This window comes from Triticum dicoccoides, chromosome 5B (assembly GCF_002162155.2).
Source record: "Triticum dicoccoides isolate Atlit2015 ecotype Zavitan chromosome 5B, WEW_v2.0, whole genome shotgun sequence".
NCBI lineage: Eukaryota > Viridiplantae > Streptophyta > Magnoliopsida > Poales > Poaceae > Triticum > Triticum dicoccoides.
This window is the reverse complement of record NC_041389.1, coordinates 492,544,173-492,614,706: the sequence shown is the minus strand read 5'-3', so window position 1 is coordinate 492,614,706 and position 70,534 is coordinate 492,544,173. Positions and strand designations below refer to the sequence as shown.

General features: G+C 43.0%; 3 protein-coding genes and 1 long non-coding RNA gene across 9 annotated transcripts; 2 read left to right on the top strand and 2 right to left on the bottom strand.

Annotated features, from left to right (window-relative positions):
- Positions 1-35,334: 35,334 nt before the first annotated feature.
- On the bottom strand, positions 35,335-45,986 carry LOC119311104. Of its 4 annotated transcripts, none has more exons than XR_005150880.1 (4): positions 45,712-45,986; positions 37,473-37,739; positions 36,042-36,816; positions 35,335-35,960 (listed from the first exon to the last, which is right to left on the bottom strand). It is a non-coding gene; the product is annotated as an uncharacterized LOC119311104 (long non-coding RNA). The 4 variants fall into 4 exon arrangements; XR_005150882.1 differs by having other exon boundaries at positions 36,042-37,602; positions 37,713-37,739; XR_005150879.1 differs by having other exon boundaries at positions 36,042-37,739.
- LOC119311103 (protein FLOWERING LOCUS T-like) lies at positions 37,650-44,878 on the top strand. 2 transcript variants are annotated; one of them, XM_037586733.1, is made up of 6 exons: positions 37,650-38,736; positions 38,786-38,985; positions 39,810-39,871; positions 41,400-41,440; positions 43,353-43,569; positions 44,466-44,878. In XM_037586733.1, the coding sequence occupies exons 1-6, from the start codon at positions 38,628-38,630 to the stop codon at positions 44,482-44,484; spliced, it is 648 nt and encodes a 215-aa protein (XP_037442630.1). In that variant the 5' UTR covers positions 37,650-38,627; the 3' UTR covers positions 44,485-44,878. The 2 variants fall into 2 exon arrangements, with proteins under 2 accessions (XP_037442630.1, XP_037442631.1); XM_037586734.1 differs by having other exon boundaries at positions 37,652-38,985.
- A 5,948-nt stretch (positions 45,987-51,934) lies between the features above and the next one.
- LOC119311102 (solute carrier family 35 member F1-like) lies at positions 51,935-55,261 on the top strand. Its single transcript, XM_037586732.1, has 11 exons — positions 51,935-52,108; positions 52,514-52,608; positions 52,970-53,027; positions 53,149-53,346; positions 53,480-53,556; positions 53,642-53,724; positions 53,963-54,014; positions 54,390-54,458; positions 54,549-54,635; positions 54,745-54,809; positions 54,926-55,261. Exons 1-11 carry the CDS (start codon positions 51,988-51,990, stop codon positions 55,086-55,088), a joined length of 1,068 nt encoding a protein of 355 aa, XP_037442629.1. The 5' UTR covers positions 51,935-51,987; the 3' UTR covers positions 55,089-55,261.
- Positions 55,262-55,487: 226 nt separating this feature from the next.
- Positions 55,488-57,357, bottom strand: LOC119305872 (dolichol-phosphate mannose synthase subunit 3-like). Of its 2 annotated transcripts, none has more exons than XM_037582275.1 (4): positions 57,008-57,357; positions 56,422-56,602; positions 56,222-56,329; positions 55,488-55,838 (listed from the first exon to the last, which is right to left on the bottom strand). In XM_037582275.1, the coding sequence occupies exons 2-4, from the start codon at positions 56,521-56,523 to the stop codon at positions 55,779-55,781; spliced, it is 270 nt and encodes an 89-aa protein (XP_037438172.1). In that variant the 5' UTR covers positions 56,524-56,602; positions 57,008-57,357; the 3' UTR covers positions 55,488-55,778. The 2 variants fall into 2 exon arrangements, with proteins under 2 accessions (XP_037438172.1, XP_037438171.1); XM_037582274.1 differs by having other exon boundaries at positions 56,422-56,547; positions 57,008-57,353.
- Between the last annotated feature and the right edge of the window lie 13,177 nt (positions 57,358-70,534).

Genomic DNA, 70,534 nt, shown 5'->3' with positions numbered 1-70,534 from the left:
ATTGGACTGCAGCTAAGCCCCTGAGTGGGAGGTTTGCTCTCCACTCGGCAGGATTTTCAAATACTTAGGCGAGTACTGGACTACAGCTAAGCCCCAGAGTGGGAGGTTTGCTCTCCACTCGGCAGGATTTTCAAATACTTAGGAGATTAGGATTCGCATCTAAGCCCCCAAGTGGGAGGTTTGCTCTCCACTCGGTAGGATTTTCAAATACTTAGGCGAAACGGATTCGCAGCTAAGCCCCCGAGTGAGAGGCTTGCTTGTCACTCGGTTGGATTTTTTTTAAATACTTAGGCAAAACGGATTCGCAGCTAAGCCCCCGAGTGAGAGGCTTGCTCGTCACTCGGTAGGAAAAAAAATTTACAAACTTAGGCGAAACGGATTCGCAGCTAAGCCACCCACTGGGGGATTTCTCACGTAAACAAAAGAAACAACAATCAATGGGAAAATTATAACACTCTTGTCTTTGATAAACAAACTACAGAGGTACTTTTCATTACATCTCATCCGAGTGAGTACTTAAGTATAAAAGGGGCGGAGCAGCTCCGCATTCCAAGCTCGTGGCTCATCAATCTGGCAATCAACGTTGTAAAGATGGTACGCTCCATTGTGGAGAACTTTGGTGACGATGAAGGGGCCTTCCCAAGTAGGGGCGAGTTTGTGTGGCTTCTGTTGGTCCACTCGGAGGACCAAGTCTCCTTCTTGGAAGGCTCGACTCTTCACGTTTCTGGCATGGAATCGACGCAAGTCTTGCTGATAGATAGTCGATCGGATCATGGCCATCTCTCTTTCTTATTCTAGAAGGTCGACTGCGTCCTGCCGGGCTTGTTCTGCTTCATCTTCGAAGTAGAGCTCGACTCGGGGTGCATTGTGAAGCAGATCACTCGGCAGAACTGCTTCGGCTCCATAGACCAAAAAGAATGGAGTTCGCCCAGTCGACCGATTAGGAGTAGTCCTCAATCCCCAAAGAACTGATGGAAGTTCGTCGACCCACGCGCCTGCTGCGTGTTTGAGATCACGCATCAACCGGGGTTTCAGTCCTTTGAGAATTAGGCCGTTTGTTCTTTCTGCTTGTCCATTCGACTGGGGGTGAGCGACGGAAGTGTAGTCGACTCGCATGCCTTGAGAAGCGCAAAAGGCTCTGAATTGGTCAGAATCGAAGTTTGACCCATTATCAGTGATGATGCTATGCGGAACTCCATATCTGAATATCAACTCTCTGATGAAGCTGATGGCAGTGCCGGCATCAAGATTCTTGATAGGCTTGGCTTCGATCCACTTAGTGAACTTGTCGACTGCCACCAGTACATGTGTGAAGCCGCTCCTGCCAGTTCTCAGTGGTCCAACCATATCTAATCCCCAAAAAGCGAAGGGCCAGACGAGTGGAATAGTCTTCAAGGCTGAGGCGGGCTTGTGTGACATATTGGAATAGAACTGACATCCTTCACACTTGTTGACTATCTCCTTCGCCATTTCATTTGCTCTGGGCCAGTAAAACCCCGCTCGGTATGCTTTAGGAACAATAGTCCGAGAGGACGCATGATGGCCACAGGTCCCCGAGTGGATATATTCAAGAATTATCTGACCTTCTTCTGGCGTTATACATTTCTGACTGGCTCCAGTCGCGCTTTCCCTGTACAACTGTCCCTTTATCACAGTGAAGGCCTTGGATCGACGGACTATCTGTCGAGCCTCTTCTTCATTCTCTGGGATCTCTTTCCTTAGGATATACGCGATGTATGGCACTGTCCAGTCGGGAGTGATGACCACAACTTACATGATCAGGTCGACCACAGCTGGGACCTCAACTTCAGTCGGATCCGTGGCACTTTTTGGCTGCGGGGCTTCCTTGGTGAAAGGATCCTCTTGAACTGATGGTGTGTGGATGTGTTCCAAAAACACATTACTGGGAATGTCTTCTCTCTTAGAACCTATTTTTGCCAAATCATCAGCCGCTTGATTTTTCAGTCGGGGTATATGATGAAGCTCTAACCCCTCGAATTTCTTCTCTAGCTTCCTCACTGCATTGCAGTAACCAGTCATGGCCAGACTTCTGACGTCCCACTCCTTCATCACTTGGTTCACCACCAAATCTGAGTCGCCACAGACCATGAGGCGACGGGCGCCGAGTGAAATGGCCATACGCAACCCATACAAAAGTGCTTCATATTCTACTTCGTTATTGGAGGAATCAAAGTGAATCTGGAGCACATATCTGAGCTTATCTCCTCGGGGGGACACCAACACTACCCCAGCACTGGAACCATTCAGCATCTTAGATCCATCAAAGAACATGGTCCAGTGCTCCGAGTGAACTTGAGTCGGTAGTTGCTGTTCCATCCACTCGGCGATGAAATCTGCTATTGCTTGGGACTTGATGGCTTTCTTTGCCTCAAACTTGATATCTAAGGGAAGGAGTTCAATCGCCCATTTTGCCACTCGACCAGTTGCATCTCTGTTGTGCAGAATCTCTAACAATGGAGCGTCGCTGACGATTGTAATGGAATGGTTAGAGAAGTAATCAGCAACCTTCTTCGTTGTCATATAAATCCCATATACAAGCTTCTGATAATGAGGGTATCTTTGCTTTGATGGGGTCAAAACTTCAGAAATATAATATACTAGGCGCTGAACTTTAAAGGCTTTTACTTCTTCTTCCCACTCGACCGTAAGTACTGTACTGACGACTTGTCCTGTGGCTGCAATGTAAAGCAGCAAAGGCTCTTTGCTGATCGGGGCAGCAAGCACCGGCTGGGTGGAAAGCAGGACTTTTAGCTCTGCAAACGCTGCAACAGCTTCAGGAGTCCACTCAAACTTGTCTGACTTCTTCATCAGTCGGTAAAGAGGCAATGCCTTTTCACCGAGACGAGAGATGAATCAACTTAAAGCGACCAAGCAACCAGTAAGCTTCTGGACATCGTGCACACGCACAGGTCATTTCATTCGGAGTATAGTACCGACTTTTTCTGGATTGGCGTCGATTCCTCGTTCAGAAACGAGAAAACCAAGTAACTTTCCGCTAGGAACTCCGAATGTGCACTTTGATGGATTAAGCTTGATATCATACCTCCTGAGATTGGCAAATGTCTCTGCAAGGTCAGTCAGCGGGTCGGAACCTTTCCGTGACTTGACTACAATATCATCCATGTAGGCTTCCACATTCCGACTGATTTGAGTGAGCAAACACTTCTGAATCATCCTCATGAACGTGGCTCCGGCATTCTTGAGGCCCAATGGCATGGTGACATAACAGAAGCACCCAAATGGAGTGACGAAAGCTGTTTTGATCTCATCGGGTCCATACAGATGGATCTGATGGTAACCGGAATAGGCGTCTAAAAAAGACAGGCGCTCACACCCCGCAGTCGAATCGACTATTTGGTCGATGCGGGGGAGAGGAAAATGATCTTTCGGGCAGGCCCGATTGATATGTTTGAAGTCAATGCACATGCGAAGTGACTTGTCCTTCTTGGGGACCATGACAACATTGGCGAGCCACTCGGAGTGATAAATTTCTCGGATAAACTCTGCTGCTAAGAGCCGAGCCACCTCCTCGCCAATGGCCTTTCTTTTCTGGACGGCGGACCGTCGAAGATGTTCTTTGACAGGTTTCACTTTTGAGTCGACTCGTAGACGGTGCTCAGCCAGCCCCCTGGGAACACCCGGCATGTCAGAAGGCTTCCATGCGAAGATGTCCCAGTTCTCACAGAGGAACTGGATGAGTGCTTCTTCCTATTTGGAGTCGAGTGTCGTAGAGATATGAGTCGGAGCAGCACTGGGGTCGGTCGGGTGAATGTGAATCGGTTTGTCTCACCGAACGACTGAAACACTGATTCCGTAGCGGGCTTCTTGGCTCGCAACAAATCACTCGGGTCTGCAGTTTTCTAGTATTCCTCCAGCTCTACCACTGCCATCTGAGCATCAGCGATCTTTGAGCCTTTCTGAAAGCACTCTTCCGCCTTCTTCCGATTGCCAGTAATAGTGATCACACCTTTGGGGCCAGGCATCTTCAATTTGAGGTACACATAACATGGTCGAGACATAAAATGCGCATAAGCTGGCCTGCCCAAAATAGCGTGATAAGCACTCTGGAAATCCACAACTTCAAACGTCAACTTTTCTTTGCGGTAATTTTGGAATCACCGAAAACCACATCAAGAGCAATTTGGCCGAGTGACTTAGCCTTCTTTCCAGGAATGACTCCATGGAAGCTCATGTTGCTGGTACTGAGTCTGGACATCGGAATACCCATCCCTTTCATCATCTCTGCATATAGTATATTCAGGCCACTGCCACCATCCATCAAAACTTTAGTCAGTCGAGTGCCTTCGACGACTGGGTCGACCACCAGAGCTTGCCTCCCAGGGGTGGCTATGTGCGTCGGGTGATCAGACTGGTCGAATGTGATGGCAGTCTGAGACCATTTTAGATAATTGGGTGTCGTCGGAGCAACCATATTCACTTCTCGGTTTATAACTTTCAATCGACTTTTTCTTTCAACGTCAACAAAAATCATCAGGGTGGAATTGACCTGGGGATATCCATCATCACTATCTTCTTTGTCCTCGACTTTGCCCGACTCCTTTTCCTTATCTTTGGGTTGTTTCCCTTGGAATTGCTGGATCAAGAGCCGACACTGTCGAGTGGTATGTTTCGGGTGAATGAGCTTACCCTCCTCATCTTTCCTCGTGTGGATGTGGCACGGCAAATCCAACACGTCATTTCCTTCCTTGTCCTTCCCCTTCTTAGGGTTCCAAGACCCTTTGGGCTTCCCTTTAAACTTTCCTTGAGTCACGGCCAAGGCTTCTCCAGGAGCAGCTGGCTCGGCTTTCCGCTTCTGCTTCCGACTGGAGTTCCCTCCTCCGGTTTCATGGGCGACTGACTTGTGCTTGCCACTCCGGAGACGATCCTCTTCTTCACCATTGGCATACTTTGTGGCTATCTCCATCATTCGACTCAGAGACATGTCTCCGGTTCAACCGAATTTCAGGTTTAGCTCTCTGTACTTAACGCCTTCCTTGAAGGCACAGACTTCCTGGTAATCAAATACATTCTCTACCGTGTGATGCAACATGATCCATCTCTGGATGTAATCTCTCAAAGTTTCATTCGACTTCTGCACACAAGATTGCAGCTCTGTCAGTCCTGCTGGTCGCTTGCAAGTTCCTTCAAACCTTCTGACAAACACTCGGGCAAGATCTTCCCAAGTGTAAATGTTGCTGGGTGCTAACTGATTCAACCATGATCTGGCCGAGCCCTCCAACATAAGAGGCATGTGTTTCATGGCCACCTCATCATTGCCGCCGCCAATCTGAACAGCCACTCAGTAGTCTTCAAGCCAAGTATCAGGCTTGGACTCACCAGTGAACTTACTGACTCCAGTCGCCAACCTGAAGTTGGGAGGAATCACCGCGGCCCTGATGGCTCTGCTGAAACACTCTGGTCCTGAGATGTGCACTCTGCTGCTGGTGGGTACATCTCTGTCGTGACCTTCTCGGTGAGCTATGTTCCTGTCGACCAAACCTTGAACGATAATGGATCTCGCATCAAAGCCTGGTTCCCTGGGGTCGACTGGAATCCTTCGCCCAACACTGTGATGACGTCTATCATCCTGTTGTCGAGGCACGTACGATCCACCCCTTGGGGGAGGGGTGGGCACTCGACGTTGATCATCGCGATCGATTCGGTGATCATACTGCTCACGGTTCTTGTACTGATCACGTCGGTCTTCGCGCTCCTCACGCCTCGGGGGCGATCTGGGCTATGGGCCGACTGGACTGTATTTGCAGCTACGGATCTGCTGTGAATCCTATTCCGCGACTATGATACAGCTGAATTTTGATCTTCGGCTGCCTGGAGTAAATCTCTGATCTGTAACAGGCCTCTGCCAGCCTCTGGCTGGGAAGGCTGAATTGACTCTGCTATACAGGCTGCAGCTGCTAAATTCTGAATCGGAGTTTGATATACCTGAGTCGGTGGTGGAAAGAGTTGACGTCGACTGGATTCCGGAACCCGTTGCCGCGCACGCTCATTGAGTGCTCACTGAAGGTTCCCTAGTTGAGTGCGCTCAGCCAAGTTGGCCAAGCGCACGTCCTCTAAGGCACGAGCCTCGAGGGTTTCTCCAACGATAGGAGTGTGCAGCGCATCCATGTTCCGGGGGCGAAGATCTTCCCTCTGCAGCGAAGTGAGGGTCTCGGGAAGATACTCTTCATGGGCATGCGACGGATCGCCTCCGCCGTCGCCTCCATCGGTGCGGGGAAAATCGGGAGGACCGCGTGGTCCATCGACCATCAAAACCTCCGCCGCTGGATCACTGCTGTCGCACTCGGATGCAGTCCTTGCGGAGCCAGTCGACAGGTCGAACAGGCCGTAGAGTGATTCGTCGGGCTCGATTGCCGCGACTTGGGGGGTGGCCGACTGGCGAGCCACCGCGTGCCTCACCCACCGCTGAAGCCTCGACCGACCGGAGTGCTTGCGCCAGCGGGAAACAGGGAGGGAGGACAACACAAAGACCGACCGATACTGGGTCGACGGTTGCCGCAGGAGGACGCCGCGGACACACGCGTGAAAGTGCATCGCTCCATGGACTGGGAGTGCATCGATGTCAAGCGGAGCCTCCTGAAGCCAAGCAGAGTTGTCGGCGATGAACGTGAGCGCGCCGAGACGGATCTCGCGGCCCTCAACCAAAACTCCGCTTGAAACCATGATGAAGGAGATCGGAAAAAATCGCAACTTCTCCAATAGGTCGCTAAGACAACTGCCCCACGGTGGGCGCCAACTGTCGTGGTTCTAAGTCTGACAGTAGTGTAGGGGGGTAGGTATGGAGAGGCAAGATCCTAGCTATGGAGTAGTTGTATACGCAAGGGATTTACGAGTTCAGGCCCTTCTTGGAGGAAGTAACATCCCTACATCTCGGAGCCCGGAGGCGGTCGACTGGATTATATGCGTATGAGTTATAGGGGTGCGAACCCTTTACAATGAGGAGGGGGGTGGCTTATATAGAGTTCGCCAGACCCCTCCGGCCCTTAGTTATGTAGGGTTTAAGGTACATTAAGATCTGGCGTTACTGATAACGCCACAAATAATGTGCTATGATGACCATAAAAGCTACTCAATGACCGACCGTTTGCATGCAGAGTGGCTTTAGATCTCCCGGCCGTCGAGTGGTTGGCTTCATGGTCGAGTGGTTGGCTTCATGGTCGAGTGTCTTTGAGTCTGTCGAGTGGAACACATCTGAGTCGATTGGCAGGTGGTTTCTTCTAGAGATGTCCTTGGGTAGGGTAGTTTGGAGAGGTCCATGACCCTACCCTAGGTACATAGCTTCATCAGGAACTTCCCTCCCAGAGGGGGAAATCATCGTCATCATCATCACCCACAACTCTCCCATCTTGGAGAGGGCTATCTTCGTCAACATCTTCAATGGCACCAACTCCTCTCAAACCCTAGTTCATCTCTTGTGTTCAATATTTGTATCAAAATTATAGATTGGTGCTTGTGGGTGACTAGTAGTGTTGATTACATATTGTAGTTGATTGCGATAAGGTTTATTTGGTGGAAGATTATATGTTCAGATCCATTATGCTATTTAATACCCCTCTGATCTTGAGCATGATTATCATTTTTGAGTAGTTACTTTTGTTCTTGAGGTCACGGGAGAAATCGTGTTGCAAGTAATCATGTGAACTTGATATGTGTTCGATATTTTTATGATATGTATGTTGTCATTCTCTTAGTGGTGTCATGTGAACGTCGACTACATGACACTTCACCATATTTTGGCCTAAGGGAATGCATTGTGGAGTAGTTATTAGATGGTGGGTTGCGAGAGTGACAGAAGCTTAAACCCCAGTTTATGCGCTATTTCGTAAGGGACCGATTGGATCCAAAAGTTTAATGATATGGTTAGAATTTATTCTTAATAATTTTCTCATAGTTGCGGATGCTTGCGAGAGGGTTAAAAATAAGTAGGAGGTTTGTTCAAGTAAGAACAGCACCTAAGCACCGGTCCACCCACATATCAAATTATCAAAGAAGAGAACACGAATTAACCAACATGATGAAAGTGACTAGATGAAATTCCCACCCTCAAGAACACTTTGCTTATCATAAGAGCCGTTTTGGCCTGTCCTTTGCCTCAAAAGGATTGGGATACCTTGCTGCACTTTTGTTACTACTATCGTTACTTGCTCGTTACAAATTATCTTGCTATCAAACTACTCCGCTACTTACAATTTTAGCACTTGCAGACATTACCTTGCTGAAAACCACTTGTCATTTCCTTCTGCTCCTCATTGGGTTCGTCACTCTTATCGAAGGCTACAATTGACCCCATATACTTGTGGGTCATCAAGGCTATTTTCTGACACCGTTGCCGGGGAGTGGAGCGCTCTTGGTAAGTGGAAATTGGTAAGGAAGTATTATTACTACGTGCTGAAATTTATTGTTACTTGCTACTATGGAAAACAATCCTTTGAGGGGTTTGTTCGGGGTATCTTCACCTCGACCGAAACCACAATTAGTTTCCCCTCAACCTACTACATCTACTGAAAATATTGAGTATAAAATTCCTTCGGGTATGTTAGAACAACCGCTAGCTAATCCTTATGCAGGAGATGGAACCAAACATCCTGATATGCACTTGATATATGTGGATGAAATTTGTGGATTGTTTAAGCTTGCAGGTTTGCCCGGAGATGAAGCTAAATAAGAAACTATCATTTACAATGTTGTTCCACTTGTTCCCACTGCTTATATTGAAAAACCACCTTTTCCTGTTAGGATGAACGAACATGCTAAAGCTTCGACTGTGGTTAACTGGAAGATTCAAACCATCTGAATAAATCAGAGTTGAACCTAGTGTTGCTATGGTTAAAGATATCTTAGTTGATAATATTGATGGGCATGTTATTTACTTCTGTGGTGAAGCTTCTAGATTTCCAAACCTGGAGGAAAAGATAAACATAACCAGTTGTTGGCATGCCTGTTGTCTCAGTTAAGATAGGAGATCACTGTTATCATGGGTTATGTGACCTAGGTGCTAGTGTGAGTGCTATTCCTTTTTCCTTGTATCAAGAAATTAAAGATGAAATAGCATCTTCTGAAATAGAAGGCACAAATGTCACTATTAAACTTGCTAATAGAGATACTATATCACCAATTGGGATTTTTAGAGATGTTGAAGTCTTGTGTGGTAAAATAAAATACCCTACTGATTTTCTTGTTCTTAGCTCCCCACAAGATGACTTTTGTCCCATTATTTTTGGTAGACCTTTCTTAAACACCATCAATGCTAAAATAGATTGTGAGAAACAAACTATCGGTGTTAGTTTTGGCGATGAATCTCATGAATTTAATTTTTCCAAGTTTAGTAGACAACCTCATAAGAAAGATTTGCCTAGTAAGGATGAAATTGTTGGTCTTGCTTCTATTGTTGTGCCTCCTACTGATCCTTTGGAACAATATTTGCTACACCATGAAAATGATTTGCATTTGCGTGAAAGAAATGAAATAGATAGAATATTTTTGTAACAACAATCTCTGCTTAAACACAATTTGCCTATTGAAACTCTAGGAGATACTCCTCCACCTAAATGTGATCCTATGTTTGAATTTAAACAATTGCCAGGCACTTTGAAATATGCTTATCTTGATGAGAAAAAGATATATCTTGTTATTATTAGTGTTGTCCTTTCAGAACATGAAGAAGAAAGATTATTGAAAGTTCTAAGGAAGCACATGGCTGCTATTGGATATACTCTTGATGATCTTAAGGGCATTAGTCCCACTCTATGTCAGCACACGATTAATATGGAACCTAATGCTAAACCCATTGTTGATCACCAACGTCAGTTAAATCCGAAGATGAAAGAAGTGGTAAGAACGGAAATATTGAAACTTCTGGAAACAGGTATAATCTATCCTATAGCTGATAGTAGATGGGTAAGTCATGTTCATTGTGTCCCTAAGAAGGGAGGTATTACTATTGTTCCTAATGATAAGAATGAGCTCATTCCACAAAGAATTGTCACAGGCTATAGAATGGTAATTGATTATAGAATACTAAACAAAGAAACTAGAAAAGATCATTACCCTCTGCCTTTTATTGATCAAATGTTAGAAAGATTATCTAAGCACACACATTTTTGCTTCCTTGATGGATATTCTGGTTTTCACAAATACCTGTTTTACAACCTGATCAAGAAAAGACCAATTTTACTTGTCCTTTTGGAACATTTTCTTATAGACGTGTGCCTTTTGGTTTATGTAATGCACCTGCTACCTTTCAAAGAGGTATGACTGCTATATTCTCTGATTTTTGTGAAAAGATTGTTGAGATTTTCATGGATGACTTTTCCATTTATGGGAAGTCTTTTGATGATTGTCTAAGAAATCTTGATCGAGTTTTGCAGAGATGTGAATAGAGAAATCTTGTCTTGAATTGGGAAAAGTGCCACTTCATGGTTAACGAAGGTATTGTCTTGGGCCATAAAATTTCTGAAAGAGGCATTGAGGTGGACAAAGCCAAGGTTGATGCAATTGAGAAAATGACATGTCCTAAAGATATCAAAGGTATTCGTAGTTTCCTTGGTCATGCTGGTTTCTATAGGAGGTTTATCAAAGATTTTTCTAAAATTTCTAGGCCTCTTACGAATCTTTTGCAAAATGATATTCCCTTTGTGTTTGATGATGATTGTTTGGAAGCCTTTGAAACACTAAAGAAACCCTTAATTACTGCACCTGTTGTTCAACCACCTGATTGGAACTTGCCTTTTGAGATTATGTGTGATGCTAGTGATTATGTTGTTGGTGTTGTTCTAGGACAAAGAGTTGATAAGAAACTGAATGTTATCCATTATGCTAGTAAAACTCTAGACAGTGCTCAATGAAACTATGCTACTACTAAAAAAATTCTTAGCAGTGGTGTTTGCTTGTGATAAATTCAGATCTTACATTGTTGATTCTAAAGTAATTGTTCACACCGATCATGCTGCTATAAAATATCTTATGGAAAAGAAATATGCTAAACCTAGACTCATTAGGTGGGTTCTTCTGCTACAAGAATTTGATTTGCATATCACCGATAGGAAAGGAGCAGAGAACCCTGTAGCTGATAACTTATCTAGGCTTGAAAATATTCTTGATGACCCACAACCTATTAATGATAGCTTTCCTGATGAACAATTAGCTGCAATAAATGTTTATAATAGTACACCCTGGTATGCTGACTATGCTAATTATATTGTTGCTAAATACATACCACCTAGTTTCACATACCAACAAAAGAAAAAATTATTCTATGATTTAAGACATTACTTTTGGGATGACCCACATCTTAATAAAGGAGTAGATGGTATTATTATACGTTGTGTACCTGAGCATGAACAAGAACAAATCCTATGGAAATGTCACACTGAAGCTTATGGAGGACATCACGCGGGAGACAGAACCGCTCATAAGGTATTGCAATCTGGTTTTTATTGGCCTACTCTCTTCAAAGATGCCTGTAAGTTTGTCTCGTCTTGTGATGAATGCCAAAGAATAGGTAATATCGGTAAGCGTCAAGAAATGCCTATGAATTATTCACTTGCTATTGAACCTTTTGATGTTTGGGGATTTGATTTCATGGGACCTTTTCCTTCCTCTAATGGGTATACACATATTTTGGGTGTTGTTGATTATGTTACTAAGTGGGTAGAAGCTATTCCAACCAGTAGTGCTGATCACAACACCTCTATTAAAATGATTAAGGAAGTTATTTTCCCAAGGTTTGGAGTCCCTAGATATTTGATGACTGATGGTGGTTCACACTTTATTCATGGTGCTTTCCGTAAAATGCTTGCTAAATATGATGTTAACCATCGAATTCCATCACCTTATCATCCTCAGTCTTGTGGTCAAGTTGAACTTAGCAGTAGAGAAATAAAACTAATCTTACAAAAGACTGTCAATAGGTCCCGGAAGAATTGGTCTTAGAAATTAGATGATGCACTTTAGGCTTATAGAACAGCTTATAAAAATCCTATGGGTATGTCTCCATATAAAATGGTTTATGGAAAAGCTTGTCATTTGCCTCTTGAGTTAGAACATAAAGCATACTGGGAAATTAAAGAACTCAATTATGATTTCAAACTTCCTTGTGAAAAGAGGTTATTTGATATTAGCTCATTAGATGAATGGAGAACCCAGGCTTATGAAAATGCAAAGTTATTCAAAGAAAAAGTTAAAAGATGCATGACAAAAGAATCCAAAAGCGTGAGTTCAAAGTTGGAGAATATGTTCTTTTGTACAACTCTCCTTTCAGATTCTTTGCAGGAAAACTCCTCTCCAAATGGGAAGGACCCTATGTCATCGAGGAGGTCTAGCGATCTGGAGCTATTAAAATAAATAATGCCGAAGGTACTAACCCGAAGGTTGTCAATGGGCAACGAATAAAACACTATATCTCAGGTACGCCCATTAATGTTGAAAGCAATGTTATCCAAACTTTGACACCGGAGGAACACATAAAGGAAACCTTCCGGAACACTCCAGAATAATGAAAAAGGGAGGTACATGATACGGTAAGTAAACGGACTCCAAAAAATCCACAAAAATATTTTTGTCAGATTCGGAATATTTAGAAAATTTGGAAATTAAGAAACTTCCAGGAAAGTGACCCTGGTGGGCATGATACACCAGGGCGCTCCAGGCATGCCTGGCGCACCCAGGTGGGTTGTGCCCACCTCGGGTACTTTCCAGACTCGGTTTTTCCTCCGTTCTGCTTGTTCCCCAAGATAAAAAAACTTTATATACCTCCCGAACCTGTTAACCTCCGTATCACGGAGAAACCTCCTGTTTTCTTTCCTTGTTGTTTTTTGTCAGATCTGTTGAGCCAGGCATCATGTCTTCTTCTCCCTATGATCATATAGAAGAGGATGCTTGGTTGATGAAGATCGAGCTGAAGAGAGAAGACCCCGTTGGAGCAGCTAAGGAGGACAAGAGCAAGGAGGCCACCAGAGATCAAGTCCCGATGGACGAGCAAGCCTTGCCCGCCGATGAGGAAGATATCCTTAAACCCTACTATGCTCATCTTACCCCCACTGAGTATCTCGTGAAAATATTATGCATATGGAGCACATCGCTTCCCTGCGGAGAGTCATCCGAACATTGGAGAGTCTCTTGGTCCTTAAAGACCGGATTGCTTCTACTTCATCACCACCACCTTCTTCTACACCATCAAAAGAAAACTAAGTATCGAGTATGGGCACTCCCCATGTCTTTCGCCAAGCTTGGGGAGGTGCCCCGGTATCGTATCATCTCCACTATCTTTTGCCTTTACTTACTTAGTTCGATCCATGGTTATCTCTTGCTTTTAGATGAATAAAAGTTTAGTTCGATCATTTCTTTTTGTGAGTTTTCTTAGTGATCAATCCTTGTAATCGTGTGCGAGATATATAATAAAGTTTAGTTTAAGTTTTTCCTTCTTTACTTTCTTATTGCAATAAAAAGAAAGGAAATAAAAGAAAAATATCATATGCTAACCTTATGATAAGTGATGACATTACACAAGGAAAAGTATAAGTAGAAAATTTTATTGTAGATTGACAAATATAGCATTGGTCAATGATGCAACTCATGAAAGAATTAATAAGGGAAGAGAAGATTCACATATAAATACACTATCATGGAAATCTTTTATGATTGTAAGCACCCATCGAAATATTATATGCCAAAATTGTTGACATTGGACAAGGAAGACAACTTAATGATTTATGTTTCCTCATATTCACATAGAAGTTATATTGTCATAGATCCTTCAACATGTGGTGCTTGCCCCTATCTTTGCTAGCCAAAAACTCCGCACTAAGGAGAGATACTACTTGTGCATCCAAAACCCTTAAACCCTATCTTGTTTGAGAGTCCATCATACCTACCTATGGATTGAGTAAGATCCTTCAAGTAAGTTGTCAGCGGTGCAAAAACGGGCAATAAAAATTGCTTCTAAAAGTGTGAGATCATTTAGTGTAAGGGAAAATTGAGCGTTCTACGAACTTGTGATGGTGAAGAATAAAAGCGATAGACTTCATAATAAAGGTTGCCATCACAAGAGGAAATATAACGTGACGTTCTCTTGCACTAAGGGGTTGAGCATACAAACACAAAGCGCATGGCAACCTCTACTTCCCTCTGCGAAGGGCCTATCTTTTACTTTCATGTATTTACTTTTATGCAAGAGTCAAAGTTTTTCTCTCTATTCCTTTTATTTTTCTCCTTTAGCAAGCATCATGTGGTGAGGAAAGATCTAGGCACATATGTCCAGTTGAATATGGGTAGCATGAGTTATTATTATTGACATCACCCTCAAGGTGAGTGCGTTGGGAGGCGAAACTATAAGCCCCTATCTTTCTATGTGTCCGGTTGAAACGTTTTGCTCATGTGTACGCAGTGAGTGTTAGCAATCATAGAAGACTAAATGATGGTTGAGTATGTGGACTTGCCTAAAGGCTCCGATACATGATCCTTCCTGAAAAGATGATGAATTGTAGTTGCAAAGTTGATTGCGAACATAGTTTGTTGGTTTCCAATAGAGTTTATGCTTTATACTTTGATGTTGTGATGAATTGTCACTTGTTCATGAGAAGTCTATGATAAAAGTTCTATGATAAAAGTTTTATGTTAAAGTTTTTTGCTGTTATAATAAGTCACATGATGCTGCTATGTCCGTATTTTTTGTTTTTATCGACACCTCTCTCTCTAAGCATGTGGACATGTTTCTCGATTTCGGTTTTCGCTTGAGGACAAGCGAGGTCCAAGCTTGGGGGAGTTGATACGTCCATTTTGCATCATGTTTTCCTACTGTTTATTTATGTTGTTTTATTGTATAATAATTCTTTTTGGAGTAATTCTAATGCATTTTCTCTCATAATATGCAAGGTATGCATCAAGGGGGAGAATTCTGGCAGCTGGAAATCTAGACCCGAAAAAGCTATGTCAAGCTACCTATTCTGCACAACTCCAAATGAGCTAAAACTTCCTGAGGATTTTTTATGGAATATTTAAGAATTATTGGAGAAACTAGGTACCAGACGGGGGCCACCAGGTGGGCACAACCCACCTGGGCACGCCAGGAGGCCCAAGCGCGCCCTGGTGGGTGCTGCCCTCTTCAGCCCACCTCCGGTGCCCATCTTCTGATATATAAGTCATTTTGACCTAGAAAAAATGAGAGACTTTTGGGACAAAGTGCCGCCGCCTCGAGGCGGAACTTGGGCAGGAGCACTTTTGCCCTCCGGCGGAGCGATTTCGCCGAGGGAACTTCCCTCCCGGAGGGGGAAATCATCGTCATCATCATCACCAACAACTCTCCCATTTTGGGGAGGGCTATCTTCATCAACATCTTCAACAGCACCAACTCCTCTCAAAACCTAGTTCATCTCTTGTGTTCGTATCAAAACTATAGATTGGTGCTTGTAGGTGACTAGTAGTGTTGATTACATCTTGTAGTTGATTACTATATGGTTTATTTGGTGGAAGATTATATGTTCAGATCCATTATGATATTTGATACCCCTCTGATCTTGAGCATGATTATCATTTGTGAGTAGTTACTTTCGTTCTTGAGGTCACGGGAGAAATCGTGTTGCAAGTAATCATGTGAACTTGATATGTGTTTGATATTTTGATGATATGTATGTTTTCATTCTCTTAGTGGTGTCATGTGAACGTAGACTACATGACACTTCACCATATTTGGGCCTAAGGGAATGCATTGTGGAGTAGTTATTAGATGGTGGGTTGCGAGAGTGACAGAAGCTTAAACCCCAGTTTATGCGCTATTCCATAACGGACCGATTGGATCCAAAAGTTTAATGCTATGGTTAGAATTTATTCTTAATACTTTTCTCGTAGTTGCGGATGCTTGCAAGAGGGTTAATAATAAGTAGGAGGTTTGTTCAAGTAAGAACAACACCTAAGCACCGGTCCACCCACATATCAAATTATCAAAGTAGCAAACACGAATTAAGCCAACATGATGAAAGTGACTAGATGAAATCCCCGTGTACCCTCAAGAACACTTTGCTTATCATAAGAGACCGTTTTGGCCTGTCCTTTGCCTCAAAAGGATTGGTCTACCTTGCTGCACTTTTGTTACGACTATCATTACTTGCTCGTTACAAATTATCTTGCTATCAAACTACTCCGCTACTTACAACTTTAGCACTTGCAGACATTACCTTGCTGAAAACCACTTGTCATTTCCTTCTGCTCCTCGTTGGGTTCGACACTCTTACTTATCGAAAAGGCTACAAATGACCCCATATACTTGTGGGTCATCACCAGTTATGAAGTGATGTTTGATAAATCACAAAGTATTCTTCCGGTATTCAGGAGTGGCATGATTTCATGGTCTAAGGAACAGATACTTGACATGAAGAAAGTTGTAGCAAATATACAAAGTGCTACGATCTAATGCTAAGCTTACCGTTGGGTTGTCCATCACATCATTCTTCTAATGATGTGGTCCCATTATCAAATGACAACTCATGTCCATGGTTAGGAAACCTTAACCATCTTTGATCAACGAACTAGTTTGTAAGAGGCTCACTAGGGACACGGTGTTGTTTATGTATCCACACATGTATTTAAGTTCCATTCAATACAATTCTAACATGGGTAGTAAAGATTTATCATGAGCAAGGAAATAGGATAATAACCACTTTATTATTGCTTCTAGGGCATATTTCCAATAGTCTCGCATTTGCACTAGAGTCAATAATCTAGTTACATCGTAATGAACCTAACACCCAGAGTTCTGGTGTTGATCATGTTTTGCTCGTGGAAGAGGTTTAGTCAATGGGTCTGCCACATTCTGATCTATATGTACTTTCCAAAGTTCTGTGTCTTCCTCCTTGATGTAATCACGGATGGAGTTGAAGCGACATTTGATGTGCTTTGTTTTCTCGTGAAACGTTGGTTCCTTGGCAATGGCAATGGCACCAGTGTTGTCAAAAAACATAGTCATTGGATCCGATGCACTTGGTACCACTCATAGATCGGATATGAGATCCTTCATCCAGACTCCTTCATGTGCTACTTCTGAAGCATTTATGTATTTCAGTTCACATGTAGATGTTGCTACCACACTCTACTTGGAGTTACTCCAACCGACTACTCCACCATTCAAAATAAATAGTATCTGGTTTGAGACTTAGAGTCATCCGGATTAGTGTCAAAGCTTGCATCGACGTAACCCTTTATGACGAGCTCTTTGTCACATCCATAAACGAGAAACATTGCCTTAGTCCTCTTTAGGTACTTAAGGATATTTTTGACCGATGTCCAGTGATCCACTCCTGGATCACTCTAGTACCTACCTGTCAGGCTTATAGGAAGGCACACATTAGGTCTGGTACACAACATAGCATATGTTATAGATCCTTTGGCTGAGGCATAGGGGACGACTTTCATCCCTTCTCTTTCTTATGTTGTGGTCGGGCTTTGAGTTTTACTCAACTTCACACCTTGCAACATAGGCAGGAACCCCTTCTTCCACTAGTCCATTTTGAACTTCTTCAAAATCTCATCAAGTTATGTGCTTTGTGAAAGTCCTATCAAGCATCTTGATCTATCTCTGTAGATCTAGATGCCCAATATGTAAGCACCCTCACCTAGGTCTTTCATTGAAAAACTCTTGTTCAAATCACCCTTTATTCTTTCCAGAAATTCTATATCATTTCCAATGAATAATTTGTCATCCACATACTGTATTAGAAATCCTATAGAGCTCCCACTCACTTTCTTGTAAATACAACCTTCTCCATAAGTTTGTATTAAACCAAAAGCTTTGATAACCTCATCAAAGAGAACATTCCAACTACATTATGCTTGCACCAATCCATAGATGGACCTTTGGAGCTTGCATACCTTATTAGAGAAAAGGTGCCAGCCGAACCCGAGAAGAGCTCGAACCTAGCCCGACTTTGAATTAACAAAGCCATCAACCGGCCAGGATACAAGGGCAGCACATTACAAAGGGAATGAATGCAAAGCAAAGCGGAAGGAAGATACAAGGTGCTAGGCAGAACAACACAATGGCAACAAATGGAGCCAAGCACACAACACCGTTGCTGACAACCAGCACTATGCCTACATCAATTAGCCAACTAGGAGCACGAGAGGAGGGACACCCCATGCAAGCATTGAGCACTAGCTGTATCCACTGCCAAACTTGGGCAACACTTGAGATGTCTCCACCGTCTCAAAGGGCCACTACCCTTTCACCTAGGCTCGATGGGTGCCGCACCGGCGACCGGCAGAGTGGTTACCACATAACCCATCTCAAGGTCACCGAGCTACCATAGGAGAAGCACACAACGCATACCTTATTAGCATCCTTAGGATTAAAAAACCATTTGGTTGCATCATATACAACTCTTTCTTAAGGAAACCATTAAGGAATACTGTTTTTGCGTCCATCTAGCATATTTCATAATCCAAAAATGCAGCAATTGCTAACATAATCCTGGCAAACTTCAGCATCGATACGGGTGAGAAAGTCACGTCGTAGTCAACCCCTTGAACTTATTGAAACCCCGATGTGACAAGTTGAGCTTTATAGACAGTGACATTACCATCAGCGTATGTCTTCTTCTTAAAGATCCATTTTGTTCTCAATGGCATTTCGGTCATCAGGTAAGTCTACCAAAGACCCAGGGCCGGTCCTGAGATTTCGGGGGCCCGGGGCGAACTAAAAATTAGGGGGCCCTAATATAAAAGCCATTGTAATATACGTGTGCATATATATATATATATATATATATATATATATGAATATATATATATATATATTATTACTACTATTATTATTATCAGTAACAATTAAATCCAAAATCTGTATGCTTATCAAAAATATACATAATACCTTAAAATTTTCTTCTAACATTCCTCGATGCAAAGTCACTTATGATGGGGTCGATGTCAATCTCATCCAATAATTTCTTCTCGATGCATAATGTGGCCAAACCATTTAACCTCTCTTGAGTCATGGTTGACCTCAAATAATTGTTCAATAATTTCAACTTCGAAAAGCTTCTCTCGGCCGATGCGACCGTCACAGGCACAGTAAATAAGATGCGATAGGCAATGGGTATATTGGGGTAACAATCAACTTCTCTGACATGCCTGAAAATCTCCATAGCAGACATTGCGCCATCTGGCAAAATGAAACTCATAATCTTCAATTCAGAAATAAGATCGTATAACTCAACATCAGATGAACCATTAAGAGAGAAAGTTTCTGTAAATTTTGTGCAACATTCTTCAAGTTCATTGTCATAATGACGTGAGAGTGCCCGAGCTCAATAAAAATCCGAATTTATCTTTAAAGGCCATGAGTTCTTTAAATCTATCATTCAAAGAAGTGATCGCAATATCAACCAAAACATTAAAATATTTAACTTGGAAAGCCTTCTCAGCTTCCAGGATTTCTTCTTGACAATCACTTTTATCAGACTGTTTCTTCCTCTTAGCACGATGTTTCACTGGAAACAATGGCTCTATTCCCATTTCAGTTGCAATACCTTTAGCGATGGTCAGACTTGAAGAAAACCCCTCATCTTTGTACTTCTCAAAATATTTTGTTATACCTTTTATTTGCTTCAAAGCGGAGTCAATGCACATGGTTGACGATTGCAACATCTTGCTAACTTTATTTACAGCAAATAGAACATCATGCCAGATAATCATACCAACTAGAAACTCAAAGCGACCAAGTGCATCAAATAAATTTTTGGCATCACTTTTATCTTTAGGATCAGTGTCAGAAGCATGACGTAACTCAGACAAAGCTGACCTTAACTCAGCGTCTTGATATCTTATTGATGTAACACTTTTGATTCTACTCTCCCAATGAGTATTGGACAATGATTTCACGGTCAAACTAGGAACATGTTTAAGCAAAACATTCCACCTTTTTGTGAGCCAGCAAATAATACATATATGCGTTGAACAATTCCAAAAAATGAAACAGCTTTCTCACATGATTTTGCCATATCACAGAGAGTGAGATTTAGGCTATGACAAGCACATGGCATATATAATGCTCTTGGATTCATATGAAGTAACCTAGATTGTACCCCTCGGTATTTTCCTTTCATATTAGAACCGTTATCATATCCTTGACCCCTTATATCTTGAATATTTAGGCCAAAAGACTCAACAGAATCAAGCAGTACTTTGAAAATCCCTAAGCCAGAAGTGTCATCCACTTTCAAGAACCCCAGAAAGTACTCCTCAATTTTTATTTTGCCATCAGACAGATTAACACATCGAACTAAAAAGGTCATTTGTTCTTGATGACTAACATCAGGGGTACAATCTAGGATAATAGAGAAATACTTGGCCTCTTTAACAACCTTTATGATAGAACATGTGATGTCAGAAGCCAAAAGAGATATCAGCTCATTTTGTATTTTATGACTGAGATAGTGATAATGGATTTCCTTGTTCTCAACACGTCTAAGGTGATCTTGCATTACCATATCAAATTCTGCAATCATCTCAATGCAAGGTAAGAAATTACCATTATCATCCTTGTAAAGCTGCTCACTACTTCCACGAAAAGCCAAGTTGTGTTTACCAAGATATTTCACAACTGCTATTATTCTTAACAGAACTTGCCTGACACGTTCTTTCTCCTTTTGTTATTTGATGTTGCAAATCCTTATCAATAGTTTCCTGTTTTCTCAGTCTAACTCTCAATTCATTCCACTTGTTCATGTTATTAATATGCTCAATGCTATTTTCATGTTCTTTGAGCTTCTCACTAATATGCCTCCAATGTCCTAGTCCATCATGTGCTAAGGAACTCTGACTCCTGTTGGTGCTAGACTTGAAGATCTTACAACAGAAGCAAAAAACTTTATTGACATTTTTTGAATAAACTAGCCATTTCCTATCATGTTCCTCTCCATTGCTTAATTTTCTATGATAATGAGCATACAAAAAATGTCTTCCTGTTTCATCTACATGGTATTCCATTTTTTTCCTCTCTGATAGGCCCTTTCTCAACTAAGATATCTCTTGCTTTATTATCAAGATTATCCCAGTTTTTTGGATCATAAATATCGGTGGTATAAACTGGTTGTTCGTCAACACTAGCAGATTGGGCATGTGCATCCGACGAATTACTTACATTCTCGGAGCCACTTACATTGTCATCGCCGATGTTGGAGTTGATATTTTCTTCTTGCTGATTAGAGTCCGAGTTTTCATTAGTTTGTTGCTCTTCCACAATGGCAACAATCGCCAACACATCAGCTGGGTCCGGCGGAGTAGTACAGGCACCAATATCACTTGGCTTGAAAAAATTGCGAATACCTCCGTGTTGTGACTTTATAAATTTATTCTCTTTCTCCTTTTTTTCCTTTTGTGGCTACCCGATGGATAGTTCCTCTTGTTGGGCGCCATGAGAACAAACACAATGCTGAAAAAAAATATTGAATCAATTATTGAACGGTGCTAGCTCTAAACCAAAGTCCAAATAATTTGTTGTATGAATAATATACCTCAATACCTAATGTACAGAATCCTGACGATCAAACTTCAGTAGTCTATACATGTCTAGAGTGTGCAGATTGCCGAGAGGAGAGCAATTGAACAAAGACCAAAGGAGGGTGAAGATGGGGGCCCCAGAACTGAAAATAACGACCAACATAATCAAATTAGAAAGGAAATTACCAGGGGACGGCAAGGTCGGAGTGCGTCTGTGTGTGCACGGCGTCGGCGGCTAGCAGGTAGGGGCGTAGGGCTGGGACCTGGGAACTCTTCGTGATGGAAGAAAGGCGTCGAACGTAACAGGAAGGGAATCGCGTCCAGGCGCTGATTGCTCTCTAATTCGCTATCTTTCCTTTTTTCCAGAGGATCTCTCGCTGTTTCCTGGGAACGATCTCGCGATCGCTGGCTGCTGGGATCGGGCATCACTGTTGCCGATTGGGCCTGGTTTCTTTCTCTTTTTTGACGATCGGGCCTCCTACTCCTGGCGCCCTCCTACTACATGCATACCTCGGGGGGGCTGGTTTTTGGGGGGCCGGGGTGGCCGCCCCCCTGCCCCCCCCCCCCGGGTCGGCCCTGCAAAGACCATACTTGGTTCTCATACATGGATCATATCTCCAATTTCATGCCTCAAGCCATTTGTTGGAATCCGGGCTCATCATTGCTTCTTTATAGTTCATAGGTTCACTAGTGTCCAATAGCATGACCTCCAGGATAGGATTACCATACCATTCAAGGGCGATACTTTTCCGGATTGACCTACGAAGTTCAGTAGCAGCTTGATTCAAAGTTTCATGATCATCATCATTAGATTCCTCTCCGGCTAGTGTAGGCATCATGGGAACTTCTTTCTATCATGCGCTACTTTCCAATTTGAGAGAAGGTACGATTACCTCATCAAGCTCTAATTTCCTCCTACTCACTTCTTTCAAGAGGAACTCCTTCTCTAGAAAGGATCCATTCTTGGCAACAAAGATCTTGCCCTCAGATCTATGATAGAAGGTATACCCAATGGTATCTTTAAGGTATCATATGAAGACATACTTCTCCACTTTTGGTTCAAGCTTATCAGGCTGGAGCCTCTTGAAATAAATGTTGCATCCCCAAACTTTAAGAAATGGCAACTTAGGTTTCTTGCCAAACCCCAATTCATGCGGTGTCATCTCAAAGGATTTAGACGGTGCCCTATTTAAATTGAATGTGGTTGTCTCTAATGCATAACCCCCAAACGATAGTGGCAGATCTATAAGAGACATCATAGACCGCACCATATCTAATAGAGTATGATTACGACGTACAGACACATCATTACGTTGTGGTGTTCCAGGTGGCATGAGTTGTGAAACATTTCCACATTGTCTTAAATGTGTGCCAAACTCGTAACTCAGATATGAAGGAAATATGCCCTAGAGGCAATAATAAAGTTGTTATTTTATATTTCCTTATTCATGATAAAGGTTTATTATTCATGCTAGAATTGTATTGATCAGAAACTTAAGTAGATGTGTGGATACATAAATAAATAATGTGTCCCTAGTAAGCCTCTACTAGACTAGCTCGTTGATCAAAGATGGTTAAGGTTTCCTAACCATAGACATGTGTTGTCACTTGATAACAAGATCACATCATTAGGAGAATGATGTGATGGACAAGACCCACCCATTAGCTTAGCATATGATCGTTCACTTTATTGCTATTGCTTTCTTAATGTCAAATACATATTCCTCAGACTATGAGATCATGCAACTACCAGATACTAGAGGAATACCTTCTGTGCTATCAAATGTTACAACATAACTGGGTGATCATAAAGATGCTCTATAGGCATCTCCGAAGGTATCTGTTGAGTTGGCATGGATCGATATTAGGATTTGTCACTTTGTGTATTGGAGAGGTATCTCTGGGCCCTCTCGGTAATACACATCACAAGAAGCTTGCAAGCAAAATGACTAAAGAGTTAGTTACGAGATTGTGTATTACGGAACGAGTAAAAGAGACTTGATGGTAATGAGATTGAACTAGGTATGGAGATACCTATGATCGAATCTCGAGCAAGTAACATGCCGACAGACAAAGGGAATTATGTATGTTGTCATAACGGTTCGACCGATAAAGATCTTCGTAGAATATGTAGGAACCAATATGGGCATTCAGGTTCCGCTATTGGTTATTGACCGGAGAGGTGTCTCAGTCATGTCTACATAGTTCTCAAACCCGTAGGGTCTGCACGCTTAACATACGTTGACGATATAGTGTTATATGAGTTATATGATTTGGTGACTGAATGTTGTTCAGAGTCTCATATGAGATCACGGACATGACGAGGAGCTCTGGAATGGTCCGTAGGTAAAGATTGATATATAGGACGATGATATTTGGACATCGGAAGAGTTTCGGGAGGTACCGGGTAGTCATCGGATCACCGGAAGGGGTTCCGGGAAGCCCGAGGAGGCTATATGGGCTTAATGGGCCAAAAGGGGGAATACACCAGTCCACAAGGGCTGGTGCGCCCTTCTCCCTGGCTGCCGGCCCTAGGGGAAGGAAAGGGGGAGAGTTGGCCCCTCCTGCCTTTCCCTCCTCATGAGAGAAAGGAAAGGGGGGGCGCCACCTCCCCTGCCTTCCTCCCGCGCACAAACAAGGAAAGGGGGGCAGCCAAGGGCAGGAGCCAAAGGGGGATTCGGCCACCCTTGGGGTGCCTCCTGGCTGCCTACCCTCCCCCCACCTATATATGTGTGGGAGGGCGTGCCACACAAAGACCCACGACAATCTCTTAGCCGTGTGCGGCGCCCCTCTCCACAGTTTCGTCCCTCGGTCATATTTTCGGAGTGCTTAGGCGAAGCCCTGCGGACATAACATCACCACCACCATCACCATGCCGTCGTGCTATCGTAACTCATTCACTACTTTGCTCGTCTTGCCGGATCAAGAAGGCGAGGACGTCACCGAGCTGAACGCAGAGGTGTCGTACGTTTGGTACTTGATCGGTTGGATCGCGAAGAAGTTCGACTACATCAACTGTGTTAATAAATGTTTCCGCTTACGATCTACGAGGGTACGTAGATACACTCTCACCGTCGTAGCTATGCATCTCCATGGATAGATCTTGCATATGTGTAGAATTCTTTTTTTTCATGCAACGTTCCCCAACAAGATATTCACCTCCACGATCAGATCGTAGAAATTTTATTTTCTTGCTGCGATGATTCTACGCTTCACTCTAAAACTCCTTGAACTTTTGAAATGTTTGGACTTGTGTTTCATTAATTAAATATACCCATATCTACTTAAGTCGTCTGTGAAGGTCAGGAAATAATGATATCCATCATGCGCTTCAACACTCATTAGACCGCATACATCGGTATGTATTATTTCCAACAAGTCACTTGCCCGCTCCATTGTGCTGAAAAACGGGGTTTTAGTTGTTGGGAATCGTTGCATGGAAAAACAAAAAATTCTACGCACACGCAATGATCTATCCATGGAGATGCATAGCAACAAGGGGGAGAGTGTGTCTACGTACCCTCGTAGACCGTAAGCGGAAGCGTTTCACAACACGGTTGATGTAGTCGAACTTTCTTCGCGATCCACCAATCGAGTACCGAACGTATGACACTTCCGAGTTCTGCACACGTGCAGCTCGGTGACGTCCCTCGCCTTCTTGATCCAGCAATACGTCGAGGTAGTAGATGATTTCCTTCAGCATGATAGCATGGTGACGGTGATGGTGAAGTGATCTCCGCAGGGCTTCGCTTAAGCACTACAAAAATATGACCAGGGGAGTAAACGGTGGAGGGGGTGCCGCACACGGCTAGGCAATTGTCTGGTCTGTGCTAGGGGTGTCCCCCCTCCCCCACATATATATATAGGTGGGAGGGAAAGGGGAGAGGCAAGGAGGCGCCCCAAGTAGGACTGAATCGGAGGGGGAAGTAAAGAGGGGGGAGGGGGAAGGAAGGGGGAATCATATTCCCTTTCTTTCCTTTCCTCCTTCCCCTTTCCTTCTCCACCTTGGCCGGCCCATATGAGGGGCGCACCAGCCCCTTGTGGCTGGTGCGTTTCCTCTATTAGCCCATAAGGCCCATATCTTTTGTCGGGGGTGCCCGGAACCCCTTCCAATGACCCGATATCTACCCAGTATCCTCCGGAACACTTCCGGTGTCCGAATACCATCATCCTATATATCAATATTTACCTCTCGGCCATTTCCAAACTCCTCGTCATGTTCGTGATCTCATCCGGGACTCCGAACAACATTCAATCACCAAATCACATAACTCATATGATACTATATCATCATCGAACGTTAAGCGTGCAGACCCTACGGGTTCGAGAACTATGTAGACATGACCGAGATACCTCTCCGGTCAATAACCAATAGCGGAACCTGGATGCTCATATTGGCTCCCACATATTCTACAAAGATCTTTATCGGTCGAACTGTTATGACAACATACGTAATTCCCTTTGTCCATCGGTATGTTACTTGCCCGAGATTCGATCGTCGGTATCTTCATACCTAGTTCAATCTCGTTACCGGCAAGTCTCTTTACTCGTTTCGTAATACATCATCTCGTGACTAACTCTTTAGTCGTTTGCTTGCAAGTTTATGATGTGTATTACTGAGAGGGCCCTGATTCGTCTTGAACGTATCTATAATTTTTGATTGTTCCATGCTATTATATTATCATTCTTGGATGTTTTACAATCATTTTATAGTTATTTTATATCATTTTTTGGTACTAACCTATTGACATAGTGCCCAGTGCTACTTGTTATTTTCTGCTTGTTTTTACATCGCAGGAAATCAATATCAAACGGAGTCCAAATGCAGCAAAACTTTTTGTGGATTTTTTTTGGACCAGAAGACATCTAGTGGGCCAAGAAAGTACCTGAGGGGAGCTCCAAGGAGAGCACAACCTACCAGGGCGCGCCTGGAGGCCCAGGCACGCTCAAGTGGGTTGTGCCCACCTCGGTGGCCTCCCGCACCGCCTCTTTGCTCTATAAATACCCCAATATTCCAGAAACCCTAGGGGAGGCGACGAAAATCAATTCCAGCCGCCGCAAGTTCCAAAAACACCAGATCCAATCTGGACACCATCTCGGAGGGGTTCATCATGCCCATTGGTGCCTCTCCGATGATGCGTGAGTAGTTCTTTGTAGACCTACGGGTCCGTAGTTAGTAGCTAGATGGCTTACTCTCTCTCTCTCTCTCTCTCTCTCTCTCTCTCTCTCTCTCTCTCTCTCTTGATTATCAATACAATGGTCTCTTGGAGATCCATATGATGTAAGCCTTTTTGCGATGTGTTTGTTGGGATCCGATGAACTTTGAGTTTATGACCAGATCTATGTTTTTATCCATGAAAGTTATTTGAGTCTTCTTTATATGCATGATTGCTTATAGCCTCGTATTTCTTCTCTGATATTTGGGTTTTGTTTGGCCAACTTACCTATTTATCTTGCAATGGGAAGAGGTGCTTCGTGATGGGTTCGATCTTACGGTGCTTGATCCAAGTGACAGAAGGCGAAACGACACGTATGTATCGTTGCTATTAAGGATAACAAGATGGGGTCTATTTCTACATAAATAGATCTTGTCTACATCATGTCATCGTTCTTATTGCATTACTCTATTTTTCCATGAACTTAATACACTAGATGCATGCTGGATAGCGGTCGGTGTGTGGAGTAATAGTAGTAGATGCAGGCAGGAGTCGGTCTACTAATCTTGGATGTGATGCCTATATAGTGATCATTGCCTGGATATCGTCACGATTATTTGAAGTTCTATCAATTGCCCAGCAGTAATTGTTTTCCCACCGTTTGCTATTTTTCTCGAGAGAAGCCACTAGTGAAACATACGGCCCCGGGGTCTCATCATATTTGCCTTTGAGATCTATTTTCCTTTGCTTTTATTTTTAGATCTATTAAACCAAAAATACAAAAATATCTTGCTGCACTTTATTTATTTTGCGATATCCTATCTATCACAACTTTATCACGTATTCTCGCCAATTTGAGGCATCGTTACCCGAAAGGGATTGACAACCCCTTTAACACATCAGGTTGCGAGTATTTGTTATCTGTGTGCAGGGGTTGTTTACATTGTGTTGCTTGGTTCTCCTACTGGTTCGATAACGTTGGTATCATCACTGAGGGAAATACCTACTGTCGATGTGCTGCATCCTCCCTTCCTCTTTGGGGAAATACTAACATAGTTCAAGCAAGCATCAAAAGGAATTTCTGGCGCCGTTGGCGGGGAGGATCTTCAACATCAACTAGGTTCCTAATCACAAATCTCATCTCCTTGCAATTTACATTATTTGCCATTTTCCTCTCCCCCACTTCACAGTCGTTTTATTCGCCCTCTTTTTCGTTCGCCGTTTTCTCATGAGATCTATTTGTGTTCTTGTTTTCTCATCACAATGGCTAGTTTGAACGCTCCTCCTTTGTTACTAGATTTTGAAGTTCTATACTTTGAACAAAGACAAGGAAAAAATTTGAAAGATGCTTGGTATAGGCTTATGGAGTCTTACCATGCTTGCAATCTAAAGGGAGACGCAAAAAATTTGCTTAGAAATTTTTACGCAAGATTGGCTTTGCATCATAGACAACTCTTGGATTTTTTCGCGAAAGGGAATTTTATTGAGCTTGATGTTAATGCTGCCTATGAAATTTTAGAAGGAATTTTGGGGGTTCCACCACAAAAGAAAGGGTTCTCTTTCACCCTAGAGGGAGTTCAAATTTTGGACGAACTCGGTGATTTGCATAAACATATGGTTGAATTGCAAAAATATATTGAACCTCTCAAACATCTCAATGGTAGTATCAATCGTATGAACACTTTGATTACCCTTGGCAATAAACGGTTTGATATTTTAGATCTCAAGATGGTTTCTTTCCCGAAAAGTTTAGGGAAGCGCAAAGAGCCTCCCGGATTTGAAAAGACCCTTACTAAAGTGGCAAATATTACAGAGGATAACACTTAGATCCTACGCGTTATGCCTAGCTAGGGGCATAAAACGATAGCGCTCGTTGGGAGGCAACCCAACTTGTATCTTTTTGCTTTTTGGTTTTCTTGCTGTTTCAATAAAATACCCAATTATGCCTCTGATTAGATGTGTTTTTGTGGTTTAAATTAGTGTTTTTGCCAAGCAAGGCCTTTGGGATGATTTGGGTGAAAGTTGATTTGATCTTGCTGAAAAACAGAAACTTTTGCACTCACGAAATTATTTTTCATTTTTATTAGAAGAGTGCTTTTGAGTTGATTCTTTGTGCAGAAGATTAATAAACAAATTATTCACGTCATCCTAATTTTTCAGAATTTTTGGAGTTACAGAAGTATTTGAAGTAGTCAGGTTGCTACAAACTGTTCTGTTTTTGACAGATTCTGTTTTCTTTGCGTTGTGTGCTTGTTTTAATGATTCTATGGTTTTTTTAAGAGTTTTTGCCATAGAAAAGAAGGAATACAGTAGATATAATGCAAAAATAAAATATGAATAGGTTTGCAACAATACTTATAGTAGTGGTTTGCTTTCTTATACTAACGGATCTCACGAAGGTTTTGTTGAGTTTTGTGTGATTGAAGTTTTCAAGTTTTGGGTGATCTTACGATGGATGAAGGAATAAGGATTAGCAAAAATCTAACCTTGGGGATGCCCGAGGCACCCCAAGATAATACTCATGAAGTAGCAAGCAACTAAGCTTGGGGATGCCCCCGCTTGGGGATGCCCCCGAGTGGCATCCCCTCTTTCTTCTAACAACCATCAGTATTTTACTTGGAATTATATTTTTATTCGTCACATATTATGACTTCTGCTTGGAGCGTCTTGTGTGATATGAGTTTTTGCTTGTTTTTCTTTGTGTTTTAAGTTTTGAATCCTTGCTGGACACACCTTTTTGAGAGAGCCAAAAATTATGCTATGCTTGCTCCTATGCTTCACTTCAATTTTTAGAGCCATGGAATTGCTCTAGTGCTTCACTTATATCTTTCTGAGCACGGTGTGTTTTGTTATTTTTGAAGAAATGCTCTCATGCTTCACTTAGATTTATTTGGGAGTTAGTATTTCTTTTTAGAAATTCTCTCTTGCTTCACTTAGCCTATTTTGAGAGAAATAAATACTATGTTCATGTTCTCCACTTAAATTTGTTTGAGCTTATTAAAAGCAACATATGAAAATAGTCCCAAAGTGATAGATATCCAAGGACGATATAATAAAAACTTTCATGAAGATCATTGGACAAAATAAACTTGATTCTTAGTAATGATTTTGAGATATGACGATGTGATATGTGAGTCATGTTGATGAGTAATTGTGCTTTAGTAAGAATATTGATGTTAAGGTTTGTGATTCCCTATGCAAGCACGAAATCAATAGTTATGCAATGAAATTTATATCCTACTTGTGGTGCATTATTCGGTGTTACTTATGCTTAATGCCTGGGTACGAGATTTTTCGTTTCTTGGTTGGTTGCTTCTCAATCTTTTTGCTAGCCTTCATTTTGCACTAAGTATGATCACTACTTGTGCATCCAAAACCCTTTAAACCAGTTTTACCATATGAATCCACTATACCTACCTATATGCGGTTTTTCCATGCCGTTCTAAGAAAATTTGCATGTGCCATCTCTAATTTTCAAAATAAATTTCTCTTTCTAATTCCCTTTGTCCATTGGTACGTTACTTGCCCGAGATTCGATTGTTGGTATCTTCATACCTAGTTCAATCTCATTACCGGCAAGTCTCTTTACTCGTTCTAATACATCATCTCGTGACTAACTCCTTAGTCGTTTGCTTGCAAGCTTATGATGTGTATTACCGAGAGGGCCCAGAGATACCTCTCCGATACTCGGAGTGACAAATCATAATCTTGATATATGCCAACTCAACAGACACCTTCGGAGATACCTGTAGAGCATCTTTATGATCACCCAGTTATGTTGTGATGTTTGATAGCACACAAGGTATTCCTCCGGTATCTGGTAGTTGCATGATCTCATAGTCTGAGGAATATGTATTTGACATTAAGAAAGCAATAGCAATAAAACTGAATGATGATTATGCTAAGATAACGGATGGGTCTTGTCCATCACATCATTCTCCTAATGATGTGATCCCGTAATCAAATGAGAACTCATGTCCATGGTTAGGAAACCTTAACCATCTTTGATCAACGGGCTAGTCTAGTAGAGGCTTACCAGGGACACGGTATTTGTTTATGTATGCACACATGTATTTAAGTTCCCAATCAATACAATTTTAGCATGAATAATAAACCTTTATCATGAATAAGGAAATATAAAATAACAACTTTATTATTGCCTCTAGGGTATATTTTCTTCAGTAGTCATCTTGCCCATGAGGCATGGTTCGATCAAATGATTCAAAGTCAAGTGATTCCAAAAGTCCATTAGTATGGACTTTCTTCATGTGCTTTACACCAATATGACCTAAGCGATAGTGCCACAAGTATATGGTACTATCATCATTCACTTTGCATCCTTTGGCATCAATATTATGAACATGTGTATCACTACGATCGAGATTCAACAAGAATAAACCATTCACATTGGGTGCATGACCATAGAAGATATTATGCATGTAAGTAGAACAACCTCTATTCTCTAACTTAAGTGAATAATCGTCTTGTAATAAACAAGATATGGAATATAATATGCATGCTTAATGCGGGCACCAAATAATAATTATTTAGGTATAAAACTAATCCCAAAGGTAGACATAGAGGGAGTGTACCGATGGCGATCACATCAACCTTGGAGACATTTCCAACACGCATCGTTACCTCGTCCTTAGCTAGTCTCCATTTATTCCACGGGTCTTATTTCTAGTTACAAATGTTAGCAACTGAACTAGTGTCAAATACCCAGGAGCTACTACGAGCACTAGTAAGGTACACATCAATAACATGTATATCAAATATACCTTTGTTGACGTTGCCAGCCTTCTTATCTGCCAAGTACTTAGGGCAGTTTTGCTTCCAGCGACCATTCCCCTTGCAGTAGAAGCACTCAGTCTTAGGTTTGTGTCCAACCTTGGGTTTCTTCACGGGAGTGGCAACTAGCTTGCCATTCCTCTTGAAGTTCCCTTTCTTTCCCTTTCCCTTCTTGATATTGGTGGTCTTGTTGACCATCAACACTTGATGCTCTTACTTGATTTCTACCTCCGCGGCCTTAAGCATCGCGAAAATCTCAGGGTCATCTTCTCCATCCTTGCATATTATAGTTCATCACAAAGCCCTTATAGCTTGGTTGAAGTGACTGGAGAACCCTGTCAATTGCTACTTCATCCAAAAGATTAACTACCAACTAATTCAAGAGGTTGAAGTACCTAGACATTTTGAGTACGTGCTCAGTAATAGAGCTATTCTCCTCCATCTTATGGCTAAAGAACTTGTCAGAGGTGTCATACCTCCCCACACGAGAGTGAGCCTGAAATACCAATTTTAGCTGTTGAAACATCTCATATGCCCCGTGGTGCTCAAAAAGCTGTTGGAGCACCGATTCTACACTGTAAAGCATGCCCAATTAACTATCATGTAGTCATCATTTCTTGCCTGCCACACGTTCATAGCATCTAGATTGGAGGGAACGGGTGGCACACCTGGCGGTGCATCAGGGACAATGATACATGTTTGTCACAGTAGGTCACATTTTCTGTCATGCATGTACATCTGTGGCGATTTTATGACAGAATCAAGATAGTCATGTCTGTGTTGTCATAGAAGTGTTCCATGACAATACTCAAATTATCATCACGGAAATGTCCACTTCGATGACGATAAATGGCGCATCATGGAAGTGTTTTAATCAAGGGTAACCAACACATGGCATCCACCGCAACCGGTCGTTGTTAAGCTATCGAGTTCGGTTTTGGATCTGATAACCCGTTAACAGCCACGACCGATGGCGATTTTCCACATGTAAAATTCTCATTGGCCTAAGGAACCACGTGTCAGCTTCGTGTTGGGACAGATCCCATCCATCCAATGGACGAGACGTGCCTATATACATCGACACATGGCACGGCCCAACAAAGGCCCATATAGGTTAAAGAGGCCAACCCATTTGACTTGGTCAAAACCTAGCAGGCCAGCCCATGGAAAGCCTGTTAATGGCATGTTCGCATGTAGCCCATTTACAGCCCGGTAACTCATGGCCCGTTATGGCCTTTCCGAATTCGGCATGGCGGTGTCATGTGGGGCGCCCAATATAACTCATGCATGACGTCTTTCGGCCCATATGAGACCCTTTGTAACTATGGGCCCTACTTTAACGCCCGTGGTGATTTCGGCCCATAATGAACAATAAATCACTTTATATCCATTAACAGCTCATGATTCAGTTGGGCAGTTTCCAACCCGTGTTATCGTTCGGCCTTCTAAGGACCCATATATTCTTCGGCTCATTTCCATCCCTTGATTACTTACGGTCCATTACTGGCCTATTCCGCTAGTGGGACAAATTCAGCCTGTGGTTATAGTCGGCCCGTTTCTGGCTCGTTAACCCATTGGGTCGTTTTCATCCCGTCATGTATTCCAGACCATTAACAACCCGTTATACATGTCGATAGAATTAAGCCTATGATATATACCGGTATGTTAACGGACCATTATGGTTGGGCCCATAAATGGGCGATTCCGATTTTAGCCCATTTACGACCCACATGTGGTCTGCTATTGGTCCACGAATAGTAGGACCCATGTGTGGCCCATGGATCCTACGGCCCGTAGGAGGCCAATGGTCACTACAACAGGTAGCAGGCCCATGGTTACAATGGTGCATATGTGGCCCATGGTTATTGTAGCCACTGGCAAACCGCGGAAAAAGGAGTGACTACAAGCCAACAAATAAACAAGACAATAAGAAAATAAATAAGAAAGCAACTTACGCTAGGCTATTATGGTTATTACACATATTACATCCACTGGGCATCAAAGTTCGCCACCAGTGCAAATATAGGGAACAACAAAGTAGCATATTGCATACACTGGGCGTCTAAATTGGCCACCAGCGCAAATAAACACGGGGGCAAAACAAGTCCAGAATCGAAACAACTTCAGAAGAGCTTAAGAAATGTTATCCTAGGTATCCACCATGCTGGCAATAAGCTTAGCAAGCTTATTAGTTTTCCCTTGTTTGGCGCTAAAATCCTCCAACTCTTGATGTTCCACCAGAAAGTATGCATCTAAATTCTGCAGAGACTTCCTCAATCCTTCGTCTTCTTGTCGCAACACGGTTGATTGATGTCTTTCAGCTTGTAGTTGAGACTCAAGAAACCGAACTGATTCAGATAGCGAGTTCGAAGAGTTTGTGCCAGCTTTAGTGGCCAGTAGCTCGAACACTACATCAAAGACAGGACTTTGGATTGTCTCGCTGTCTTCAACATAGTTTTCCTTGTCTATTTTATAATCTTTGTTGGAGACCAACAAGGTTGTAGACACTATCCTGAATCTTATCTGCATTACTTTCTTTATCATTACTTAATTGGGTACTTTTCTCCAATATTCTGTCAGCATTCTAAAGGAAGAAACAAGTTGACACATAACAGATTTAGCATGTAGTATATGAAACTCATTTTCGTGAACCACTTCAGCAGTAAGGTGGACATGATTAAACTAACAAGTCTTCTATTGTGAAGTAGTACATAATAAAAGTATCAAACAAACATATATCTATATGCTATCTATATGCTATGGTCACTGCATTGTCTTGCCAAATCAAATCATATCAGTTCAAGACAAAGCAACATTGAAAGAATATAAGTGTGGGAAACTACACATCACCACAAGATTTTAGATTGGTACCATGGGTATACATGTACATCTAACAACACTATTGGGTTAGTCCAAAAAAAAGAAATAAAATAGCATATAAAGCATCCAAGATTGATAATATAATAGCATGGAACAATAAAAAATTATAGATACGATGGAGCAGGGATCGATTGGCTGCAGTACATAGTGGGATCGATCGCTCGTGTTCAGTAGTAGCTAGTTAGTGCGATCGCTCAGGTTCAATAAGTGAACACCTCGCTCGGGTTCAGTTCACAAATGCCTCGTACACACACGCATACGAGAGTGAAAGTGCTAGTTATCGACTAGATGGGGTGATCGACTAGAGGGGGTGAATAGGCAATTTTTATGAAAACCATCAAAACAAACAATGTATTCGAAGATGAACAAGAGAAACAGAGACTAAGCAAAATACAACCAAAGTGAAACTACACTAGCCATGCACGAATACAAGTGATGAACAAAGACTAGTAACAGCTAGGTAGAGCAGATCAGGTTAGAAAGATAGTGTGAAGACAAATATGCAATCAGAGGGAATGTCTTCACACAATGTCTTCGAACAGAATAGGCAAACAAAGACTTCGCAAAACTAAACAGTAAGTAAAGGAGTGAAAAACCAGTTGCTCGACGAAGACAAGGATTTGATAGACCAGTTGGTGACAACTGTACGTCTGGTTAGGGAGTCTGAGATTGAACTCAGAAGACCACGTCTTCACCTTATTCCCCTTGACTTGGGAACAGAGGGGGTAATATATTGATGACGGGCAAATTCTCAAGGATAGAAGGATGCGGTTGCAGCAAATAGAGAGCTAAAAATAAACAAAAATACAAGACTTACAGAACAAATACAAAATGGAAAAAAAAGTGACTGAAATTTTACAACCAAATTGCTATGCGGACGACGGTACACACATGACATGCAACCAACACTTATATCAAACGGTGGAGCAGTGTTGTTGTGTGCATCAGATGGTGCGATCTTCAACATTGTTCAGAAATCGTCTATGTACTTTCGTTTGTATAGCAGGGTTCATTTTACAAACTGTATGGCTATACATAACATATAAGGAAAAAGGAAAACTAAAATTAAATTTTTGCACGAATCTCCATGCAATATCTCACGAATATAGCATCGATTGAGACATAACCAAGTCTCGGTCGACTGAGATTTAGCAACACTATTTCAAGAAAATATAAGGCGTTTCAAAAACCAGGGCCCTGAAATATGATACACAGAAGTTTCAAAAACTAGGGCCCTGAAATAGGATTAAGATGGACGCTAGCGGTGTGTATGCTAGTAGAAAATGTTGGCCTCTTGTCCAAATTAGCTCTTGTTCTCATCCCATCCCTCATTCAAACCCGTCAAGAAGATCTGAGTCCATGTTTGAACCCCATCCATCTATGACAGCTGCAGATGAATGTGTATAGTAATCCCTTCACTCTGAACCGCTGATCCATCCAAAATATCCAATCAACGGCTAGGCTTGCCTTTTTACTCTGGTGAAAGATAAGTAAATATACAGCAGTATTGATAACCAGATTCCTGAATTGCTCTGACCAACCCATTCTTGCTGCTGCGTGTTATCACACTGTTCTGGTCTTCACACTGGATTAATTGACCTGGGATTGCTAGAGAAACCCGTAAATCAATGCTAGAGATATAGAAAAAAACTAGAGATGTAGGGGAAAAAACAATGCCAGATGTCAAACCTGTAAGCTCTTAGATGGTGAAAATCTTGCACAGGAGTCAGCACAAGCTGCTGCAACAATGTTATGTCCCCGTCACCTAAGATATGATCGCCGTCACAGCACGAAAAAAGGGGGAAGGGAGAACGCAAAAGAGATAAGCGATTGGAGAGAATAACGGTCACTTTTTGTTACTCGAGAACATAAAGTACATCACTCTGATTCCTCCACTATTAGGCCCACTTGTCATTGTCGTTCTACATAACAGAGTGCAATCCATACCGACCCAGTCTCTGGACTCTGGACCCACCAATCAGCAAGCCGCCACCCCTTTGCCAACTATGGGACTGACTTACTCTGTTTTCCTGTTCTTGGCCCATTTTGCTACTGCAGCCTGCCATGCCGGTACTGTAGCTCGTCATGACGAACAGTATATATGCTGCAAGCTGTATCAGCAATTTGTAGATGCAGGATTGCCAAATGATAAGACTGCACTCCACTAGAATAGATTCAGCTCTGACCTGGATTAGATGAACTTTAGCGCTGTTTCTAGCTGGTCCTCAAACAGTTCAGAGGGACCATAGGGACCATAGGCAGCGCCGCAGCGGAGAGGCCTGGCATGCATGGCGAGAGTTCATCCACGAAAGTCAGGTGTAGGTAGTTTGCGGTGCGGGGAAATTCCTTGGTGCCTTTCCCTTGTGATTGTCATGCGAGAACTTTCAGCAATTTAAAGTTGATCTTCTGCCTTTCTGCTAGCAAGGTCCTGGTGGAGATGCCCATCTGATGTGCAACACTGTACCTTTATTCCAACAAGATTGTGATATGTTAGAGCATATTCCGTTAAAAAAAGCTAGTTGTGATCTCACCGTACATTAGCATGTCTCCAAGAAATTTTGTATCAGTACACGTGCAGACTAGTTATCCAAATGTCAACAACGGGTTCGTACCACGGGCAGAGCTTCCTTGATGCCAAAGGTATCCGTGGCCCCCCTCTTTGGTCGACAAATTTCTTCAGAAATTCTAATTTATACCACTTAACTAACAGAGATACTAGGTTAAGGGTCCTGCTCTTAGCCGGTTTCCCTAAATGTTTTTTCCTCAAGCTCTTGGTACTACATACAGTTATGTTTTCTGCAAAACTGATGGTACCCTTATACATCATGCTTTCTTTAAGGTCCTTCTTTGTATGAAGGGATTGGGTAGAAATTTTCGAGATATAACTTGTCTTCTGCAAAGCTCTTTGTATACTAATAGGCCTAATGTTGTCTTGCACGTATGTTGACATGTATGCTAACTAGAAAAGGTGAAAGAAAAGCTTTGGCACAGTACGGAGCACTTATTCCGAAGTTTATGCGGAATTAAAGGGTACAAAATGTAGCAGCCAGTTGTCCTCACCTTTTATTCCCAGCTGAAAATATAAAATCTGCGTGGATTCTTCATCATGCTGCGGATTACCTGATATGGATGTTTATGTGGAGAGACGAGGCAGCTGGATGTAGTATTCTTGCAGGTACAGCTTGAATGCAAGCTCCAGGTGATAGCGCCTATCTCCAAATGCCCATTTGTATCATCAAGGGTGAAATTTCTGCTCGCAGCCAGAATTTAAATGATATGGAGAATCTGGAATATGGCTGATTCTGACAATATCAAAGACATTGATTCTGCAACTTGAACCAGGAGATGCTCATCCAGTACCTGTTTCTTCCAGCTTGTCATGTGCAGCTGTATTTTGTGCAATGTGCACAAGGAAAGAGGTAACCAAACATGAATACATGCGTAGATGATATCAAAATGAAAAAAGATGAATATATATTTCATTTTGCACATTAGAAGAATTAGACATCCTCACATAGTCAAGCCGGCTACCTCGTGATATCCAGGTATAGAAAGACTAAGCTTGCCTAATCTGGTTATACGATGTCATAGTCAAAAGGAAGTCTGAGTTTGCTGAAAGTAATCACAATAAGACACCCTGCTATTCTCAAGTAAACAAGAACAGTCGCATCCTGTTAATTCATTACCACGATTTAAGGTCTTCAGCATTATCTTTGTGAAGCCTCTCTGACTGTTTGTATGGTCCATGTGAAGCCTCAGTAGGTGACAACTCTGTAAGATAGGACCTGTGAATACTTTTCCACTCAAGGGTGAAGGGCGAAGTACTAGATACTACCATTGCTGTCAAGAACAATGAAAATTGCTCATGACCTGTTTCTACCTCCCCGGGTTTCATACTCTTGCATTCTGATGTTGATCGAAATATTCTTTCTAAAGCTGAGTGCTCACCACTCAAAGAAGTATCGTTGAACATGAAATGACTCATTGCAAACCTTTGTCCTAGCCCAGGCAAGGCGTCATGCAGGGGAGGCTAATTCTTGGAGCTTTAAGCATGCCTCCAGATCTTTGGGGAATATATGCAGGAACAACTTACCATACAGGCCATTCACTAAGACCATGGCCAGCCACAGCTACAACTAGGCCATCTGGAGATTGATAGGTGCTCAACATTTCCATGCAACAAAGAAGAACTATAAGGAAAATAATAATATTTTATGAAAAGTTAGATTCCATTTGCTCATAGTGCACAATGGAATGTTGTGAACATAAAGTTGGATGCCTCACTCCTATAAATTTACGACGAACTACTCTGTTCTTCCACACAGAAATTTTTCAGCCAGCCCTTCCACCATATTGAGCATTTCTCACCGCCTAGTCGACCAAAGTGTCAGTAAAATCCTCTTGTGTAGCCTTCCTACGATAATAAAACCGAGTTATGTCACGGGGCAGGGACCCTTTGGCACTGAGCCAGGTAATTGGTGATGTGTTGGATCCTTTCGTAAAGTCAGCTGCCATGAGGATTAATTATGGTGAGAAGGAGATTACAAATGGCACTGGGGTACGATCATCTGCTGTGCTCAATGCACCACAGGTGGAGATTGAAGGTCGTGACCGGACGAAGCTCTACACACTTGTAAGTACACAATATATGTAGCTCTACATACTTGTAAGTAACACAATACCTTGTAGGAAAATGATATGTGTAGTTTGCAGGTTTATTGTGTTAGATAATATGAAAAATGACCTTTGATCCAAACAAAACGTTAAAAAGAAGATGACTCTCGTGTGAGGGATGGTGTCTAGAATAATCAGATAAGGTAATCATAGAAGAGTGACGCATACGCTGATCTATACAAGCTCCTTACCCAAAGCAACCTTCATTTAGAAACCCTTATGCACAAGTCTGAATGATGTTTCACTAAAGAAGGATACCTAACTTCCACAGATATATGTTCCATGGGTGATTTTTTATAACAGAAATACGAGAGATATAGGCCACAAAGAATATTATAGTGAGAACAAGAACATCACACAATAACCATTGCAAATGATCAAGTATAGTACATGCTACTTTAGAATATATGTCTGCACCCTATGTTAGTATCTTGTTTGTACAGTGCTATACAAGAATATTGGGCAGGATAAGCCCAAATCTGTCTGCTTTGCTTAAAGTTGGAGTTTGAAGCTCTCTCATGTTAAAGTTGGCATACATGCATGTTGCTATGAACATCCTCTACATAACTGAATAGACAAAACTACCCAGAAAATTAATCAGAATATCCCCTATCCCACCTGAACCCGCTAGCTATATAAAAGAAGATACCTGACCACACTGCTTCCCACTATTGCATTCTTCTTTTTGCTCTGTAGAGTTGTGCTCTGGCTCCTCTATAAGGTATGCAACTGTCTCTTTTGTCTTTATCTCAATGCTAAGATAGAAATATCCCATCTTATAAGGTTATGGTGGATCCTGACGCGCCAAGTCCAAGCAAACCGGAATACAGGGAATATTTGCATTGGTGAGCATGTTATATTTATTACACAGTACTGCATAGTTTCTTCCTTAACCTCAATGATGCCAAATTTCTTAAGAAACCTATGACTGCTTTTTGCAACATTGTTTTTATGTTTATAGTTCAAGAACCCCTTACCTAGATAACCTGCAGGATTGGAATGCAGCCCTCTCGAAAAAGGAGGGGGGTGTTTCTTTTCCATCCATCAACAGCTGAGGAACTCTTGTTCTGTATGCTATTGGGTAAGAAAGTACAGTATTGCGGTAACCTAATTCTTTTCTAGCACCATAACTCCCTTAACCTAAGTCTCTTTGTTTAGATTGCCATTTTTATCAACATTCATTAGTTTTCCTGTAGATACTGTTTGGTAGCACGGAAATTAAATAACCAAATATTGCAGCATAAATCTTAATAGTTTCTACAGTCTCCAAGATGTTTTACCACCTTCTCATGGACTAGGTACCCTGAAAATTTGATTATTAATTACTTCAAAACACAAAGTAGTGAAAAGATGGCCCTTAATAAGGTTCCGGGAGAGTTATCGAGAGCATGCGCATGAAGATTGAGTGGGAAAGCTTTTTACATGGTGAACCTACTTGATGATGTGAATAGGCTGCATTCAAGATAAATAAGATAGTGGAGATGAATCTCATAGGTATATAGGATATGGTGAGCTGGGACAAACACATTAATTGAAGAAGGCATTAAATATGACATCAACATGAAAAGCATCAGGATATGCATGGATGCAATCTCAATAGTACTTTTAGAGGAAACAGAAGCAAAAAAAGGCTGACAGAGACTATTCAACAGAAACAAGTGGTAGAGCTAAGCAGCTAATGCTTAAAGTTAACACGTATTGCTCAGACGACATTTATCCATGTTAAAACTGAAAACTCATTCTGTTCATGTATATTTTATGAATGCCAAAAGTTTCTGCTAGGAATATCTAGAAGCAAACCACAGATAGCAGAAAAATTGAAGGAACTTGCTGATTATAAAATAATATAGAACAGTGGTCATTGTTAGATTACATATAAGTGCTGTGTATACCAATTGTATAAGGGGTTCCCAGCATATTTCCCTCATCTGTACCTCCATATGTACAACCCTTTGGCCTTCCAGTAATAAAAGTCGCCATTACTGTAACAGTCACATTTCCTGCTGGATAAACTTACGGGTAACTGATTTTGTACCAAACACTGACATTTCCATACGTTCCTCTGACTCAACATGCTGCCTATTTGTGACACCAAGTTTTTTGTTTGGCTGATTGGTCAATGCTTTGTTAGCTACTTGCTATTAAGAAAGTATCACCAATCTAAAAATACCATATAACTAATAAATTAATCGGATTCATGTTTCTTCAACTTAAAACTCCTTAAAAAAACTTTCAATTTAATCGTACATTGTTTTTTCCTTAATTTGACATGATTTAGGCATAGGATTATGTAGCTTATATTACACCACGTATGAACAGTCCTGTTGCTGATCAAAGATCTAAAGGTGTTGTCTTGTTCATTATTTTGTACAGGTTGGTGACAGACATCCCAGAGGCAACAGATGCACGTTTTGGTGGGTAACGCCTTACATAATCTCCAATAGTCGAACAATCATACATGACATATGCAGACGGTTGAACAATTTATCATATAACACAATCGGCAAACTACTCAGATTATTTGGGTATCAATATCTTTCCTCAATTGCTCCACGCACAAAAATAATAATATTCATTGTTCTGTACTTTGAATTCCTTTGGCTCGAACAATCACATAAGCCCGCTACTTAATGAACTACTACCTCCGTTCTAAAATATATGATGTTTTGGTAGGCTAGCGGAGGTGGTATATGACAAATGACAACATAAATTCCAACAAAATAAAATTTGCAAGCTAAGATGTGCACAAGGGTTTTAGAGAATTATTGCAACTACTCAAAAAAAAGAACAAATCAAGTCAATGGTTAATTCAAGCCATCGTCAAACCAATCGCAAACAGGAGTACACTTTCAGTCACTGACACATGCATATTAGGTTTATTTAATAGGCTAATATAGCATATGCTGAGATTCTTTGTCTTTAATTAGGCATTTTCGTTCTATACCCTTATACTTAATCTTTTTGGATTTAAGGTGACACTGCAGCAACTGAGAATTTGAGACGAATAAACTCTATCTAGTTTCCAAGTAAAGTTTTATGATAACCCTACTGAAGGCTAAACTATACATAACCATCTCAAATACAGATACCTCATACATGTGAGTCAAATGCAAAGCACCTTAGAGAGAGGGGGTATGCCCCGCTCTAATATGTGACTGCACCTGTCTTTGATGCAGGTTAAGCAGTTGGACAGTATTTATCTGCCAACAGTGCCCCAGTTGAGTATCTGACACCATGTAACTTTCTGTGGGACCCACTTGATGACATTTGTCAATGTGGTGAGATCTCAATTGGACATCAAATTGATGGAAACTGTTACCTGCTTCACTGCTTGACAGTATACAATGTTTGACCTGTGGCCAGCATAAATACAAGATACACCTATATTCCAAATTTAGACATACTTCAGATTCTTCAAACATGGGAACTTCCATTTCCAAGTGAAGACAAAATACTAGAATGCCACTTAGAACACTAATCTGAAAAGACAGTGCTTTATAGCCTCCCTTAAGATGCTGCCTACTAGAGTTCACACATACGTATTAGCACAAGCAGACAAACCATAGTTATGGACTTATGGTTATCACAAAGCACTAGTGTCATGTTCCCACAGAAAAGATACTAGCAATGTGACTTGGCCAAATTACTACATTAGCAGTAAGAAAATGTATGGCAGACTTCTTTCGAGCCATATACCAGCCCATTCCATTTACCTGGCTTAGCCAATCTGTTAGGCTTGGGCTAGCAGATAGACATCTCTTCCATTCAATCAAGATTGCAAGCAGATTTCACATTTTAAACAGACTTTGGAATGCTTTTAGCAGACTAAACAGAAATTCCATAACATGCCACAGCGCATGAGTTTACTATTTTATTATTGCATTTAATGATAGGCAACCAAATGACCTATCTCCTTTTTCTATATGCTCGCTAATGGAAACGTTCCGCCTGTAGATAGTCTATCTTCAACTTCAATATTTCTATGCTTATGTCTGGATGCAATGGTGGATATGCAGCACATGATATTGGGCTGTAGAGACCAACTGCACATATAGCTTAAGGTATATAGTTTGAGAAGAAGGTCAACAAATAAGGCATCACAGGACATTATCTATATTTACTGAATTTACAGCGAGTATAAAAGGGGCAGGCTCAGCAGTAATGGCACTGAGCTACAGGGAATATCTATGTCAAACTGATGAGGAGCTTGTCGCCCAAAATAGTTAGAACAGTGGCAGTCGATATTGTGAAATGGTCAAATTTATTCTTCACCTTAAAAAATTGAATTGTGCAAAGCAAGTCTAATATAGAATACAAATGTTTCAGGCAATGAAATAGTTCCCTATGAAGCTCCACGGCCACCAGCCGGTATTCATCGGCTTGTTTTTGTGCTATTCAAACAGGGAGCACGGCAAACAGTTTATGCACCAGGATGGCGGCAAAATTTTAACATCAGAGACTTCTCAGCATTTTACAATCTTGGACCACCGGTTGCTGCATTATTCTTCAACTGCCAAAAGGAGAGTGGTGTTGGTGGCAGAAGGTACGCACCGACGAAAGTTCATGTTTTACTTAATGGATAGATATGATATAGGCAGTGACGGAGTTTCAGTGAAAAATCAGGGGCCAAAAAGAACATGAAGCTAAAATTTAATTGAGAATAAAAGCAAAAGAAGGCAAAAACTAGGTGAAAGTAGGTTAATTTGATAGAGTTTAAGAATCACAGAAATATATGTGCATAAATATATAATTCCTACATTATATAATTATTGAAGGAAAAAACTGGAGTAGCCCTGGCCCCAACATAGATCCGAACCTGAAGATAGGCAAAATGTCACATAGGAACCAGGGAGGGGTGGGGGTCTCTGGATCCATGAAAATAGAATTCTTGACAATGTACTCCAGTTGAGAAGTACTAGACTAGGACACATAGTTAGCTCATTAACATATAATCTAAAGCAACCATGGGGTTACTAAGGTGATCTGGGGAACAGTTTCTGGAGATTGCTGAAGTGCCAACATCAACACATATATTCAGAAAGGGGAAATTTTGGATCAGGCAAATATGCATTTTTTTCATAATATAGTGATTTCCAAAGATTTAATCAGGGTATGACCTCTTTATGTACGAAATAATATTAACATTTTCATCCCTTTAATGATGAACAATTTATTCTTACTAACTACCTTACAATACTTCGATTTCAAGAAAGAAGTGATATGGTAGAACAATACAAAGAAGGTTAGGGTGTTCTCCTCTCTTGATATACACACAAGAATGAGCCACGTAGAAATTCAAAAACAATGGCGACAAAAGAACACCATCCCTTTATCTTCAAAACACCATCCCTATTTAATATGGGGAAAAAGGCATGTTATTTCTAGGACAATAGCATTTCATTACCAGTTCTAAACAGATTCCTTTTTCTTGATTAATAGGTTCCAAGGACCAGGCTGAGGGATGGATGCAGGAGGGCTCTAGAACAAGGCAGTACCATTTTCAGAAACTATATAGTCCACCAAAGAAGGGCTGGCCTGGCACAGTGGTAGAGTCTCTCCACTTGTGGCCTGGAGGTCCTGGGTTCAAACCAGCCTCCTTGCAGAATTATTATGCAAGGGTAAGGCTGTCTAGAAATTCCCTTCCCCAGACCCCACCTTGTGTGGGAGCTTTCAGCACTGGGTACACCCTTTTTATATAGTTCACCGAAGCTTTTGAGTTTTGACAGCCCATATAGCACTAGTTAACAATCCAGTAGTCCAGCAATTGATTCGTATCATATGAAACAAAGTATCATCCGAGTTCTCATATATCACATCTCTAAATGTATTAATAAAAATTTGATATTATGTTTTATGATGTTTTTTTAACTTAGTTTATGATGTTTTTTTAACTTAGTTTATGATGTTCACATTAGCAATTGTGAGTGTAAGTGTGATCAGATGTCGTGGAGCTTAGTACAGGGTCAAAGTAAAGAGTGAGATTACTACATGTATCTCTCTTCTGTACATACAATACTTTGCAATCCCATTAAGACTGGTCCTCTCTGTCAACTGGACAGAGCTTGGCCACTGATGATCGGATCACTCGGTTGATAATGCAAGTGGTACTGCTTTTCTTTTACTTTCAGTGAGTGTGGATGTAAACCAGAGCATGACAACACTCATGTCTGGGACACAAACTAAACAGATCCCTGAGTCCATCCATGAAGAGGTCAAACTAAACTGCTTGAGCTCACTAAGACCACAAAGAACAAATCTGAACAACTTACCCCGGAGTGTCGTACTGATCTAGTAATGGGGGCGTGAACTATACATATAACCAGATGACATAGCGTGGTCCAAACCATGCATACTCGAATGGAAGAGCACCATTCGGCGCCCACTAACCAACAAGTTAGATTACTCCAGCCCCGCAGATGGTGTCTCATTTCAGCAACTGTGCCACATTGAGCGAAGATCTGTGACGTTAAAAACAACCCGACAATTGCGTCCATGAGATCTGAACGCGAGCTGACGAATTAAATATTTGATGGTGCGCAAGCCTGAACTCAAGCACGCGCCCATCTTCTGACACCGCAGCAATAATTCAGAACTACCAATACAAATCAATACACCAATCACGCCTAAATAACCAGGTAATCTCACGGAAGAAACATCGAAGAGGGAATCGGGGCGGAGGCATTACCGGCCACGCGGTCCGACGGCCCGACCGACCGAGACGAGCGCATTTCCTATTTTGAGCCGGTCGTCAGGCTCGCGGGGGAGGGGAGGGGAAAGGCGAGCCGCAAGAGCTGAGTGGGTGAGTGGAGAGACCACTCGCCTCGCTCCGTCTCGCGCTCTGGCGCCGCCTCCGCCGCGTCGGGGTTTGGGTGTGGACGAGGGGGAGACGGTGGAGAAACGACGACATGGACGCCGGCGGCGAGGACTGGGGCAGGAGTGCTCTTATTTTTTTGGCTAAGGGGCAGGAGTGCTGGGAGGTATGGGTCGGGCCTAGCCTCCAAAACTTAACAAGGCCGGGCCAGGGCAGGCCAAAATAACCCCATGCCTACTATATGCCGGGCTGGAGGCCCGACTGGAAATATTTGTCTCTTCAAACAATTTTGTTTGGAAGAAAGTACTATACTTCCTCAAAAAAAAATGGAAGAAAGTACTATATACTGTACTTGTCCCAAAAAAAGGAAGAAAATATCAGTTTTGAAAATTCAATAAAGCTAGCCGAATGGCATTCCCTCAAAAAAAAAAGGAAGAAAGTATATACATAGTTCTAAAAAAAAGGAAGAATAATCCAGGAAAAAGAAGAAGAAAGATACTTTACACATCATCCAAAAAAGCACAACTTTCACCCTCGGATATATCCGACCTGAGCGGCAATCTCTTGAGGTAAATTTGGTCTGATATATACTGTCAAATATACAATATCGGACCACGTGGGAGGCATGGTCAAAAATCATTAAATCATTCAAGAGAATATGCAACACCTTATTAATCACCCTCTTAGGCGGTTTTTGAGCTGGCATGGTATAGGTGTAGGTGCTTTTGATGTTTATTGGCATGTTGTTTGACCGAAGGCTAAGACTGGACGCATGCATACTCCTTCGACAGCTTTGGCTTTGACATGCTAGGCCAGAGAGCTTATGGGTATTGGGTGCAACCGTTGGGAGACGGTAGCACGGGCTATCTTCAGCTGATTTGGATGGCGTGATGATAATAGGCTAGGTGTATAGGCATAGCAACCTGATCTGTTTCGCCGGATGTGGTACTTCTCTTTGTTTTATTTTTGCACTATGATTTTGGGTACTTGTGGCTCTAAGACTTTGAAGCTATTTTTTTTTTAATAAGATGGCTGCATGCATCGATTGATGCAGAGGCCGGAGGCTCTGTCTCCTTTTTCAAAAAAAATGCTAGGCAGAGGCGGGAGAGATGTTTCCCTAGGCCTAAGGCATGGCAGCGGGTGTCACTAAGGGAGATGTTGATGACGATCTCCTATTCTCCACTGCATGTGAAGCGTTCTACCCGAAGGAGTATGATTTTAGGCATGAAGATGGCAGTTGATGAGTGCATTTGCCATCATGTTTTACTTAAGTGTTTTTGCACTATAGACGTGTGATTTTCTAGATGTGGTGACGCCAACTGCATCAATCAGTTCGATGGGTCGTTCCAGCTGCAGGTGGGGCAAACAGTGGAATTTGTGTGTCTTCTCCAATGTCTTTGTCCCCTTTGTGTGTAGCCCGTTCGACCACTTCCGCATCCACTCTGTCTCGTCGTTACGTGCGTGGTGCATGCTTTTTACACAACCAAAGCATCTCACCTGCTCCGCCTCATCGAGCACGATATTACGATTGTCGTCGTCGTCGCCCGATGAGTTGGAGATCTTTTGAATGTAAGTTCCAAATTAAAATCTTTTTCAATATTTAAATTCCTAATGACATGATCTTTAAAACAAGATCGATATTGAATATACTTTAAATGAGTTTGAATTTCTTGAACATATTTCACTCATTTAAAAAATTGATTTGACTCATTTAAAAAATATTTTTCACTCATTTAAATAATAGATTATTATAAAATGTTGATTTTATTCATTGCAAACACTGCTTTCACTCATGTAAAAAAACTAATTTTGCTTAATTCAGAAAAACAATTTCACTAATTTTATATTTGTATTTCACTCATTACAAATTCATTTCAAAAACCGCTTTAATCCTTTGTTCCAATATACAAAAACTTAAAAAAAGGAGGTTTGGTTTTAAAGATATGAACCATCTAAATTGTGAAAAGGAAACTGAAATTAATGGATTTGAAAGGAAGAGAGGAGAGGCATCGTGAGACATGTGTCATAATCCGTTGTGAGCAGGAAAATAGAGAAAGAAAAACACGTGCATGGCATAAAGTGGATTGGTGACTGACATGATACGACGCTATATTAATGCAAATGGCATAGTCTATACGTATATGACGAAACATAAATTGCATGCACTAGGATCTCCAACATAACCAGCGATGGGTGCATGCACTGAACCTCCCGTGCATGGGAGAATCGCTTTTCTCTTAGTCAGGATACTATCTTTTAGCATCAACCACAAAAAGATTTTAATCTTATGTGGCATCTTCAGCTTGCAGAATAAATCTTTATCCGACCAAAGCACAAGCTTTCAAATGCAAGTATAGCTCTTTCACCACAAAATTGTTATTGTTATTTAAGATCCAAGACACTCTATCTTACAGTAAATTTACTGTAAGATAACTCCACCTCATCCACCAACCTTTTTAGTTTAATCCACTGTTGCTGGATCTCCCCATACAGAGTTCTCCTAAATTCAAACTCACTCCATTAATTCTCTATTCTTAGCAGACTGGACAGTGACAAATTTGTTAAAGGAGATAGCATATAATATAGGGAACCTCTAAGCCAAATTCATATCTTCCAGCCAAACATCCTCCCAAAAAAGAGTTTTTGCTCCATCTCCCAACATTCTTCTCGCCGGAGATTGGAATGTATGGTTAACATTCATTAACCCTTATTAGAACTGTAAACCACCAGCATCAGCTGACCACCCAGACAAAGTCTTATCCTGCAGATATTTTGTCTCCAACATATTTTGCAAGAGTCCATCAGTATTTTCCAATTTTCATAGTCATTTCGTTAACAAGCACTGATTCATAATCTCCAAACTTATTCCAATCTCAGTCAGCAAACTCGGCCTCCCCTCTGGCATATCATCAAATCCACTCCAAAAATGGCCTCAAGGTTAAAACGACCAGGATTACAAAGTATAAGGTATAGACTTTAGAGATTTGAAGTTGGGGCCGAGTACGTTTCTGACGAGCTCTACAACCTCAAGGTTTAACAAAGTTCACTACCACTGGTCCGCTAGAGCTCCTGGCCATGGGCCTTGTTGAATGGGTCCGGCTTGCACAACACTATAGTGGGATGAGGTGACGGGAAGGGCTAGGGGTCGCAGCCCCTGCCCAACGTTGAGGCATGTCTTGTTGCAGCGCCCACGGAGGTGCAGTTCCTCAGATCGGCCTAACATAACTCAGTTGTAACACATCGAAAATTCACTTAATCTATCGAAACATTCATGCAGTTTCAAAGGAGAAACTTTAATTTGCATCTATGTTCTTTAGACTAGAGAAGAGAGCTTAATCACAAACATATTTTTAGGGATAACAAATCAGTTTAACTAAAGCGACGTAATCAACAGTTGACCAAACATATAAACGCATGTGATGACGTACATTGCCTGAGAGTGCCCTTCATGCACTTCTATCCGAAGAAATACTGAGCGTACTGCTGATTGCAAAGTTTCCATCATTAGTTGCTGACTTTTTATGCATTGACTTCGCAACAACAATTTAAGTGAAAACATATAGTATAACATACTCCCTCCGTTTCTAATTATATGTCTTTTTAGACATTTTAAATGGACTACAACATACGGATGTATGTAGACATATTTTAGAGTATAGATTCACTCATTTTGCTCCGTATGTAGTCATTCGTTGGAATCTCTAGAAAGACTTATATTTAGGAACGGAGGGAGTAGTACGCATTCATGCAGCATTAATAATTAAACAACACAAGCAACACAATGTCAACTTACGAATCACTTATTAGAGAGGGGAAAAAAGTACACATATATGCAAAAGTAGAAGATATGGTTCCCTCTCTTGATACTCAAACCGTAACTAAAACAAATAATATAGCACTCAGTGACGCCATGGCAGATAGCAATGGGTCTAATGTACGGTAGTCCATAATCTCGTCTTTCTGCAAGAAAAAAGATAATATCCTACAACTCTAAACGCAACTATAACTGAGAATGACAGCAAAAGAATATCTTTTTCTTAGACGAGCAAAAGAATATCATTTTGTTGATATTTGGTGATCTGTTTCCGGCTCTAATATCATGGGCATTTTTTTTGAGCATCAGTACAGACACAAGCGCTCATATACACGCGCATACACTCATCCCTATGAATGCACACACGCACACCCTACCCCTATGAGCACCTCTGAGAGACTGAGCCGGCATATCATCTTGAGATTTACGAAGCCATCGTAGGCGCCTCGTCGTCGACGGGAACGTCTCCTCCCACTGAAAGCGCATCGCCGGAAATCCTAAAATAAATCCAGAAATAATGCGAGCACCAGGATTTGAACCCTGGTGGGTTGGGGATACCACTGTCCACCTAACCATCTCAACCACAGGTTGGTTCGCTAATATCATGAGCATTATCTGGATAAAACTGTGTTGCAAACGTTGCATGGCGCAAGAGCCCAAGGTTGATCTTTCTATCATATAAAAAAGCAAGGTGCCAGTTCTGTAATAAAAGAGTGCATTTTGTGCTCCTGGGCTAGCTTGCACTCTTTAGTTACTTGGAAAATTTGGAAAAACATATTTCTCAAGTTCCAAAAAATCCTGAAAAACAGTGTAGCATGCACCTGCAAGTTTTTGTGAGAAAATAGAAATTACTTTGTATTCTTCTATGCCCTCCTAGACTATTTTTTTTTGCATAGTAATACGTGTCTCATTAATAACATAAAGATTCAGTTACAAGCCACGTAAACATCGATATTACAGGACTGAAAAGATAGGATAATCCTATGCAAAAAACCAGCGCCTGGCCCTCTTCACTGAGGAAAAGAAGATAGATCACCTCTTCACCCGAGCTCGACGCGGCTCCATCGCTGATCAGGAGCTTTACGGACCTCCAAAGTAGTTTGCCTGAAGCAAAACCATTGTCGTTGAAAGAATCAGACCGGGGCAACGTGTCCCCGGACACGCCATCGAACTTCAGAACTGACACCCCCGCACGACTATGACGTCGGAGGAGGAAACCAGAGCTGTCAGCTTCAACCACAAACCCAGCACAAGATGCACCATCTTCCAGCTGTCACTTGCGTAGACAAGCGCCTGCGCATACTCCTGGACGACAAACCCTCCCTGCTCCACCATGACGTCGGAGATAACGCCGCAGCAACGGGGACATAGCAGAAGGAGAGACACACCTGATGGAGTCGCCGCCGCCGCTTCGCCGACACCATCCATGAACCCTAAAATCGCCGATCTGAAGGATCTACAAAACACGATGCCACCAACTCCGAGACGCCGCCATGAAGGACAACACCGGTGTGGGAGTGAAGTTGAGGCAGATTTATTCGTCCGGGCGCCGCTTCCACCACCCCAACGGCGCACCACGACCTACAAATCCAAACCCTAACTACAGAGCGGAGGAACGGAGTCCTCCCTCCCTCCTGCTGCCGGAGCAGCAGCCAGAGAGAGAGGAGGCCAGCGCCCTTGCCGGTGGAGATCGGTAGAAAAGGATCGCCTCCCTAGTCGCCTCGTCCGTGGCGGCGGCTAGGGTAGGGAATGAATTGTTGGATCCTCCTGGACTGTATCACTTTTTGTGATTGCAAGATGATCCACAAAAATATTGTTGTACTATGAAATTAGCCATATGAAATACAAAGTAAACATCTATATATGATATATTCAAAAGAATTACTACTACATACTACTACTCCCTCCGTTCCTAAATATTTGTTTTTTTAGATATTTCAACAAATGACTACATACAGAGCAAAATGTGAACCTACACTCTATAATATGTCTACATACATCTGTATATGATAGTCCATTTGAAATGTCTAGAAAGACAAATATTTAGAAACGGAGAGAGTAGATGATTTTGCCCGAACTCTGCCGGGAAGAGTTGTATTTCCGTGGGAACAAAAGCAAAAAACCGGCGGCTTTGTGCCACAGGCAGCGCCTAGGGCCCACGAGGCAGAGACGCTAACCAAGTCGTCCGTGTGCATACATATAGTCCAACTACCAATGGCAAGCAGCTTTGTTGTTTAAGCCATCAGCTTGCTATACGACACGAGTGGGCGGACGGCGACGTTGGCGAAGAAGACGAGAGCAGGGCAGGCACCCAGCAACCAACTAGCTAGCCGGCAATGGCGCTGCCGGCGCCGAGGTGGCTCCGGCGAGAGGTGCTCGTGGGCCTCGCGCTCGGGCAGTTCGTCTCGCTGCTCATCACCTCCACCGGCTTCTCCTCCTCCGAGCTCGCACGCCGAGGTACGTACGCCCGGCCGGCGGCCGGCGCGCCGCCGTCTACTCCGCTGTCCCCCCGCAATGCCATTTTGCCTGGTCTAGTTATGAATTTTCTTGGTATTTGGCATTAGTTATGACCTGGCTTGATAGGGAATTGCCTCTGCTACCATTCATAATCTCCTGACACCTACTGGATTCTAGCACGCCACTCTGAAAGAAAGTCTGAACCAAAGGAAAAATTATTGGTTCCAGTGTTCTCATGCGTTTCGGCCCAAAAGGAAAAATTCTAGTGCAACACGAGCATTTATTTGGCTCATCACTTATGCTCGTTTGCTTCTGTTCTCTGCTCCCTCTGTGAGCAAAAATGGAAGATGGTTAAACTGTGAGTGGAGGCTTGCAGTGTTGTTACTCTCATGTCTGCTTTTTCAGGCGTCAATGCGCCGACGTCGCAGTCCCTACTGAACTACATCCTCCTCGCGCTTGTCTACGGAGGAATTATGATCTACAAACGGCAACATCTGACGGTACGTCTCGGTGCCGCCTTTTACTGTCCAAAAGAGATGCTCCGATGCTAATTTGGTTCAAATTTTGAGACATAATTGGCTATACCCAGCTCTTATTCTCTAGTAAAATCTCCAAAAATCCCAGTGGATCTCCCTGATTTTTGTTGCGTGTGCGATGCGCGTTTAGTGCATCTTATCCCCCCTGCTGCCCAGGACAGTGATAGCTATGGGTATTCTGATTCTGCTCTTCACAAGTTGTTCATGCTGTTCCTTCATCGCCAAGCTGTCCTTGCGGCGAGACGCAACGATGCAAAAACCGTGAATGTTCCTATCAGCGGACCCCTGAAAACCAACGTTTTCTTCCACATTCTGTTTTCTGCAGGTGAAATGGTACTACTACTTGATCCTCAGCATCGTCGACGTGGAGGCTAACTACATCGGTACGACGTAGTTACCGTTACTGAAATGAATGATATTTCAGTTCCTTTAGTTTGTCATCACATGGGTAGGTAATCAAGACGCTGAAATTGGCTTTGCTTTTTGACTGTTCATTCATAAAAGTCGTGAAGGCTTACCAGTACACGTCCCTGACGAGCGTGATGCTCCTGGACTGCTGGGCGATCCCCTGCGTCCTCTTCCTCACCTGGATCTTCCTCAAGACCAAGTATGGGCTGAGGAAGCTGTTCGGCGTCGGGATCTGCGTGGCCGGCGTCGTGCTGGTGGTGTTCTCCGACGTGCACGCCTCCGAACGAAAATCAAGTAAGAGAATCAATATCATATGAGGAGTCCTCAGTCCTCACACAACTATCACAATTGAGGGGGGTGGTACCTTATACAACTCCAACTCATGTAAACTAGTTGTAACATTACTTGATCTTGGAATGTCCTGCAGAAGGACCCAGCCCCTTGAAAGGTGATATGCTTGTCATCGCCGGGGCCACGCTTTACGCCGTCAGCAATGTCACCGAGGTATCAACAAAACGTCATCTCTCAACCCAAGTGTATGTACATGAGTGAAAAATACGTTAAAGGTTTTGTTCCTACACCATTTCAGGAGTATATTGTCAAGAAAAGCAGCAGGATTGAGGTGATGGCGATGCTAGGTGTTTTTGGAGCAATTATAAGCGGCATACAGATGTATCCTTTTGGCTTATTGCAATCATTATTAACTGTACTTTCTTCTGTGGTGCTTCAACTTAATTTGTCAGATAAGAGAAGCAAACTGTATTTTGTTGGCAGTCCGACATATCGATGTGAAGACTGAGGTAGTGAAACCGGAAAGTTTTTCGACTATAGATCTTACCGTTTCACTGAACTTTATATTACCTAAAATGCATTTGGAAATTGGAATGCTACACCCTTGACATTACAACAGAAGCATTCTTGAGCGGGAAGAACTTAGATCAACGGAATGGAATGCCAGCGCAGTGAGTCTCCTGAGCTTCGTTCATTCTGATTTAGGGGCATTACACTAAACCAACTACAGCCATAGACAATTATAATTTTTTAGGGACAATTGTAGTTTCCTTGTCTGAACTTTAGATTCCAACTAACAGTAGAGCATAAACCAAGTGAATTATGAACATATTGGAATGTTGTTGGGCCATACAAAACCTTTCAAATCTTATCAGAGGTTAAACGTTAAGCATCTGTCAACCAACTGAAACTTTGCAATATCCAAACTTTTCAGTGGATGTCAGCAAATCTGAAGGCATTGCAGCATGCTATTAGACATTCACCACGGCAATAATATTAATCAAAATTATGTAGTTTTTTGACACTGGCCTTCTGTGTCCTTTCAGGTGCTCCCTTTTATTGGATTTGCGCTAGCAATGTTCCTGTTCTACTCCACAGTACCTATTATCCTTAAGGTAGATCAGATCACTATCCTCTTGCGGTCAAATTCATGACTGTCCTGAAACATTTTTTTGTAGAATTCAGTTCGTATTTGTTTGTTTCAGATATGTGGCGCAACCATGCTGAACCTATCACTTCTGACCTCCGACATGTGGGCCGTTCTAATCCGTATCTTCGCTTACCATGAGAAGGTTTGAGCACATCTGTTCATTTTGAAAATTGAACTGTTTACTGTCAAATTCACGTGTTTCAAACAAGGCTCTAACTGAACCAATGGGCGCAAATTTGGGGGATCTGCAGGTCGATTGGATGTACTTTGTAGCTTTCGCTGGCACTGCAATTGGTCTCATCATCTACTCATACAAGTACTGTATTCTTCACTTGGTGTTGCCTCCAAAAATCCATGATAGCTACTACCTGCATCTACTCTGATGATAGTGTAACAAGCTCACAACTGACCACTGAGAACCATTCCAAGCAGGGGCTCCAGGGAGGCTGCCGAGGACACGGCGCAGGTCACAGGCGCAATTGACGAGGAGACAGCGACAGAGAACCACACAGCAGCGGAAAGACTGCCTGGTGCCGGAGAAGATGATGGACCGGACTCAAACAAGACAACATCGGAAGCACCTACCTCACGGTAGCAGGCGACTGATTGTCTGCTGCCAACTTGGCATGTGACTGAACATGTATAAAATAGGATTATGAGTTGACAAAGGTTCACTGCACAGGGTGTATACTGGTTCATTCTACAAATATTTTGTAAACATGGAGCAGTAACGGTATTGGTAAAGGTTTAATGATCTTTTGCTAATCATGAGGGGTTCAGAACTTTGTCGAATTTGAAAAACTCAAGAAATCATTCCAGATTTAGCAAACGAAAGAAATCTGAACTGGACAGAAAATTCCGCATACCGGGACTGAACCATGAAAGGAACTCGCAATTCGAACCATCGCCAAAGATGATACTACAACAACAACAAAGTATTTAGCCCCAAACAAGTTGGGGTAGGCTAATCACCAAAGATGATACCGCGCAGAAAAAATGGAACACATCCAGTGATGAAAACCAGATTGTAAAATAGCAGACATGTCTTGAACACTGATGGACTTGCTAACAAACCATTAATTAGTTGTTCTCGCACTGTTTTCCTGACATAACTAGTATCGTGACAAGCCATCCACTGAACTAACAAAATCTAGAATTGTAACATGCCACTCACAAAAACTGCGTTAGTAACAAATATCTAGACATGGTGAAATGCCATAATTTTTCTATACGGTATCCAGGAAGCTTCAAACTGGTCATGAAACATAAATCATTGGTATTGACCTCAATCAGAGCTCACATCAACACCTCTTTTTGACAGGAATTCCTTTGCCTCCACAATATCCTGCATAGTTGGTCGAGCTCAAAGAATTACAAATGGGAAGAAACCAAACCTGTAATGTACAGAAAACTTAGAAGTTCGGAAATCAGGTGGCTTGGTTTATTTGTAGTGACCATTATGAAAATTCATACAATAATACGCATAAGGTACAAATAAACTTATGAAGTTTTCAGAGTTTCTGTTCTTTTCTTTGTGCAGAATACCTTGAATCTCGTTATGCCAGCAGAAAAACAAGAGAAAAGGATATATAATAGACAGTGCACAGGTGTGAAACTAAAACGGGAAATAACAAAGGATGCAAGTTCTAGAGACTATTGGTTTTCAAAATGGAAATAAGACTGCGTAGACAAAAGGGAAAATTAGGCTGCTAGGACTATGTCAGCTACCTGCTGTAGTAACACCGCTTCTTGAGGGCAGGTTGGGAAGAACATGAGCCCATATCCAACCATGAAAAGGCCGTAGCATCCAAGCGCCACTACCAAGTAGATGGGAAGCTATAACAACAAAAGCCAGAAGCAAGCATCTTAATTAAAAGGAGCCTCTCTTCTTCAAGACATTAGAAGTGAAAATAATTGATGACACTCACCAACCAAGTAAAACTGCGAGGGACTGTCGAGGTTTCAAGGAGCGCAACCCAGACGGCGGAGATTGCTGCCAGCACCGCGATGATCTTGAATATGTGCTTCATCTAGGACACACAGCTAGCGATCGCCTGCCACCAACCAAAAGAGCGAATGAGAACGGCAGCCAGTTTTCGTCCTGATTTCCTAGAGCAGGCAGTAGGCCGTCAGGTAAACTGTAGCAGCATCCATTATCTTCATATTTTGCCTACTGGCCGAAGTGATGCACAGACTTGTGATACTGGTACATGACAGTTTCTAGGACATAGCTAATTGATTTGTGAACTATAATTACATAGGATTATATACATAGAAAAGTACATGCTGTATCTATCTAGCTGAATACAGATGATAAGATTGTGAATCCAGACATGAAGACAATAAGTTATGTGCTGCCCACTAGAATTGGATCGAGAATCCAACAGCAATTCGACACCAAAGTTACTCCCTAACTGCAACCAGATGCTACACCAGACGGATCTAGCCAAGTTAACCAAAGGATCCAATAATAAACGGGGATGAAGGGGAGGATGGAGGGGGGAGATCGCTTACCAGGCTGAAACCTGTGGACTGTGGTGGTGTTGACGGTGAGGAGGCAGATCTCGTCGACCTTGCGTGGAAGACGGTGAGCCGCGAGGAGGAGTCGAGGTTGAGGCGTCGGTCGGAGGGGCGAGATAGCTGGTTGTGGGGAGTCGAGCTGCCCCGCGCTAGATCAGCGCGTCGTTGCACTGGTCGTGCGCTCCGCTGGTGTTCCCCGGCGGCCGGCGAGCGATGTGCAGAGGTGGTTGTCGGGACGGGGTGCTACGGCGGCGAGGCTTTCTTGGTCTCTGCTCGCTGTGGGGCAGAGCCTGCGTGAGACGGATGCGGGCTCAGACCACGGGCTCGGATCGTTGCAGAGTCGTCCGGATTGAGCCCAGCAAGAAAAGAAAAGAAAAAAACTTATTTAGCTCTGGCAGAAAAAAACTTATTTAGCTCGGGCAGGAAAGAAAAAACTTATTTAGTTCGGGCAGGAAAATTCGTAACCCTCCCCCAAATTCCGCCGCCATTGGATCGCGGACTGATCGATCGGACCGCATGGCCGCCGCCGCCGCCTTCCTCGGGGTCCGCGAGGGCGACGCCGTCCCGAGCTCCGTCCTGCTCGAGCTCTTCGGCCGCATCGGCCCCGCCCGCAACGCCACCACCGCCACGTCCACCACGAGCACCGGCCATCCCATCGCGGTGACCCTCTGCGGCGCGCGCCCGCCGGTCCTCTCGCACTTCTCCGTCGACTTCGCCGCGTGCCCGGAGCCCGACGACCTGTCCCTGGCGCCCAAGGTCGTCAGCACGGACGCCGACCTGGTCCTCCTCCGCGTCCCCGTCAGACCCCATGGCTGGTATTACCAGATGTTCAGCGACTACTTCGTGTACAGGGCGCGCCCTCGGCGCCCCACGCTGGACCTGCTCCCCAAGTCCGCTCCCCATTACTTCGGGGATGCGGAGATCGCCGTGCTGAGCTGCACCGGCGGCGATGGCGAGTACGCCGTCGCCGCCCTCAAGCGCGTGGGCATGGTCTCGTTCAAGCTCCACCTGTACCGCTCGGGGCCCGACGGCGAGCCGGGGAGCTGGACCTCCAGGCGGGCGGACGAGGAACAGATGCTGAGGGACGCGACCCCTCCCTCGTCGGAGATACTCATGCACCACCTGACGACCAAGGTGATCACGCTCGGCGGCGCCAAAGGCACGGTCGGCTGGGTCGATCTCTGGCGAGGCATCCTCCTCTGCGACGTGCTCGACGAGAGCCCCGCCCCAGTGCTCCGCGACATGCCGCTGCCGTCGCCCCTCAAGGGCGACTGGACCTGGTGCCTCGAACGCTGCCCCTACTACCTACGTGACATCGCCGTCAACGAGCGGGAGGACGCCATCAAGTACGTCGAGGTGACGATGCTGGTCGACGACACCTGGAAGGCCACCACATGGAGCATGCCTATCCCGGCCACCTCGTGGAGCGACTGGCGGCAGCGGTGCTCCGTCCGGTCGGCGAGCGTCGGCGTCCCCGCCGACGTCGCGAGGCATTACAGGCTGCTGCATAAGCTCGTGAGCAGCAGAGCGCACAAGGCCGCCGAGGGGGTCTTGTCCCTGCGGCGTCTTCGCATGGCTTTGCCTACCATGGGCGTCGCCGACGAGGACGACGACGTTGTTTACATGCTGGCCGAGGCCACCAGCGACGGAGCTATGACGACGGTGCTCGCTGTTGACCTGGGGACGCAGGCTCTGCGAGGAGTGGCCAAGCTGAAGAGGCGCCGCCTCGGTTTTACGCGCGGGTTCCTTGTTACTGGGGTCTCCAAGCATCTCAGGGCTACTGCAGAAGGTTCAGGTGATGAATCCCTTGGGCAAACTGAGGTACAAGATTCGAATGTTTGTGATCAAGAAATAAAGTGAAAGAGAAACTGAGTTTGATTAATTGAAGGTGTATATGGAATTAAGACTTAAGATTCATGCGTTTTGGAATGAAGTAACCAATTTATTTGAGTATTCCTTTGTTTCTAAATATAAGACTCTTTAAAGATTTCAATACAGACTAGTATTTCCTCCCAAAATTCTTGTCTTAAATCTAAGACAAGAATTTTGGAACGAAGGAAGTACATACGAAGCAAAATATGATGTCTAAGCGTTCTATTCATAGGGACGCGTGGAACCCGGAACTTCAAACCTCAGCTTCGAGTAACCACCTGGGCTAACCTCATGGCCTTGTTGGAGCTTTGTGTTGTTGTTTATTTCACCTCCTTAGAATTCGAGTTACCAGCGTCACAGTGAGAATATATAATACCTCGTGTAGAATTCGAGTTACCATGGTATTGTATATAACTTATCAGACCTGCAGTGTGTATACTATCATGTTATTCACATAAAACTTATCAGGGTATGGTTGAAACAACTTTTTTCTAGATCAAAGTTATTATGGTGTTGTACTTGCGTTATCAGGTCTACAACTTATTTTATCCCAGTGTCAAAAAAGTTACAATGTTGTTTGTACGTAAGTTATCATGTCCGCGATGCGTAAATCATATGCTATTTATACAGAAGTTTGGTATGTTTCAACAACTTTGTTAACCCGAGGTCAAAAGTTATCAAGATGTTTGTACGTAAGTTATTTATAGGTCTATGGTGATTAAATTACCACACTATCCAGTATAAGTTTTTTTTAGAATAACATCGTCTGAATAAGGTTTTGGAATTCCAGACGCAACTACATGTAAAACGTAATCAGCTGGAACCTGAAGACACACTGTACATAACTCGTTTAGCATCCCTTCTCTAGCCATAGCATGAGCCGCCGCGTTCGCTCCTCGGCAAACCCAGCTCACCTTTCATCCTGCCGCGAGTGCAAGAGGAGCTTGATCTCCTCAACAACAGGTCCGAGCGCTGACAGGGTCTTTTGATGGTCGTTGAACGTATTTGCCACCGTCTTGCAATCTGTATGAACGGGCAAATCAAGAATTTCACTTCGAATTCCGGACCTCAACATCCTGCTGCTCATGGTGTTTCAAGATTAGTATTGGAAATGAACGGAGAAGTGGTGGAACATGCGGAACCACATATTGGATCACTCTAGTGCGACACGAAGCCGGTGACGTTGAGTAGGCTCCTATGCCGCTAGCACGGTGGAGGTTCCATAGCATGTCATGAGCACCGCGCAAAGGGACGATTGAGCAACTCAAGCGAACCGCCCTACCCGACTTTGGATAAAGATAGAAGGGAGAAGGTTGTGAAGGTGGCCTTGTTATCCACACATCTGGTCGGAGAACCGACCTGGGTTTTATCGACATGTAGCTTGTTAATGTCCATCTTCGCTGCTAGCTGGGCCGCCCGTTTGGGCGCCATGAGCTTGATCTGTTGGGGATCGTTGCAAAAATTTAAAAAATTCTACGCATCACCAAGATCAATCTATGGAGAGACTAGCAACGAGAGAGAGGAGTGCATCTTCATACCCTTGAGATCGCGATACGGAAGCGTTGCAAGAACGCGGATGAAGGAGTCGTACTCGCAGCGATTCAGATCGCGGTTGATTCCGATCTAAGCACCGAACAACAGCGCCTCCGCATCAACACACATGCAGCACGGGGACGTCTCCTCCTTAATCCAGCAAGGGGGGAGGAGAAGTTGGGGAAGAACTCCGGCAACACGACGGCGTGGTGGTGGAGCTTGCAGTTCTCCGGCAGGGCTTCGCCAAGCTCAACGGAGGAGGAGGGGGTGTTGGAGAGGGGAAGGGCTGCGGCTTGGATGAGGTGTTGTTGCCCTCCCTCCTCCCCTCTATTTATAGGGCGAAGGGGGAAGGGGACCGGCCCCTCTAGATGAGATCTAGAGGGGGGGGGGGCGGCCAAGGGGAGAGGGCTTGCCCCCCAAGCCAAGGGGGCGCCCCCTTTAGGGTTTCCCCCAAACCCTAGGCGCATGGGCCCTAGGGGGGGATGGTGCCCAACCCACTTAGGGGCTGGTTCCCTTCCACATACAGCCCATAGGGCCCTCCGGGGCAGGTGGACCCCCCCGGTGGACCCCCAGAACCTCTTCGGTGGTCCCGGTACAATACCGGCAAAGCCTCGAATACTTCCGGTGACCGTATGATGACTTCCCATATATAAATCTTCACCTCCGGACCATTTCGGAACTCCTCGTGACGTCTGGGATCTCATCCGGGACTCCGAACAACATTTGGTAACCACATACTATTTCCCATAACAACGCTAGCATCACCGAACCTTAAGTGTGTAGACCCTACGGGTTCGGGAATCATGCAGACATGACCGAGACAGCTCTCCGGCCAATAACCAACAGCGCGATCTGGATACCCATGTTGGCTCCCACATGTTCCATGATGATCTCATCGGATGAACCACGATGTCGGGGATTCAAGCAATCCCGTATAGATTTCCCTTTGTCAATCGCTACATTACTTGCCCGAGATTCGATCGTCGGTATCCCAATACCTCGTTCAATCTCGTTACCGGCAAGTCAGTTTACTCGTTGCGTAATGCATGATCCCGTGACTAACTACTTAGTCACATTGAGCTCATTATCATGATGCATTACCGAGTGGGCCCAGAGATACCTCTCCGTCATACGGAGTGACAAATCCCAGTCTCGATTTGTGCCAACCCAACAGACACTTTCGGAGATACCTGTAATGCACCTTTATAGCCACCTAGTTACGTTGTGACGTTTAGTACACCCAAAGCATTCCTACGGTATCCGGGAGTTACGCAATCTCATGGTCTAAGGAAATAATACTTGACATTAGAAAAGCTTTAGCAAACGAACTACACGATCTTGTGCTATACTTAGGATTGGGACTTTTCCATCACATCATTCTCCTAATGATGCGATCCCGTTATAAATGACATCCAATGCCCATGGTCAGGAAACCATAACCATCTATTGATCAACGAGCTAGTCAACTAGAGGCTCACTAGGGACATGTTGTGGTCTATGTATTCACACATGTATTATGGTTTCCGGTCAATACAATTATAGCATGAACAATAGACAATTATCATGAACAAGGAAATATAATAATAATCATTTTATTATTGCTTCTAGGGCATATTTCCAATAGTCTCCCACTTGCACTAGAGTCAATAATCTAGTTACATTGTGATGAATGAAACACCCATAGAGTTCTGGTGTTGATCATGTTTTGCTCGTGGAAGAGGTTTAGTCAACGGATCTGCGTCATTCAGATCCGTATGCACTTTACAAATATCTATGTCTCCATCTTGAACATTTTCACTAATGGAGTTGAAGCGACGCTTGATATGCCTGGTCTTCTTGTGAAACCTGGGCTCCTTGGCAAGGGCAATAGCTCTAGTGTTGTCACAGAAGAGAGTCATTGGGCCCGACACATTGGGAATAACTCCTAGGTCGGTAATGAACTCCTTCATCCAGATTGCTTCATGTGCTGCCTCCGAGGCTGCCATGTACTCCGCTTCACATGTAGATCCTGCCACGACGTTTTGCTTGCAACGGCACCAGCTGACCGTCCCACCATTCAAAATATATACGTATCCGGTTTGTGACTTGGAGTCATCCAGATCTGTGTCAAAGCTAGCATCGATGTAACCCTTTACGGCGAGCTCTTCGTCACTTCCATAAACGAGAAACATATCCTTAGTCCTTTTCAGGTCTTCAGGATATTCTTGACCGCTGTTCAGTGTTCCATACAGGGATTAGTTTGGTACCTCCCTACCAAACTCACGGCAAGGTTTACATCAGGTCTGGTACACAACATTGCATGCATAATAGACCCTATGGCTGAGGCATAGGGGATGACACTCATCTTTTCTCTATCTTCTGCCGTGGTCGGGCTTTGATCCGAGCTCAATTTCACACCTTGCAATACATGCAAGAACCCCTTCTTGGACTGATCCATATTGAACTTCTTCAATATCTTATCAAGGTATGTGCTTTGTGAAAGACCTATGAGGCGTCTCGATCTATCTCTATAGATCTTGATGCCTAATACGTAAGCAGCTTCTTCAAGGTCCTTCATTGAAAAACACTTATTCAAGTAGGCCTTTATGCTTTCCAAAAGTTCTATATCATTTCCCATCAATAGTATGTCATCCACATATAATATGAGAAATGCTACAGAGCTCCCACTCACTTTCTTGTAAACGCAGGCTTCTCCATAAGTCTGCATAAACCCAAACGCTTTGATCATTTCATCAAAGCAAATGTTCCAACTCCGAGATGCTTGCACCAGACAATAGATGGAGCGCTGGAGCTTGCATACCTTGTTAGCATTCTTAGGATCGACAAAACCTTCCGGCTGCATCATATACAATTCTTCCTTAAGGAAACCGTTAAGGAATGCCGTTTTGACATCCATTTGCCATATTTCATAACCATAGAATGCGGCAATTGCTAACATGATTCGGACGAACTTCAGCTTCACTACGGGTGAGAAGGTCTCATTGTAGTCAACCCCTTGAACTTGTCGATAACCCTTAGCGACAAGCCGAGCCTTATAGATGGTCACATTACCATCCGCGCATGTCTTCTTCTTAAAGATCCATTTATTTTCTATGGCTCGCCGATCATCGGGCAAGTCTGTCAAAGTCCATACTTTGTTTTCATACATGGATCCTATCTCGGATTTCATGGCTTCAAGCCATTTGTTGGAATCTGGGCTCGCCATCGCTTCTTCATAGTTTGAAGGTTTACCGTTGTCTAACAACATGATTTCCAGGACAGGGTTGCCATACCATTCTGGTGTGGAACGTGTCCTTGTGGACCTACGAAGTTTAGTAGCAACTTGATTCGAAGTTCCTTGATCATCATCATTAACTTCCTCTCTAGTCAGTGCAGGCAGCACAGAAACATTTTCCTGAGCTGCACTACTTTCCGGTTCAAGAGGCAGTACTTCATCAAGTTCTACTTTCCTCCCACTTACTTCTTTCGAGAGAAACTCTTTCTCCAGAAAGGACCTATTCTTGGCAACAAAGATCTTGCCTTCGGATATGAGGTAGAATGTATACCCAACGGTTTCCTTGTATCCTATGAAGACGCATTTTTCCGACTTGGGTTTGAGCTTTTCAGGTTGAAGTTTCTTGACATAAGCATCGCATCCCCAAACTTTTAGAAATGACACCTTAGGTTTCTTCCCAAACCATAATTCATATGGTGTCGTCTCAACGGATTTAGACGATGCCCTATTTAAAGTGAATGTGGCTGTCTCTAAAGTGTATCCCCAAAATTATAGCGGCAAATCGGTAAGAGACATCATAGCACTACAAAAAAAATACACTTCCGTGATGATACATGTTTGTCACAGTAGGTCACGTTTTTTGTCATGCATGTACATCCATGACGATTTTATGACAGAATCAAGATAGTCATACCTGTGCTGTCGTAGAAGTGTTCCATGACATTACCAAAATTATCATCATGGAAGTGTCCACTTCCATGACGATAAATCACGCGTCACAGAACTGCTTTCGTCAAGGGTGACCGACACGTGGCATCCACCGTAACGGAATGCCGTTAAGCTATCGGGTCGGGTTTTGGATCCGATAACCCATTAACATCCCCGACCAATGGGGATTTTCCATGTGTAAAATCATCATTGGCTGGAGGAAACACGTGGCGGCTCATCGTTGGGGCAGATGTCATCCACTCATTGGATAGAAGGCGCCTATGATACGTCGACACATGGCACGGCCCAACAGAGGCCCATTCTTGTGAAAAGGCCGGCCAGTTTGACTTGGTCATAAGGTGGCGGGTCGGCCCATGGAAAGCCTGTTAACAGCCTGTTCGCATATAGCTCATTTACAGACCACTAACCCAAGGCCCGTTACGCCCTATCCGAATTAGGCCTAGTAGCGTCATTTGGGCCATCCAATATGATTATAGCCCAATTTCACTTCTAGCCCATGTATGGCCCATGACGTCTTTCGACCCATATGAGGCCCTTTGTAACTCTTGGCCTATTAACGACCCGTGGTGAAACTAGCCCATAATGAACAATGTATCACTTTACACCCATTAACGGCCCGTGGTGAAACTGGCCCGTGATGAACAGTGTATCACCTTATACCCATTAACGACCCGTTATTCTGTTGGGACGTTTCCAGCCCATGTTATCTTTCGGCCTTCTCAGAGCCCATTTATTCTTGGGTTCATTTCCAGCATTCGTTTACTTACGGCCCGTTACTGTCATTTTCTGCTTGTGGGCCAAATTCAGCATGTGGTTACAGTCGGCCCGTTTGTGGTTTGTTAATATGTTGGGCTGTTTTCATAGCATCATCAAATACGGCCTATTAATGATGGCCCGTTATGGTCGGCCCATGAACAGACGATTCCAACTCTAGCCCGTTTACGACCATAATGCGGTCTGTTTGGCCCATGTTTGGCCAATCGATCATACGGCCCATATAAGGCCCATTGATGATACGGCCCGCAGAAGGCCCATTGTTTCTACGGCCCGTAGAAGGCCCATTGTTTCTACGGCCCGTAGAAGGCCCACTGTTTCTACGGCCCGTAGGAGGCCCAGTGTCACTACAGTAATTATTAGCCCATGGTTATTGTGGCCTAGTTTTAAAAAATAGGTTATTGCAGCCACTAGCAAACCGCGAAAAAAGAACTGCAATGACTACAAGCAAACAAATAAACAAGACAACAAGGAAATAAATAAGCAAGCAACTCACACTAGGCTATCACGGCTATTACACATATTACATCCACTGGGCATCAAAGTTCGCCACCAGTGCAAATATAGGGAACAAAGCATCATATCATATACACTGGTTGTCAAAGTTGGCGACCAGCGCAAATAAACACCGCAGCAAAACAAATCCAGAACTGAAACCACTTCAGAAGATCTCAAGAGACAATATCCTAGGTACCCATAATGCTGGCAATATGCTTAGCAAGCTTATTAACTTTCTCTTGTTTGGCGCTTAAATCCTCCAGCGCTTGCTGTTGCACCAGGAAATATGCATCTGAATTGTAGGGACTTCCTCAGTCCTTCAGCTTCCTGTCGCAGCACATCTGATCGATGTCTTTCAACTTGAAGTTGAGACTCAAGAAGATGAACTGATTCAGGAAGCGAGTTCGAAGAGCTTGTGCCAGCAGTAGTGGCCAGTAACTCGAACACTACATCAAGACATGACTTTTGGATTCTCTCACTATCGTCAAGATAGTTTTTATCAGCTTTCTTGGAGACCAACAGGGATGTCTCACTATCTTGAACCTTATCTGCATTACTTCCTTTACCATTGGATAACGCGGTACTGTTCTCCAATATTTTGTCTGCATTCTAAAAGAGAAACAAGCAGACACATCACATGTTTACCATGTTGTATATTAAACTCATTTTGGTAAATGAGTTCAGTAGTAAAGTGGACACGATAACAGCATGAAACAAACATATATCTATGTACCATGGTCACTTTATGGTCTATGTCATTCTAGTTTTTGTTGCCAAATCAAGATAGAGACACAGTTCAAATAATATTTGTTCAAGACAAAGCAGAATAGACAGAATATAAGTGTGGGAAACTATAGAGCAACAACAACACTTGTAATGTGCATGCCATGAGAACATAACTGTTTATTCAATTGAAACTGAAATCAACATAGAGCAGGTTACAACAACAAACCAGTTAAAGAAGTAGGTTTAAAACATACCTGTTGCACCATTGGAGTTTCAATTCCATCCTTCAAATTTGAAAATAGTTGGTATGAGTAAATACAGTAATGCAAGAGCAAAGGAGTATGAACCATAGCTACAGAATCTGACCTGAGAACAAATCTTCTTCTACTTTAAGCGTTGAGTTGGGATTCAGAGTGGTGGTCCTCGTGCTTTGGGCACTGTAGTTCCCTTACTAACTGCTCGTGTTTGGGTGCTCTATGGTGGAGACGGTGTTGTGTTAACTGGAACTGGGTTACTATCTACCGGGGTTGGGGTTAGAAGGGGTGTAGCTGGTTCTCTGTCCAACTGGGTAGGGATACAATCTGCGGGAGTCTGGGTTATGTGTGGTGGATCTGGTCTTTGGACAAGTACAACCATGGTTCTATCTACATCAACTGGTAGCACTATCTTTTCTGAAGACCGTGTTGTTACTCCCTTAGATACTGCCATCACGCTCTCCAATTCAAATGGCTGATAAACAAGAAAAGTAACTGAAAGTATAGACATTGTATGATATACAGGTGCAATGGATAGTGGGGAATAAAAGAGGGCATGAAATAATTCATATTTATGTTGTCTAACCAAACAGGGTAGCATGACACAATTTCACATATATGATGGCTGACTAAACAGGATAGCATGACACAATTTCACATTATGATGGCTAACTAAAAAAGATGGAAAGACATAGTTCAAAATATGAGACTATGTAAACAGGATGACATGACATAACTATATAATGTGTTTATTAAATAGGTTGGCATGCCATAATTCACATACATTCACGGATAGAATGCCATAGTTCAAAATATGATGACTGTAAACACTAAATAGGATGAGATGATATAACTATATGATGTCTTTATTAAATGGGTTGCCATGCCATAATTTAGATAGATGATGTGTATGTACTATGTAAACATGATGGCATGATATAATTCAAATATATGATTTATATAATAAGCAAGTAAGCAGATGGCAATCCATATATGATGTAAAAACTAAGCAATGCAAGACAACATGCATGACATGGGTAATATAACCCTGCCAAGTTTGAGCATAGACCTCAGGGGGGAAATAGGACTGGTCATCAGTCTCTGAATCCTCCTCCGAGGAGCTCTCTATAACCAGCAAGATGTCTACTTCAGCAGGTAGCATTGTCTGCTCTGAATACCTTGTTTTCACTCCAGATACTTCCATCACCGCTTCAAATGGCTGATGCACAGGAAGAGTAGTTGAATATACAAACATTGTTGACAAATGGAACACGTAATACAAAAAAATGATAGCATGATATAATTCACATACATGATGATTGGCTAAACAGCATGGCATTGCATAATTCACATATATAATGCCTTTGCAACAAGATAGCATTGTATAATTCACATATATAATGTCTTGCAACAAGATGGCAATGCATAATTCACATATATGGTAATTAGACAGTGAACAGGTGGCATTCACACAAAGCATGTCTAAATTAATCAAATGACATAGCAATGCGAGACACCATACGCACGATATGAGCAACATAACCCTGCCAAGTTAGAGCATACATCTCGAGGGGGGGGGGAATAGGACTGGTCATCTATCTCTGAATCCTCCTCTGAGGAGCTATCCGTAACCAGCAAGATATGCGCTTCGTCAGATAGCATAGTCTGCTCTGAAGACCTTGTTTTCACTCCAGAATTTGCCATCACCGTGTCAAATGGCTGATGCACACGAAGAGCAGTTCAATGTACTAACATTGTTGACAAATGTAATATGTAACAATATGTAACAAAAAAAGGATGGCCTGATATAATTTACATATAAGATGACTGGCTAAGCAGGATGGCATTGCAAAATTCACATATATGATGCCTGGCTAAACAAGATGGCGTTGCATAATTCACATAAACGATGAATAAACTAAACAGATGGCATTCGCACAAAGGATGTCTAAACTAAGCAGATGACATATTTGATGTATAAAGTAAGCAATGCAAGTCACCATATGCATGATATAACCAACATCAGCATGCCAAGTTAGAGCGAAGACCTCAGGGGGTAAATAGGAGTTGTCTTCTCCTTCTGAATCCCCCTCAGAACAGATATCTTCCTCTCGATTACAATCCGAAATGCGTGGAGGGGGGCTGCCTTTGCGCCTACCATGGAGCGACGTCTGCATGAAATTTTATTGCCACGCAAGGCTCGTCTCTTTTGCTCTACATGTTCAGTTCCATTGTTTACAATAACTGTCATGCATAGGAATAAAACATAGTGAGATTATGTAAGGAGTGCATGCAGAAATCTAGAGTGATGGTAGCAACCTGTGGATAGACCCAAAACCAATAATAGCAGGAAGATAATGGCTTTAGTTAAAAAATACAGATAATAGCTTCTTTACTGTTTGTTTCCCACCCAACATGAAACTCATAGTAGACACCGGAGATTAACCAGATAGTAGATAGATACTATTGATTGCTGCCCCGATATGTACCCCACAACCATTTAAAAACTCAAGTTTGACCATTAGTTTGGAGCTGACTCAGAGTCTAATCGGTGAACATGACGATAAAGTAGCATGTCATATTAAGCGATGCATAACGTAAGCAGACACGAAAGAGTGCGACCTCTCTTGCGGACTAGTGTAGTCCTCGAGGTCATCTGCTCGGTTGATGATGGTGATGCAGTTTTCATGGTTGCCGGCGGCGGGGAAGAAGATCTGAGGCGGCGAAAGACAGTCTGGAGGCTGGATCCCTGTTGTGTTGGACCCTTCTGTCGTTGGAGCAGCTGAGCTGGGGTGGACGACGGTGCAGCAGGAGCGGGATAAACCACGCAAGGTTTTCTTTGACAACTATCTATAAGAGAAGTAATTTTGTAAGGGCTCGTTTGAATTAGAGGATTCTAACAATGCAGGGATAGGAAATAGACAGGAATAGGATATGAATGCACGTGCAAAACAGAGAATTTAAAAACACAGGATTTCTGCCAATCTGGGTGTTTGATTCACAACAATTGGAAGATCACAGGATGCAAAGAAGCATGGTGAGATTAAGTCAAACCACAAGAAAATGTACGGTTATAATGCTATTATGCTACTATCTCTTAGTCTTGTGCTTCATGAATAGGAATTTAAAAAGGAGGACAAGTGAAAATTAAAATTCCTACGTTTTTTTTTCAAGGAGACACTAAAGGAACAAATCTGTGTGCTCAGTGGATAATATATATAACATGTAGAGTAAAAAAGAGATGCAACAAGTGTACAACCTCTTTGGCGAAGCCATGTCGATCTCAGCGTGATTGGGTTGGCCGGTGAGGATGCTCCGGCTAACTTTGCTGTCGGAGGAGGGGAAGAAGATCTTAGGCGTCTGGAGATGGAGCCCGAGGTACTGCTCCGCTGTGATGGAGGGTTTCATCGTTGGAGCAGCTTCGGTGAGTTGTACGACGCCGAGGCTGAAGCAGGACAAGAGAGACAACGAACAACGTTAACCTGAGTGGAATTCTAATAGCATCTCCAATACATGATGTAAAATACATAACCACAAAGTGCTAGATGTAAAATACATCAGCCGCTCATCTATGAACTTAACTGTTGAAACTGAATTTAACTGTCGAAACTGAACTTAACTGTTGAAACTGAACTTAACTGTCAAAACTGAATTTTGCTGTCGAAACTGAACGCACTAGCAAGGTGAGGCTACACGTCGGTCGACTGACTTTTTCATCTCTGGTCAGTCGATTTTGCAGCTGTTGGATACGAAATCAAGGGCCTCCGGTTCATCTTCAACCTCCACCCCCCTGAGCCGCCAGCCACCACCGGCCAAACAGCAGCCCCCCGCCGCCCGCGGCCGGTGGTGTGCTGCCCCGCCCACCCAAAAAACACTCCCCACCACTGGTCCGCCGCCGCCCCGGCCATCCCTCTAGCCCCC

Coding starts and splice junctions, on each gene's coding strand:
- LOC119311103 (XM_037586733.1), top strand. CDS start 38,628: ATGCCTCACTCCTATAAATTTACGACGAACTACTCTGTTCTTCCACAC. Junction 39,872..41,399: donor TACAGGGAATATTTGCATTG/GTGAGCATGTTA, acceptor TATTTTGTACAG/GTTGGTGACAGACATCCCAG. Junction 41,441..43,352: donor GGCAACAGATGCACGTTTTG/GTGGGTAACGCC, acceptor CAAATGTTTCAG/GCAATGAAATAGTTCCCTAT.
- LOC119311102 (XM_037586732.1), top strand. CDS start 51,988: ATGGCGCTGCCGGCGCCGAGGTGGCTCCGGCGAGAGGTGCTCGTGGGC. Junction 53,557..53,641: donor CCGTCAGCAATGTCACCGAG/GTATCAACAAAA, acceptor ACACCATTTCAG/GAGTATATTGTCAAGAAAAG. Junction 54,015..54,389: donor CGGAATGGAATGCCAGCGCA/GTGAGTCTCCTG, acceptor GTGTCCTTTCAG/GTGCTCCCTTTTATTGGATT.
- LOC119305872 (XM_037582275.1), bottom strand. CDS start 56,523: ATGAAGCACATATTCAAGATCATCGCGGTGCTGGCAGCAATCTCCGCC. Junction 56,330..56,421: donor CTCGCAGTTTTACTTGGTTG/GTGAGTGTCATC, acceptor TTGTTGTTATAG/CTTCCCATCTACTTGGTAGT. Junction 55,839..56,221: donor AAGCGGTGTTACTACAGCAG/GTAGCTGACATA, acceptor CCAACTATGCAG/GATATTGTGGAGGCAAAGGA.